The 51,025-nt window shown below is 28.7% G+C and overlaps 3 protein-coding genes and 1 non-coding gene across 5 annotated transcripts; 2 read left to right on the forward strand and 2 right to left on the reverse strand.

Annotated features, from left to right (window-relative positions):
• Positions 1-268: 268 nt before the first annotated feature.
• On the forward strand, positions 269-429 carry LOC129959582 (U1 spliceosomal RNA). The gene has a single exon (XR_008783470.1). It is a non-coding gene; the product is annotated as a U1 spliceosomal RNA (small nuclear RNA).
• A 24,044-nt stretch (positions 430-24,473) lies between these two features.
• On the forward strand, positions 24,474-43,124 carry LOC129959116 (calcium and integrin-binding protein 1-like). 2 transcript variants are annotated; one of them, XM_056071931.1, is made up of 8 exons: positions 24,476-24,689; positions 28,245-28,317; positions 28,403-28,437; positions 29,702-29,801; positions 35,947-36,094; positions 38,410-38,525; positions 41,308-41,396; positions 41,636-43,121. In XM_056071931.1, the coding sequence occupies exons 2-8, from the start codon at positions 28,267-28,269 to the stop codon at positions 41,655-41,657; spliced, it is 561 nt and encodes a 186-aa protein (XP_055927906.1). In that variant the 5' UTR covers positions 24,476-24,689; positions 28,245-28,266; the 3' UTR covers positions 41,658-43,121. The 2 variants fall into 2 exon arrangements, with proteins under 2 accessions (XP_055927907.1, XP_055927906.1); XM_056071932.1 differs by lacking the exon at positions 28,403-28,437 and having other exon boundaries at positions 24,474-24,689; positions 41,636-43,124.
• Positions 43,125-45,964: 2,840 nt separating this feature from the next.
• Positions 45,965-46,966, reverse strand: LOC129959324 (uncharacterized). The gene is made up of 2 exons (XM_056072142.1): positions 46,389-46,966; positions 45,965-46,265 (listed from the first exon to the last, which is right to left on the reverse strand). Exons 1-2 carry the CDS (start codon positions 46,964-46,966, stop codon positions 45,965-45,967), a joined length of 879 nt encoding a protein of 292 aa, XP_055928117.1.
• Positions 46,967-47,023: 57 nt separating this feature from the next.
• LOC129959326 (uncharacterized) lies at positions 47,024-49,948 on the reverse strand. The gene is made up of 2 exons (XM_056072143.1): positions 49,944-49,948; positions 47,024-48,932 (listed from the first exon to the last, which is right to left on the reverse strand). Exons 1-2 carry the CDS (start codon positions 49,946-49,948, stop codon positions 47,024-47,026), a joined length of 1,914 nt encoding a protein of 637 aa, XP_055928118.1.
• Positions 49,949-51,025: the final 1,077 nt, after the last annotated feature.

Consider the following 51,025-nt stretch of genomic DNA (forward strand, 5'->3'; position numbering starts at 1 on the left):
TATTTATAAAAAGAAGAATTACTTGACGAAACTATTTACGAAGATAAAACAAAGATTGCTCTAATGTGAAGAGTATGCACCTGAGAACATAAATAAAATGTTATCACATTTCATACAAGAACAAGAAATAAACACATTTCATACAAATGAAAATTCTGTCAAGAAATAAACAAATATCTAATATAACCTATCCATAGTAGAAATATTTTCTACCACTATTTTTATTCAGAAATTCATATATATATAATTTTCGACCAACGCTGATTTCATACTTACTTGGCGTCGGAAATGTCCTGATCAAGAAGGGGGATTTCCCGATCCGAGGCTGTCCATTGCACTTAGGGCGGCTGACGATCGCCACTTCTACAAAGTGTAGTTGGTTGGGGCGCATAATTTTTGTACTCGGGACTGCGTTCGCGCTGCTCCCGGCTTTCGTAATAATAGAAGACATTTAACACAATGTTTCTGCATCTACATTATTCTTTTCAGCGAAGAGCATTTACTTAATACTTCCACATGTGTTTTATTTTGTTCTTTGTATTTACGATTCTTTTTTTTAACGTCAATTCGCCGAATTTCTCTAACCGATCGCAGCGCCACTCATTCTTGAAATGTTCGCTGTATGCTGGTATGATTTGATTTACAAAACAATTTGGATATTTCGTTAGCATACGTTTTTCTTTCCAAATGTAAATTATCTAGATTGAGAATGTCTATAAATTAATAATTTTTTTAAAAAGAATTTTATATAGGACTTTTGCCTATTTTTAAAAAAATACATAATCAAACGATAAGAAAAAATGTTTCTGCTGATTCTATGCAAATTTTAGGTGCCCCCCTTCTATTATCCAAGAATTGCAGCCTAACTTCTGAACAGAAACACACAAAAATATTATTATAAGGAACAAAGGAAGCCTACGGATTACATAGATATAAACGGAACATGGATAATGTAAGCACATTCCTATTGTTTTGCATTTTCTTTTTGTCATTTTTACAGTAATTTATTCATATAATAATTTTTTAAACTTTCAGTTCTTTTGTCAACATTGGCATCAGCTTTATACCGAAACGTGAATTGAAAAGGAAGAGAAAATATTAAATGTTATAAAAAAGTAAGTTTGAAAATAATACAGGAAATAATTATTCAATACAACTTAAGGAATAGAACGCCACTAAACTAACCGATACTAAATATTTAAAACATAGTAAAAAACTATTGATATTAAAAAATAATAAAATATATAAGAACAAAATGACAATTACTGTAGAAGTAATTTTTAAAAAATACTTTTAATTCTATAAGTAATTAATTTACTAATTAGAATATAAGTGAACTTTTATTATTCATTTTTATTAATATTCTTTTCTCAATAATATCATTACTAAATGTAAGTTTATGCCAAAGTGGAAGCACATAACCACATTAAAATGAGGGGAAAAAATTAAGAAGTATTTGCACAAGAACTGCTTCACAAAAACAGATCGTAACTGTCGCAGGGAAGAAACGAATGGGTAACCGACATCGGTGAGCTATCGCTCGCTTTTTTTACTACTTAACGAGAACCTTTTGGTGACCATCCACATTAAGGTAAAAACTACGTTGATTTTTAATTTGCAAATAGTCGTAATATAAGATATGTAATGTAATGAAAAATTCATATCAGAGTATTTCAAAATTCGTTTTTTTTTTTTTTTGGTTGAGAATACTAAATGTCTTTCTAGTTAAATTAAATTTAATTTAATAGGCAAACAATTGAAAATATAAAGAAAAACCCTGCCTTCCATCTTCTCATATTGCTGCACTTTTCTATTGTTATTTTCTAAGCTCATATCTGTAGAGTATACAGATTTTATTCTTCTGTGCATTGAAAAGTTTTGTTGTAATTTAAGAAATGATTTAGAAAGTTTGGTATTAAACAGAACATCACTCATCCTTTTTTTTTTTTTTTTTTTTCTACTACATTCAATAAATTGGTAAATTTCTCTTGAATCATTCTTTGAAGCAGAGTGGTGCAAGCGTTTTTATCTGAAGTTCTTGTTTTATTGAAACATTTTTTTTTTTCTTTTCTTTACATTTTATATACTACATGTAACTTATATCTACTGATCAAATTTGAAATGAAATTATTGCATTTTTGTCTAAGATATATCAAAATATTAATCCCTGTCTGGTTCAATCTGTTCTTTTGTTATCTTTTAATCTTACTCCTGGTGTGTAGAGAGACTTTATTCGGCTGTGCTTTGAGAAGTTGTGTGGTAAAATTGGAAATTATTTTAGAATGTTTGGTATTGTACTAAATATGACTCATCATTTTTTTTTTTTACTACAACATTCAATAAAATGATAAGTTTCTTCTTTGAAGCGGACTGTTTTAAGCGGTTTTTTTTTTTTTTTTTTTTTTTTTACTGGCGCTCTAGTAATTTTGAAATATTTTTCTTCACATTTTATATTCTCCGTATAAATTTTCTCAATTCCTCTAATTTGATATAAAATTATTGCATTTTTGTCTAAGACACATGAAATTATTGGTCTTCAGAAATTTCTTATTTTTCATTTTCTGATCGAATAGTTTTTGAAAGTTAATAATAATACTATCTATTTAGTCTCTATCCGATGCAAATTAAAATATGCAGCTTTAATGGATTCCTTTTATTACAATTAAAATGTTACTTATGATAATTCAAATGAAATAAAAAATATGGTGTTATGCAGCAGAAGAGGTGCTTTCTGAAACGTGGATTGTATAATAATGGATAAAATAAAAAAACCGCTATTTTAATTTCATAGTTTCATTTCGGATGCACCACTTTCCCGTATTGCAAATTTCACCAACTCTTACAAGGATTCGAATAGTAACTAACTACACAGTACAAGTCCATTTTAGCAACTGCAGCGCCACTTCAACATAATTAATCAACTCCCCATATTTGAAATTAAAATTATTTCAATAAAGTTCCGAGGAAGAATAAATCTCAACAAATGCAAACTAAATTATTTAAAATATAATGTCAGTAAAATCAAAATTTTCATATTACATATAACAAATTTTTCCAAAGAAGTGCACAGCATTATAATTCACACAATTTATAAATCTCTCATTCAATTGGGAGTACAGCAATTTTTGTAATTGCTCTTTCAGATTCTTCCCTTTTAGTTTTAATCCTTACTGTTCTCACCTTGTTGTCAGAACCTAAATATGCTTCAACAATCGACAAAAAAGTCATTTGTAGGCTGGTAGAAAACGACTAATACCATCGTGCCTAGAGAAATGTTATTTTTCAAAACCATCCATTTAGTTCTTTGTTGGATAGTTGGTAAATAATAGTTAGTCCATTTTTTTCAAATAATTTAGATTACTTTTGTTGTTCTTTGCCAACGCTTTTCGTTTACATCTATTATCATTGGTTGTGTTATCGCGTTTATTCATCTCCCAATCAAAAAATTACCAGAACTCAACACCTAATAATCATCGAAATCGGGTGAAAATGAAGTTAAGGGTCTCGAGTTAAGTATCCTTTCAATTTGTATTATTATTATTTCAAACTCTCCATATGTGTAGCATATAACTCCTATCCTTCTTTTAAAATGAGGCTTTACTGACTTAACACCCCCTCCCAAAATTTACAAAGTGAAGTGTCTTGGAATTGGTGAAATTACAATTTATACTCTCAGAAATAAAATGTGGGGCCAAATTTTTGCCAGGGAAATTAACTAGTTTATAAAAATTTTTCAGTTGTGTATTAGCTGCCACAAAATTAGTTGCATTATCTGTAAATATTTTTGAGTATCAGCCATGAAACATTTTAAGCGGAGTCAAAGCATTCGAAGTTAAATCTGACAAAATCTCAAGATGAATCGGTTTGGTGACAAAACTTTTACACACATACATAAATTTAATTAAATACACCATGCACCGTTTCTTTGGTTTTTATAAGCAACTAGCTGGTACCCTGCGCGTTGCTGCCGCAAAAGAAATAATTTTTGAAATATCGTTTGAAATTTGAAATAGGCATCTTGTCTAATTAGGAATGCTACAAAAAAAGATATTTATTTCTTTGTCGACAATGAATACATTCATTCAAATTGAAAAGGAAAAGTATAAATAATATTTATTCTATTTTTCTTGACTTTATTATACAAGTGTTTTAGGGCAGACACTATTTTTTGATTTTCCATCTTCAGCAAAAACAAATAAATTTCGTGGCTGTCCAACTCGTGAGTATCCAACATACAACTGGTCAGGAGAAAAAATGGATTTTCTAGATTTAATCCGCACACTTGAAATGATTGACCTTGCACCTTATTGATGGTCCTCGAGAATGCAAGTCGAATGGGGAACTGCAGTCGTATGAAATAAAAGGGCTTGTGGACGGGAAGAATGGGAATGTTTGGAATGACTCTATCTTCTCCAATCGACTTTCAGTTAAGAATAGTTGCTTCGATTCTTGCCGCATATTAGTCTTTTGATTCTGATGCGCGTGATCAGATAACATATAAACATTGTCTTTCGATTCTTGACGCATGTTGATCTTGACATTCTGAAGCACTTGAATTTGCAATTCGTTGACGATCTGTTTCAATGCTCGTTATCTTTCCTCGTTTGTTTGAGAAGTTCGGATTTACTTATTTCTACATGCAGCGCTAGTAGGTCTACTAAGTGATGAACGTTTGGGAGGCATATTTTTTGATGAAGCAATCAACATGATATACGCTGTTATAACCAAAATATCTTTTATCGATTCACGAAATAAATAGAAAAATTATTATCAGCATTGGAAAATTTCCATTACATATAACTTATCTTGATCGGCATCGATAATAATAATTCTATTTAGCATATGTGAGATAAACTCTGAATAAGTGTGGCTCCCCACAGCCAAAATATTGTGCACACTGAATGACAATATATTGTGCAAATGACAATTCATTCACGAAAAGAAAAAAAATTGGCACTTGCACTAAATATTTTCGATTTCATTTCACTCATATTGATTGGCATCGATGATAATAATTTTATTTTGTTTGATATATGTGCGATTAACTCCAAATGACATGTGACGTTTATTGTTAGTCTTCAGTCAATTTAAAAATATAGCCTTCGCGCGAGTGCAAGCAATATCTTGACCAAGTTTCATCGCTATCGGTTGAACCGTACGGCAGCACATACGGTAGGGAAAATAATAATAATAATAATAATAATTTTTATATATTAGATTAAAATTGTGAAACAAATCTAATCCAGTTACACTAAATGGAGGCGACTTATTTACTCGTTCATTTGGCAAATTTTCCATTATCTGTGACAACAAGATGGCTTTACATTTGAAGCATATTCCACAAAGATATCTTGGTTTTTGTGCTAAATCTCTATCACCTAATGGCCAAAAGTTCAAACGTACAGCATTTAGTAGTCCTTGAGGCGCAACATGCAATAATTTTTTATATACCCTAGAAAAATAAATTTGATTTCAGCATGAGTTAATTCTAATTTCAATTTTGATTATGTTGATATTAATAAATATATTTTATTATGTTTCATTTTCTTTAAATATCAAAACCGCCTTTGACGGTATATAAATAAGGCTAATTTCTTTGCTCTCTATCTTTAAGGACGATTTACATTAGTGGTACTGTAATCGCTTGCACAACCCCAGAATATCTTTGTTTTTCTGCAACCTATATATTCCAAATTAATAAATTTTTTAATTCTAAAATTAATTATAATTTAAGTAATAAATTAAAATAATTTACTTCATGAAATAAATCTTAAATTTTGTATATGAATAATTTTGTTATCTCTTTCCAGTGGTACAATTAATGGACTTATAAATAAAGATATAAGAGTTATAATGCTTCCTTTCCCTCTCTCCATGGATTGTCTGATTAAGCAGTTTGAAATACGAAATTATCAAACATCAAATCATACATAAAAAGGATATAAGGAATATAAAATAAATTTCATTGTGTTAGAATGCATTATTCAATGTTAAAAACATTTCATGTTTCAGCTTACATCTATAATCATTGTTCCGGAACTCTACTTTTTGCATACAAAATTTGTATTTTACTGAGAGTTTAGTATTAAAAAGAATTGTAATACACTCATGTCCATAAATTAAGGATAATTCAGAGTCACGCATAAATCCAACTCTAAAATACATATATCACCCATAAAATGACTACATACATCTTCAAAAATCATATGCAAATCATATGCTGAGCTGGCTAATATATTGAATGCCTCTTTTTAAAATTAAATTACTCAGTTTTATCATTTAACTTTGCTCTCTCTCTCTCTCTCTCTCTTTTTTTTTTTTTGCTTTTTTTTCATTTATTAAAGAAAAAATGTATTTGCAAGAAATTTTAGCATTTTCATTTCCTATGCAGAATATATTAATTTATCTCTAAAAATAAATTTGAAGTCTGCGATTCTTAGCCTAAGTCTTTTCAAAATTGAATGCAATCGAAAATACTGATTACTGAAGTAAAAAGGGGGGGGGGAAAGGAGAGAGAGAGAGAGAGAGAGATAAGTTTATATTCTGCTAAATTAACTGAAAATAACATTTCTAAGGATTGTATATTTCTCTCAGCAGAAATTTCTTTATTTTTCGTTGAAAACTTCGAGAAATTATAAAAAGGATATTATTGAAAGGTACAGAAATATTTACTAAAAAAAATCAACTTAATGTTATTACCAGTATTTTATTTAAAGTCATGGATTTATAGAATTTCACTTTATAATGCGAGTTGTTTCTGGAGGCTTTCTTGGAATGTATTTACAGTAAAGACTGAATTCTTTTTAAAGTTTAAGCAAATGATCGTAGTGCCTTTACAGTAGGCAATTGAATCTAACGTCAACGAGAGAAACGTTGGAAACAACACTAATTTCCAACGTATATTCCATAGTAGAGCTGTAGCGCGTAAATTTTATAGTTAAATTAAATACATTCCAGGCTGTTTTTATTGCAATTAAAAGACTTCAATTACTACATTTTTCGTTCTCTATGTATTCCAATTCATTTTATGATATTTTGATGCGAACGATATTTTAATTCTTACCGAAAAATACCACTGAAGATGAAACGTTCATGGAGTACCAGCGGTCTCAGTCCATAATCTTCAACACTGAATTTTTTTTTTCAGATAGCTACTCTGCGCTTACATCCTTGAGAAAGATCTCCTTCCAGTCGCCAAAAATTATTCAACGTATAGCCTCCAAAGTTGAAACTTTAACCAAACTAAACCAAAAGAATATCCTTCCTGTGGGTACCTGGTCAATCGAATCGAATCTGGAACGAGCTTGCCGATCGTTTGCCAAAGAAGTTACAAAAAATACACCTTGAATTGAATGGATCGCTCTTGAAGGTATTATTTCAAGCCTCAAAAAAGTGGTGCATGAAATCACAATTAATAATTATAGGAACAGCAAATATTTCACTTCCATAGGAGACATTCCTAGCAATCAAGCACTCTCTTCCTGGTCCAAAAATCGGATTGAAGATGTTGTTTGGCCAGACTAATCAGCAAAACAATTATGACACCAGGGCTGTTGAATCGTTTCAACCTCAAAAATGATCCCCTTTGCCATGAGTATAATAGCATTAATGATATTGAACGCTTAATTCTGTCGAACAAAAAGTATACTTGCTATAGGGACAAGCTGTGAACTTTTCTACACTTAGATAAACAAGATATTTCCTTCAAAAATGTTTTGGGTAAAATAATTGCAAACAAAATCAATCTGCAAGTTTCTCTACAAGCAATGAAGCATTTCAATATCTACTAACTTCATTGATCACATTCTGTTTGGCCTCTGTGGGTCTCTTTTTCCTAATCATCATTCCGTGTAGCGGGAACTCTCCGCTTTATCGTATATCTTCTTGGCAGTCTCTAGAAAGTGTCCATTTCAAAAGACTAACCTTCTCCCCCACATTAACAATGTTTGTAAAAAATTCATCAGAGCTTTTTGAATGCAATACTCACTAATCTGTCACAATTCCAAATTATACATTAACAATTAAGTGCTCATTTATCTATCCTATCTGCTTCCATTTCTTATGCTTATCCTGTCTGGGGTCATTCTGCAAATCACAATTTTTAAAAAAATATGTTATTGAAAATAAAATTATAAGAATGATTGCTAATGCCCGATGGTTCATGCGAAACGATGAAATTAGGCACATCTTCAAAATCCTTGAAATTAAAGATTTCATTTTAAAACACTCTTAGAATTCCTTTGATAAACTTGAAAATATTAAAAACTCTACAATTAGAAAAATTCCATATTATGATGATTCACTAAAAGAAAACAAAAAACGTCCCAGAGTGGTTTGCCTTAAATAAACAATAACTCCTCTTCTGGATCTTCTGTAGGCATGCCCGATTCACACATTTTGTATTGTAACTATTTTTTTCAAACATTTCCATATCATTCAAGATGCAGTCGGTTTGTCTCCGACCTTCCAATTTTTTCCCCCAGGTTCGATCCTTGCTTTAGTTCTGCTTTCTCCGGACTCAAAAAACCCCTCTTCTCTCCATTTAAAATTTTCTTAATTCAATGTTTTACTCTTAGTTTCACATTTAAAAATAAATTTAATTCTACCTTTATTTATTATTATTTTTATTATTATAATTTTCTGTTATTATTATTATTCCTATTAGTATAATCATCATTAGTTTTATTTCAATTTGACTTCTACATTTCACATGGTTTTTTTTCATTACACGGTATCTCACTCACCTGTTTTCAGTTGCATCATCTCTGAATGCAACTGAAGGCCCCGACCTGTGGCCAATGAATTGCAATAAACCTCCAAAATGATGAAACCGTACGAGGCTCAAAAAAGGAAATTGCTATTTCCTTGATAAAAAGAATAGATAGAATAGAAATAAACATTGAATCATTCCCCGTTACTATCCTATTGACACATTTTTCAAAAAAAGTCTAGCGATCTTCTAACATAACAAGCCTGCGTTCAATGATAAACGCATCATTCACAGCTGACTCCGAAACTAACTGTTCCTGGAAAACTTGCCCACCAGCTAATAAGAACTTCTCTTACACCCATTTTATGAATACAGCAGCAGCCTTTCCGAAGTTAAGAGGGTGGCAACATCTCCAGTGTGGGGTGCAGCCATCAAAACTCGCTTCAATTAACTGGAAAACCTACAAAATATAGTTGCAAGACAAATAACAAACTCCCCACGGTTTATCAGACATTTTTACCACTAAAAATTTTAAAAAATTATTTTATATTTATGATTATTATTAAATTTCATATAATTTTTATAAAAAATATTATATTACTTAATTGTGCTGTCTAGGACACTGCTACAATGCCTCAATATATCTGATAACGCCGGTCCTTGTGGACGTGCGAGAAATGAAATATGAGGCCTCGTTCCTTTACAGTATGCGGCCGTATTTATCACACTAGATGGTAGTATATCGTTTCGAAAATAATAGCATTCGGTTCCCAACACACATAGAAAAGCGTTGTGATAGAACTGAACATTTAAAAGACAACCTTTATCCCAGGTGTCCCTCTCGGCCAAACGTTCCTATCTGTGAAAAGTATGAACGAACCACACTCTAGAAATCGACTCTCTGTATGTCAACCTTTTTGAGTCCAATCATAGGCTTTCTTTCTCCGTCAATGTGGTTTGTTTCTTACTGTGTTGTGATTGGTTAGAAAATTACGTGTTTATTTACATTATAGATGGAAGTCAAAGAGCGGGATTTGTTGTTTATCCAGATAAGTGTGAAATGAGACGAAAATGTTTTTTCCCTCATACTTTCAATCTTGCATCAAGCATTTAAAAAATTATTTCCATGCTGTCTATGGCATTTTTAAAAATTTTAGCGAAGATAAACAGCAGTAAGGCCAGAATAAGTATTGAAAGCTATTGTATTCCTGGCTTTCAAGAAGGTTTTAAGAAAACAATTACAATTATTATTTAATATTTAATACTGTGTAGTAATTTAAAATTTTTCCATTAAATTTGTGCCTGTCTTAAAGAGTTATTTAATTTATGAATTTTTTTACAAACAGTTCACTCTTTTTAATTCTGTTAACCTCCTTTTGACAAACACATTGTTTTATGCTTTTTTGTTATTTTATCTGAATTAATATTCATATAATTCTTAGTATTTAATTTAGATATAATTAGCTAATAATTTTAATTAGTGCTAAGAAACAGAATTATTGAATTTTTTAAGAGTTCATAGAATTATATTTTAAAGATTTTTAATTTTAAAATTCTTAAAACAAAAAGAAATTCAACATACAAAGAGAGAAAATAATTGCTGTAATTTCTAAATATTAATAATTCTCATGAAATATGTATTGAACATTAGAATATAGAAATAGTAATTCTTGTTTCATACCAATCTTTAAAAGAATCAACTAAAATTTGTAGAAACATCCTGCACTGTTTGTTACTTTTAAAGTTTACATTTTATTACTTTTGAAGTTTGCTTCATGATACTGTTAGTGTGTAGATATAATTATTATTAAAATATATTTTTTAAATGGGAGATCTTTTTTCATGAAATTCAGTTGAGAATGCATTCAGATATTGAGCGTTTAGCTTATTTCTCGGTGCTTTGAAATTTTTTTATAATCTTAGATTAGAAACAAGAATTGAATATTATATTACTTTTTAGTATTTTTATATGGTTATATTTTATTATTATTAATTTTATTGAAATATGTTGGTTATATTAAATATAGCGCCTTTATAAACTGTTGCTAAATAATCACTTGAACAAATATCAAAAAAGAAATTGCATACTATACATAAAAGAAAATTGCTGCATTTAGAGATATTTGAAAATAACATCACAGTATTTATGATTTGTTTAGAATAGTACTTGTGATATTAAATCAGAATTAAAATAAATTTTCCACTTTCTTTTTGTTTCTTATATTAATTCCTTTAAGTAGATTAAGAAAATTAATGTATAAGATTAATTTTTTAACACTTCAAATGAAGAGTTTGTACTATAATAATTCTTAGTATTTTAGATAGGTTGCCTATTCATTCTTTTATTGACTAATTCTCTGTTTAATTTTAAAATATTATAGAATTCATTTCAAGTCATTTCTTATTTGTGATTAAATTGGCTAATGATCTATGTTGCCTTAAAACAAATATTTCATATTGAATAGAACGTCTATACTTATATTCATTTTATAAATATGTGTATGTGCAAAAAGATTTGTATTATAAGTCATACTTATGAATTAAAGTGGCCTTTTCAAATATCCAGATAAAGTTCTGGCAAATTTTAAACAAATGTTTTCAAGTGAATTACTGATAAAAATTCTTCACCATTTTACATTGGTATTGTTTTAAACAAAATCATTGGTCCTTCAAATAGAAACCAAGTTCTTCCTTTAGTCAATAGCTTATATATTAAAATAATTTTTAATAAAATTATAAATATATAATAACTTTTCCTTATATAAAAGATGAGATTGTAATTTCGATAACATTGTCATTTCTCAAAAGATTTGGTGATATTAAGTCGTATATTAAGTAGTATTATAAAACTATTGTCTATTAATAATATAGTTTTATTAATTAAATTTCAAGTTGTTCAGTGTTATTTTTAAGTGTTTCTGTAACTAACCGAAATGAATAAAAAAATGTTGTATTACAAAGGAATTTAAATAAACATTTCATTCATCAGTTATTTTCAAACATGACTCCATTGCTTGAAATTTGATTTTAAAAAAAATTACACTTCTTAAATTATTGTATGTCTTAAAAAGTTGCTCCCCCCCCCACGAAGTAGATTTAAGTTTTCATTTTGCAAGGAATTTTTCACACTTATATTGTTTCAATTATAAATCTCAAGATCATCTAAACAATATGCATGTTAAAAATTAACTTTTTTCATCATATATTTTAACAATAATTTTTAAAAAGAATTTGTGTCCTCTTTAGTGAATAAAAACATTTGTAGACATTTGAAAAGGAAAAAGAGAAAGGAATGGCATTTGAAACCATCATAATGTGCATTAATTTTATTTTATGTATTATTTTATTTGATTTAATTTTAACCAGTGAATTTTAAAATGCATAAAGCATTATTTTGTAATAGTGAGTTTTGAAATGTAAGGAAATTTTATGTAGACATTTTTTTAGAAAAATATAAAAATTAATATAAATTAGCTATTTGCAGAGAAGTTTAAATAATGAAAAAAAAAAAAAAAGCATGCATAATGATTTTGTGGATTAAGGCACTTTTTCTTTCTTTAGAAATACCATACAAAATCATACAACAGAATTTATAAAAACAAAAATAGCTCAATAAAAAACAAGCTTCGATAAAATAATAAGATTAGATAAATTTTATTTCTACTAGCTGGAATTAAGGGTTGCTATAAAGTAAATATTTTGTGAAACTGTCTTAATGAGTTCCTTAACTAAATAATTTTACAATACTAAACATTTACGACATGAAATTTACACATATCATTCTGAGGTCCATTTCTTGTTAACTGTGTATTTCTGCTAATTATTTTTATTTATTAATTATTTCTTAAAACAATTGGTAAAGAATCATAACTATTTTCAATATATTCAGTTTGCATCCTAGGCAATTGGCTGTCTATGTTTTCATTTATATATGCTTACTTTATATGTTCTCTATGTACACAATTCTTCTCTGACATTTATTTAAACAAAATCTGGAAGATGAAAAGCATACCTTTGTGACAGAATTTGAATTTGGTTTTGAAACAGTTGTAGAATGATTCAAAGTTCAAAATGGCAAGAATGAGTATTAAAACAAAGAAAAGACTAGAAAAGCTTATTATTCTAGATTCATTTAATAAAAATACAAATATATATATGTCAAAGAAATAGACCACAATTTTTTATATAAATTTTGCTCATTTATTTATGCATTTTTTTTTTATTATTACTTACTCTAGATTAATGAATTTAGAAAGAAGTATGAGAGAAAAAAAAACTCCTCTGATGCAAGTGTAAAAAAACCAGAACAACTTACTAATATTGTTTCCAAAGGGACCTCAAACTTCTTAAAGTCGATCCTACCTATTACCACAATCTTAATTTGCAGTTTGATCAAAGAAAATAAGCTGATGCTTCCATTTTTTTGGATATTATTTTTTAACAATAGCCCTTATATACATCTATATAACTCTCAACAATGATTGCTGGAATATCTTAGGACCTTCCTTTCATGGCAATGTCATGAAAAAGTAATAAAATATTTGAAAAAAACAGTTTATCAACACTTTTTTGAAATACTAGTCAAAAGCAATCAACATTTTCTTTTCTTTTGCTTGTTCAAATTAATGAATCTTGTGAATGAATCAAATGAATGAAATCCACACCTTTTGAATCATATAAACAATCAGTGAAAATATAATTATTTTTATTATTTTCAGTTTTTTAAATCATACAAATAGTAACTATTATCATCTAAATATTAGAATGACTCATTTTCACAATAAAGTAATAATAAAGTTGAATTATAAAGAAATGAAATATACTAACCATCAGTGTAGACTAATTTTATAACATTTCGATTTTTTTTCTTTAAATATGATTAATATTAATAAGTTTTATCTAATATGTGTAGAGATAGAGAAAGAATACTTTCGTGACCAATTGGTTCGCTAAAATTAATGATTGCTAGAAATTTCGATAAGATATTTTATATAATATGTCCATGTATACCTTAGCCAAATAATATACCAGTATTATTATGTAGTGTACCATACATGCCAAATCTTTCTATTTTGATCATTAACAATGGAGAAAAAAAAAACTGCGATAAAATATTAATAACAATAATGAACAACAAAGTATTAGTGAAAAGATAATTTTAAGGAATTGTAATATGTTATAAAAATTCTTTTTGTCCTGTAGTATTTTCGCAAATTATTTCAGAAAAACGCAAAAATTTTGTTTAAATTAAAATTTCTAAGGATGAGAAAACGCTCCTAGGATTTCACTTCTTTAAAATACTTGTCCAAGTTAAGTAGCTCTTGGTGAAATGGTCTGGCCTATGGAGTAACAACGCATAACATTCCTATTTGTGATTATATATAAATAGATAGAAAGAGAGATTAATAGATACAGGTTTATTTGATAGATAAAATGAGTTGCTTTCTCTTCCATACCAGACCCAGGAGGTGGAAAGCTCTGGTTCGCTTTTTTTTCTGATGAATTGTCAAAATCAAATTTAAAAATTCATCACAGAGGTGTCCCCAATTAGAAATCTAATCAGGCCTGGTCCCCATCATTTGCACAGATATGCAAATATTATCACATAAATTCAAATTATGTTAGCACTTAAAGTTTTCTGTAATAGTTTCAAAGATGAGTTCTCTGAAGTTAGTAGCATCAAAGTTTTCACCTACTTGTAAATTATGGTATTTTTGATATGCAAAAAAACAAATGAAGACTCCGCAGTTGTAGCTATCTTTTTGAATCATGACGTGGAGTAATCAATTTCCAGTGCTCCTTTGTGTTCAGTAGTTTTTTAATTAATGCACTCCATTCACGAATTAATATGCAGACATCTTCATTTACATTTGGACCAAATGGATCATATAATTCAAGTATTTTTTCTTTTATATTAGCTATTTAAAGAATCCAATGATTATTTAAATTCGCCGGAATAAAAAGTTCATTTTCTGTATATCATGAATCACTGGAAAGTTCAAGATATCTTTTTTATGGAAGAGTAAATTTGAATGAATTGAGTCTATTGCTTTACACGATTCTGAGTCTTTAGTTATTTTGAAAAAAAAAAAAAGCATCAATGATTCCATCATATAACCATCCTATCTTAAAAGATGGAGAGAGAGATTGCAAATATTTTTCTTCTTCTGTTGTTACACTTAAGTCAAGCGATTTCAGCATATAAATGGAAATGTTTACATCATTTATTTTAGTAATTGTTTCACATGGGCTCTTCGTAATTTTGTTTAGTTAAAAAAAAAACATTATTAGTTTTTTTGCTTGAAGTATCACCCGTTTTTTTTATTGAAACATCACCCGTTAAAGTGTTAGAATAAGTATCACTATCTTCTTTCAAAATTGGTTGATTCTTACTACTAACTGGAAAATTTTCTACAGAATTAGACATTTCAGTTTTATTTTCCCTACTGCCTTCATTCGATATTCGTTTTTTCTTATCGCTAATGATCAAATCATTGGTATTTTTCCTTTTTTTAGAAGTTTCAGTTAGATTTTTTTTTTTTTTTTGCTTTTTGTAAATTCTTTTTTTATTTCTCTTTTGAGAAGTTCTGTAAAATTTCATCTGGGTCGTCATTTTCTTATTCGATGGCACTGAATAATGAGGCACTGGAGAGCATTTCTTGAAGCTGCTTTTCATTTTTGCGGCTCCACGGTATCCTTCTACTAAAAATTTCAATGTAGATATAACATTTTTAAGCATTAGTTCTTGAACATCTGAATTTTCTATTAATTTGGTTAATTCAGAATAAAGATTTTGACATTGAATAATTTGTCTTTCTGTAGATTTTATATTTATTTCTTTTGCAGAAATAGTCATATTTACCTTCATTGATATTTCTTTCTTCTATTGAAAAAAAATTTGATTTCAAAATGGATTTATTTGTAAAAAAGGTAGAATGAATTTTGTGGATATATTTGTAAAAATTATCATCTGGGCAAGAACATTTATAAAGATGGCCACATAATGAGTCGCATGTCATATTCGTACATTTCTCCAAACAATGCTCTGGTATTGGGCTATTTTTATGCATTTTTACCACTTTATATTCTTTGTTTTTATCTTCATTTGTTGACATATTCCAAGTATTTTCTGAATCTTGATAGACGTCTTCTTTATTAATTCTGATTCCTTTTCTGTGATTTACTTCAATCCTTGTGGATGACTGAGTTTTGAATGGAAAATCCATATATAATTTGTAAAGCATGTGTCAGATGTCTATCTTTCTCCATTTGCATTAATGTGTTAACTAAATTATCTATTAGCTTATTCAATTTTCTTTTGAAATAAACTGTTCCAAGCAATAAATGAATTAAATGACAAATAGAACGCTCATGATCTTGAATTATAGGTGATAACTTTTTCCAACTGTTATAGATACCTATAAATCGTGTAGAATTTTCACTTTCTCTAGAAAATAATGTACAGCAAAAAATAAAAAAATACCGAGTCTGGTGTTTTTGAATAAATTAAAAATAAAACAAAATCGATCAATTTTCCTAAAAATTCTAAATGTATCCGTATATACAAATTTAGCAAGATCATCATTATTTTGTTAAACAGACTACAAAATAATAATTTCGGTGTTTTCATTTCGCTCATTCGTCACAGATTAAATATTAGAAGTTTTTATTTTAGAGGAAGGCGCTTTGAGAATTTCAAGAGGGACGATTTTGGGCGCCTGCTTTCTTTCGAGGGGAGATCAATGTGAAAAGCGGCTACAGCATCATAGGAGGTCTGTTTTATCATTGACGGTAGTGGCTTTTTCTCAGCCAACTCCCCTATACCTTAAGGCGGAAGGGGTCGAGTGGCACTCATTTAATAGACTTCCGTAATTATTGTGTTTCCAAAGGGTTTTGGTGTCTATATTCCTGTATTGTTAGCTCAAAATAGGAAATATTTTATGGCTATTTACTGAAAGAAATGTTTTCCTCTGCTTTCTTAACGATGAATGATATGTAAGAATACCAACACCTTTATTTTCCCAATAAATGCCAGGCACTCTTTTCAGGCTATGTAAGGATATAATAGCAAACTATTGGGTTATCACTGCGGCAAATTACAAAGCAGTTTTCTCATGAAATGTATTGTGAATATTGTTATTACGGAAGGAAGTCGTCTTCTTATTCTGTAAAAGGGCTATCGGAAGTTTTGATGCTCAGTAGAAACTATCGGTTTCATATAAGGAAGACCCGAAAAACTTCAAACTGCCGCGATTTATGTATATATAGAGAGAGACTATAGTCTCTCTATAATAAATACCTCTTAGTAATAGTAATAAATACCAAGTTAGAAGGAAAAAAAATTGAATCAAAATTAAACCAAATAAATACAGTTTTTAATTTGTTTTTGTTTGATTCCGAAATAATTTAAATTTAATTTCATAATGCTTATATTTTTGATTATATATATATATATATATATATATATATATATATATATATATATATATATATATATTGATTACATATAAGAAAAAAATTCTAAATTCATTATTCAAGTGCTATTCTGAAAATTTTTATTTAGTCGTGAATTGTTACTTAATATTTTACGTATTTTGAATCTATTTTTGAAGTTATCGAAGTGAAGTAATTTTTGCATTATGAACAAAAGAAAGCATGAAATCACTAAAGAAGATATTAAAGCAATTTCGCTTGCTTCTAATGAAAATGATGATAATTTGTCAAGAGAAATTGATGAATGACCAAAACAAAGATATTTTAGCTTATCTTCCAAGTATCTCAATAAAGAATATGAACTGAAACTATCGAGAATTATTTTGGAAAAAATTAGATTATACTGGATTGGAATAAATTTTTGGAAATATAATATGAAGCTTTAGACCAAAAACTTATCTTAATAATATTATAGAAAAGCTCAGATTACTTTTTCAGAAATTCAATATGCAAAAATCAAAAAGCATAACGATTTATACTAAAAAAGTAATGCTTATGACGAACTAAAGTAAATTTTTAAGTTGAAAACTCGCAAAATGTATTTTCAAAATATAATTTAATTCCGAATTTTATTTAGCACACTCTTGTAATTCAGCATTAAATGAAGATTTAAAAATTTGTTATCTCGTCTATCGAATTGTTTTGATAGAAATGACTTTTTGTAAACATAATATATGACATAATCTCTTGGTTTGACAAAATTTTAAAAGTTATAAAATAAGAAAATTAAGTAGATTAGTAAATCTACTTAATCTTCTAGTAGATTAGTAATCTACTTAACGATTAAGTAGATTAAGAGATTAGTAAAAATAAGTTGCAAGTGAAAGATGTTTTTGGAATATATATTTGTCTCAAATTCCTTTCTAATGATTTAGTTCAAAATAAGAATGATAACTTTTTAGAAATATAATGTATAAACTTCTTTAAAAATTTAATTAAAATTCTAAGGGAAAAAAAAAAACTCTTAGTATTGCTTCAGAAAATTCCAAATCGTGTTTTATAATGAAAAATTCAACCCTAAAAAAATCAATAACAATAATGGTTTATTCTGAAGATACAATACTGAAGATAATTACAGTAAAATTTTAAGCCGAATGTCGTAAGAAATATTATTTTCGAAATGAATAAAATGTTTCAAAAAGTGTTATTTGTTATTAATTGCATAGTAGGTTCCGTTATTTCGGTATGAAATGAAGATTTAAAACATTATCATCTCTATTATTGAATCGCATTTGACAAATAACAAAATTCTTTTATGGTAATATATGATTTGTTATTTAAATTTGGCAAAATAATTTTTATTAATAATTTAAAAGTGAATTCTTAGTAAAATTAGATGAAAAATAATGTTTTTAAAATGGGTATTAATGTCAGCTTTCATTTCAACACATTAAAACCAAACAAAAATGTTTGAAAGCATAATATGAAACTTTTCTTTAAAAATTTATTCACTAAGTTATAATGTAAAATTTGTTGTACTGAAAGAAAAAAAAAAAAAAAAAATTGCCCCAAAAAATCAATGATCGATATGCTTTATGCTAAAAAATTTAAATACGCTTGAGTAAAACTCTTAGGCTGAAAGAAAATGCAAGCTCGTTGTTGAAAAACCGCAAGGCAATTCATTGTTCAAAGTAGATTTATTATTTCGAATGACGGGTTTCTTCTATATAAAATCAGTCTAATTATGTACAATTGAATATTCGAAATTCGAAAATTACTGTACAAAAGTAGGCCAATGAATAAATATAACTTTCGAATATACTCTCTAATAAAGACATCACCTCCCTCCCCAAATAAAATCATGGGCATTGGACAATACCGTCAACGCCAGAAATGCACAGATTTTTATTTTAAGACAATGGCATATGACTTTTGTGCTTCACAGTACAGTGAAGAAAACCAAATATGTATTGCGAATGCCCTTTTTTTCAACCAATTGAAATCAAAATTTAACGCAGAATGCATTTTTAATATCACGATTATATGTTAAATTTCATTTATCTAACTCGTTGTGTTTTTATGTTATCGCGTACGGACCAACTAACATTCAACTTTTTGACGGATTTAATTCAAAATTCGATAAGTATCTAATTTAAATGTTAAATTTTTATACCGATTTTATTCGTATAGCTATTTACTGTCTATCCTATTCATTTGTATTCGAATAGCCAAATAGACAGACTTCACATCAATGGATTTCATTCATCAACTTATGAACAGACATAGTTTCCAAATTGTGCTTTATGGACTCGGGAAATTAATTAAAACTAAGATATTGAGATTAGTTAAAATCTCGAGTTGGATTCTTGACGATTACAATGCTTTTTATTTGCATACTTCATTTTTCTAGTAAGTAAAAATGGTCTTGACTACATAAATCAGTTAATTCTTTTATGAATTATAATAAATTTTATTAAAAACAGATAATTATTATGGGAAATTTTTATATCCTTTCTGAACTTCGAGCTGATATAAACAATGTCAGCTTTCAATAACTCGAATGGCACATTCTTTAATCTAGCATATCTTCTGATAAAGAAATATTAATTTGAAATAACAAACAAAATTAAATTCAATTTTAAAGGGAGGTACAAAAGTGCATATTAAGTCGCAATGAATTTATACTTTTGATATAATACTAAAAAAAATCTGAAAATAAAATTTAACAAACATAGAAACAGATATCGAAAGACATAAAAATATCAAAATGTCACTTTTCTTATTTTAAACTGCGAAAATTTGTCCATATTTCTTTGATAATATCCGTTTGAATAAATAACGGAGACAACTGAATCATACTATTCCACAAACAGTTTTCAACTATTTTAGAAGAAAAAAACCGGTCTCTTTCAACTTGCATTACAGATTCGGTATGGATCTCCGTTAGATTTCAATCCGGAAGAAAACTAAATAAAAAACAAACAAAGAATCTTTACTTAAATATTCAATCACCATTTATAACCTATTGAATTTAGAATGTTTCTATTAATTTAGAAAAAAAAAATATATTAATATTATTCTCATCAATTTAAGTGATCTGACATTTTTAAAATGGAGGTACTCGCCTTCAGCAATGACATTTTCGATGGAAAGGTGGGTGGGGGGTGAATCCCCTCATTAATGGCATCTTTGATTCAAGCAGAAAAGAAGAATCACACTATAGCATCAGAATTCGACGTTTGAGGTAAATATTATTCAAAATTAAGCTTTTTCATTAAATAAACAAAAGACTGATAGATATTCTTTTAGCTTAAAAGAAACTAACCGCCTTCGGTGACCAGTTGTTCACCTTTCATATTAAAAGTAATAATTTAGCCCTTCAACTACAGAAACAGATAATCAGCTGAGAAAGACGAAATTTTAGTAATAATTTTACACTGTGGTACCTAATCCGTAGAAAATTAATAAAGAAAGTAACAGAAAACCCATATTGAAAGGGAGAGGAATTAAATTGGAGTAGATGACCATGAAATTGAGTTAGGATTTCAGGATTACTTTTATACTATATAAAATAGGATAATCATTTAAGTTCTTCTACATGGAAAGCAAAGGGGGAAACGTGTATCAGTAAGCAGTATTTATATTTTTATCTTTCGAAAGCTATACCTTCTCATTGTGAATTCTATTTAATAATAAAAATGAAAAAAACAGTAGTACAGATTTTTCGAGTCCCAATTTCCAGAATGCATTAAAAATAGTTTATATTAAAATACATATTTAATAATTTTAAAAAATAGAATTAAATGAACTTCTTATGGTAGGCATTTCAATTGTGTGTTTCTCATAATTTTTGCTAAGTTAAATATTAAAGCGAAATATTGATTAGTAATTTTACAAAATCATATTAATTTTATTATTAATACTTAACTAGAATAATTAATATTCATTAACTAATAAATATGAATAATTATTTCATATTCTAATTCGTTTTCTTAGTACTCAATGTTAAGATGCATTTATAATCATCTCAGAATTATGGCATTTATTCTATTTTTTTGAAAATATCAATTTATATAAGAAATAAAAATACATTTAAAATCCATATAATACAAATTAAATAACCTCAATTTAAAAATAGAAAAATTAAAAAATTTGCAGGTGTAGCTCAAAATATTTACATAGATGACATTTTTTGAATTAGTTTTAAAGAATGAAATAATAGCATTTCAATTTTCTATTGTAAATATATCAAAACTGAATATACACATAAAAGTATTAATAATCATGCTACTATTTAAAATTTTTTAAAAGAGTTATTTGGGAAGGCGGATCACAGATCTCAATACAATATGAAAATCAATATTACACTAAAATGCATGTGAATAATTTATTGGCATATCCATTCGAGAAGATCTATCACAGCTGCGATGCATGCAAATAACTGCTCTTACAGATGAACAGATCATCTAGTTTGCCATGGCTGCCAGCTGGATTTTCTTCCTTAGCAAATCTTCCACTTTTTTTATCAATGCTTTCAAGTTGAATATTATCAAACATCAATACTGCAATATTGTATCAATTTTTGAACATGAGATATTTAGAAAACAGAGATATAATCACTGAAAAAACACAGACAAAATTATATTATAGAAACCAAATGAAAAATAAATAAGTGGCTCAAAATCTAGTATTGTAACTTAAAATCTAAAGACAGAAGATGACTTTTTTATAAAATCATTGTCAATCAGGTAACTATTATATATTATATTTTGTTGAATGAGAAAGAAATTTACATAATAACAAATAAATTTGTTATGAATGATTGGAGGTAAACAAAACTAAATATTGATCTTTAGATTGAATAATATTATGTATAAATAAAGTTACAGGGCAATGAAAAGTACATGAATGCTGTTAAAGTAAATGCAAACATAACATCACAACTTAAAAAAAAAAAGAAATTTTTTTATTAAAATTATTATAAATGCTTTACACTCAATGAAGCAAGAGGAAATAATGCATCGTAAAAATTGTCATAAATAAAACAGCTTAAAATAAAATGGAAAACTAAATTATAAATATTGCTTTTTATTTCTCACAATGCTATGCAAAAATGAAATTAGAATTCATTGAAAAGTAAGACATAATTATTGTTAAAATTAATCTAAAAACAGAAGAGATTCATATAAAATTTGAGTCAGAGCTATTTTAAAGACTCAAAGATTAGTAAATTGAGTTATTTATTCGATTGATTCTAAAATCTCTTTTTTGAACTTGTGTAAAATAAGTAGGGATGAACTAGATGTTTCCTATAATGCATACTGTAAGTTTCTAGCAAGTTTCATTGAACCCGTACAATATAATAATCATTATAGAAAATTTTGCAAGATTAGATTGGCTATTAAAAATCATACTAGCCATGTAAAACTATACACAAAAAAATAACTGTAAAATTACATATAAATCTGAATCTTATTTACCAAATATATGTGATAAATACGTTTAAATAGTCACTGACATACATTTATTGTCAATCTTTCTTCCTGAGAACCATTTCAAATTTTAATATTAAAATTTTCAAGATCTGTATTCATATTTTTATTATAAGACAAATAACTATATATGTTATAAACAACCTTTAAATAACTTTTATATTTATTATTCATAAAAAAATAAAAGATGCCTTTTTTTAAAATAAATCCAAAATAATGTTATAACTATAGTGTAAAACTGCATAATATATAAAAAATATTAATTTATTTACAAATTATTGAATAAATTACATATATAAATTAAGTATTTGGATATTAACTGCATGCTGTTGATGAATATAGTAAAGATTTAATTATGAAAGAATTTATGAGCAATGATCCTTGGCAATTAATTGTTAGCATGTGGTTAATATACAATTGAAAACTAAAGTTTTCTTCAAACATATCATTTTTTGTATTTTATTTATTATTGAAATTCATAATTATTTAATAAATGAAAGAAAATGATATATACAATCATATCATTGCAAAATATTTAGAGAATATATTTTCAGAATGAGATATAAAAAAATTTCCTGACAACTGATGACACTTGCTCCAATAATTCTCCAGCATTGTCTAAATATAGGGGAGAAAATATATGTTCAGATGCACAATAAAAAAATTAACTTGCATATAAAAAGATTTTTCTATATCATTTTGCTTATACTTCATAAGAAAGAATCATACAAAATGTTGATTAGTTTTTCATTGCTTCTTGCATCATTATTTCACTCAAACAAAATTTCTACCTTTCTTTTAATTCGGTCTACCTATTTTGTGTCCAGTATTTCTAAAATTGTTTTGTTAATTTAGCAAAGTACAAACATGGTTAATTGCTCCTAATGAAATTAACCATAAAAATAAATTCAATAGAATAAAGAATTTAAAGCAAAAGAAAGAAATGTCAAGGCTGTCAAATTTGGATATCTGCAAAGTCTAACAGAGCAAAAGAAAGTGAATGATATTTATACACAGTTAAAGAGTATTAGTCATTAAAAGAAAACACATGGTGATTGATGAAAATAGTAAGCATGGAAGGTGGAATATTATAAGACAATATTTTTTGAAGGCTCCGAAAGTTAAATCAACCTTGATTAGAAAGATTCATGCGAGTCCATAATTAGTTAACAAAAAGATAAATATATGTAATAAATTTTCGCTTCTGAATAAAAAAGCATATAACAATTTCTTGATACATATTTACTATCATGAATTTGCTATCATGAGTAAATAAGAAAATAAAACGTATGTAATAAGTTTTCGCCCTAAATAAACATAACATGGAAGAATTTTTTTTTCCATACTCATCTATTAACTTGAATGTATAAACATTGTTCAGAAAGCATATTATATGCCATTATTAAAACTCAGTAGAAAGGAATTTAAAAAGAAACCAGAATATTCTTTACTCAGAACAAAGCTTAGCATGTCGATCTCGAAGTGTATCGTGTAATGTAAACATAAGCACCAAATCGAGGCATCGGCAAGCTCATGTCAACCTTTAGGAGTCCAATCACAGCGCAGTTCACATCAGCCTGATGCTTTTATAAGATGCGCTGTGATTGTACTCGTTTAGGTTGACATGGTCTGGTCGATTTCTAGAGTGTCAAATTCGAAAAGTATAGCTTGCCCATGGGGATAAATGTTGCGATTGAGACGCTAGTGTCTGTAATGTAAACAAACACATAATCTCTAACCAATCAAAATTCGCAAGCAACAAACTACAGTGACGAAGAAAGCAAGCATATGATTGAATTGAAAAGCGCTGACGTAAGAAAACGGATCCGATTCCGTGTTCGGTAAAATGTGACTTATTTTAGTTTGTTTTGAATTTTGTTTTCCGCGTTTCGGTAAAAATATAATTATAGACAAGAATCTTTTAAAGAAGTGTGTTTTTAAAATGTTGATTCTTGTTACAAATAATGTGAATCTCTAGACTTTTCAAAGAGGTTTTCTTTCCTTCCTTCAATCTGCTACATTCTTTGACGCGGTTAACACAACACTCTAAAAAGGTATGTTATTTGATACAAAATTTGTATGGTTTGTGCATTTCAAATTTATTGTCAAGTTTTTAGTATCAATTTGTGGTCGTATATTCGGCTGGTAATTAAGAATTCTGACAGTAGTTATTACCACATACTATTTAAGTTTTAAAAGTGTTTCATACTTTTGTCATGATAGAAGTTTGTTTTGGATCGAAAATTGAAATGCGATCTTAATGCAGTTAATCCACGGCGATGTTTTTATTAATTTTACTGCTAACATTTTTAATTTTATTTGATACTTGTGCCACTTAAGCCAGGTTAAAGTAGAAACATATATTTAAATTTTTTATTTGATTTCATTTTGTTGACTATTTATCGTTTGCTAGAAACTGATACATTACATATTTAACTAAAATCAAATGGACTTAGTGAAATTTTAAAATTTTGATAATTATAAGCAGAATAAGCAAATCAAATAATACTAAAAGCAATTGAAATCTTAACAGTCTGATCAGATAGGCTCATCATATTTATATTTTTGACAATATTGTCTTTTTAGAAAAATTTTTTATGCATACAAATTTTTATCATGAGTTTTAAATGCTACTTAAATTATGATGAGAAATGAATCTGTTTTGTATTTACATATCATTATTACTGTTACTTGTTTGTCAAGACTTTCTTTTAAATATATTTTTGGTAGATTAGTACTTTCCACCAAACAAAAAGATATCCTCTTTGATGCTCTAACAAATTATTGATATTTGTAAATTAACTATTCACTCGTATTTTAATAAACAAAGCAATATTTTGAAAAATTTCATTAAGCTTTATTATCTTAGTTTTAAGAATGTGGAGAAAAGTAATTCAAGCTGAATATAATAAGAATTATTAATTTATTAATAAACTTATCTTGGTAGGAAACTCTATGGTTGTTTGTCAAAATTTTACAATTTTACAAAATTGTTACGTTGAAACAGAAAACTGTATATCTACTGGCATTAGTAATGATTAAACATGAAATTAGAAATTGTATTATGGTCAGGGATTTTTCCTTTGGGGAAGCATTAGCTTCATGTCAATAAATTCTTTTTCCCATATTCATTATAAGAAACTGTATTGATGTATTGCTAGGCAATAACAATCTAGAATTTTTCTTGTTACACCTAAAATTTCCATACGATGAAAATTTGAGTTACTGTTCTTCATTATTGATTTCTTTTTAATTAAGAATGATTATAAAATACATTATATTACTTAATTTGGTACATTATTAAAATTAAAAAAATTGTTGCATGAATGAAGTGTGATAAAGTTAATTATCTTCAAATAATTGAAATTAAATTTTTATTCTAATTTTCCATATCTGAGAGGGTTTCTTACAAATATTTTTTTATAATTATTCTTAATAAAATTTAAAATATAATGGCTAATTTTTCAATTTTTAGCCTTTGTTTTGTTAAAGCTGAGAAATAATGCAAATATCATCTCTTCTTTGGTTTTGTATAATCCTGACAATCACTCACTTATATATGATTCTTTCCTAATTTTCCATGCTATGCTTCGTTACACTAGGATAGTATACATCTTTGTGCGAATATCTAAACTGATCAATAATTGTTAATGTCACTATAATCAACAATTATTTATAGTGAAATGCTTTCCTTTTGAAAAAAAAAATTATATCATGGATTAAACAAAAATAGCCTGTATTTAAATCTCTCAAAGCTATATAATTTTAAAGAATTTCCTTTTCCTTTGTCAAAAGTATATGATTTTTATTTATATTTTTTGATAAAATTTTTATCTAAATTAATGTTTCCAAAAGTATTTGTTCCTCTTAATAGAAATTTTAATTTTAAAAACATAATAAAATTTTGAGTATCATAGTTGCATAGGAAATATGGTTTTTTAATTGATATTACAGGCAACAATATCATTTATTTTGAAAAGACTAAATCATTTTTTTTTGTTGAAAAATTATCAAGAATAGCAACAATAAAAAGATCTTAGTATTTTTTTTAAATAATTTGTTCTATATATATAAACTATGTAATCCTTGTCTATTTAGTATATTTAAAAAAAATTCCCCTTATTTTTTCTGTCTTTTCTGAATTAAAATTACTGCATGATTTGAGAGTTGATTCTTGTAATTTATTTCACATGCACATAAGAACAAATAACTATAATTCTTTGCTTTGGACCTGCTTAAGTTAAAATAAAGTGTTAGCTTAGCAAAATTTTAATAATGTGTATATTAAGCATCAGTTGGATCAAAGAACTCTTAGAAACCTCTGTATTAATTTTACTTTTTGATATTATGAATTTGATTGTTGTGTTAATTAATTTTTAACATTTGTTTTATCTATGCCTTTATTAACTCTTTGCATAGTAATGGCTCACTATATGGAAACCTGATTTTGCTCATATCTCAAACTGTTAACTATAAATGGAAAGTAATATATTTAGAATTAACTTTTAAATTTCCTTTTTAATAATAAATAGAAGTGCAGATTAACTAGATCCATAGTTTTCAGTTATATCATGTTATTTACAAGTCTATTTTTTTAGGAAGTTTCTTAATTGTTTTTCTGATACAAAAAAATTGTTGGAAAAAAATAATTTTGTTGGGCGAGTCTTAAACTAGTTATTCGATATTTAAAAAAAAAAATTTTTTTAAAGAGAAAGCATATGTTTAATTATCAAATAAGATTAGGTGGTCTATCAGCTTGAGCACTGCACTAATCATGTTATGTAGCTGGACATTATAATTAAAGAGGGCATGCGTGTCCTTGTTTCCTGTTTTTCCTCTTTTTTTAGGGGGGGGGGAGGGGAACTGTTAACTTTTAATTGAACAAATATTGTTGTCAATTGAGTGAATATTATGGAGAAGATTTATAATTTTTAGAAATGACAGATCCTTACTTTTGGTCTCTGGAGTTTTGTAAGTTCTTTTATTAATAGCTCTGGTCATCTATACTTGAAACTATATAAATTTATTGCTCGAAAATTTCGGTACAGTTTGTTTTACGTAATTGTCTTAATATTTGTATTAATTCTATATAGTTCTAACAATTTTTATTATAAATATTTGTAGTTAATTTTATACTATAAATTGTATTGGAAATGGCATAGAGAGGTCTGCTAAGTCTTTCCAAACACTGAAAATACTTCAGGAATTGCCTTTGGATAGCAAATCTGAGCTTGTGAATAGTAGTGATACTGAGGAATACACTCTTGATAAAGCATATAGATATTAAGTAACATATTTTCTTTCAAGATTTTACTTATTTCCATGCTTCAATGCAATGCTTGCTCAGTTGCACTTTTATGAACTGTAGTGGTGTGTAGTGTTCCAACTGATGGAACACCTGCAAATTCAAAGTGGTAAGCATAATAATTAAGAAATTTTACTTGCATATTCCTTTCGGTCTAATTAGACTGTCTACAAATTTTTTTTGTTGGGAAAGGGGTAAATTTTAAAGAATTGTGTGCCATAAAGGTTTAAAACAGGAATCTTGCATTATTTATATTTTTTTGATGATATATTAAATGTGTAATGATTATACATCTTGTTTTCAGATATTTGGATGCTGTTTTTTCTATGGGGCAAAAGCAAAGCATTTTACCTGAAGAGAAAATAAGAGAGTATGAGGTAAATACTTTTTGAAATACAGTTATTTGTTTTTGCAACTGAAACTAAAGTGAAGAATTAATGATTATTATTTTGCATTCAACAGATTTTGACATACCTTACAGAAAGGGAAATAATCAAGTAAGTTTATAAATTAATGTCTTCAAGAAATTTATACATTATTTCTATTGAATATAAAGTATTTTATGATTAGTTTCAGAGTGCTCATTTAAGTGAACCTGGTATTATTTATTATTCTTTTAAGCAACTTTTTGCACTTTAATATGTTTTAAATGTTTTTGGTATTTCTTTATTTCAAAATGTAGTTTATTTTTAAAAGGTAAATATCATTGTAGTTTGATTATTTAATGTTTTCATATTAACTTGTTTATTAACTTTTGATCTGCCAAATTTTTCTGTTTTACTTTTTGAGTAACTGATTTTATTCCAAAATCTGAAATTGTATGTTGTCTTATAAACTGTACTGATAGCAGTTGCCTGCTGCTATAAAAACTGTATAACTTCTTTGTGACTTATGGTTGGTCAGAGTTCATCCCATACTGACATACTTATTTGCAAATGATATTGAACATTTTAATATATCATTCCTTTTAGTAAATGTAATGAAGCTGTTTCTGTAATAACTGATATTACCATATTTTATTGTTCTCTCTCAATATATTGTATAGAAAACAATTGAACTTTTTAAATCTCTTACTTGTAGTAGCTGATTTAGATAAATTACATTGTGATTTATTTTGGTCAAATGGATTTAAAAAAAAAGACTTGCTAATTCATCATTTTATTAATTATTAAATAAGCCGAAAAATTTAAAAGTGAATGAGAAACAGAGTTGAAAGATTATTTTTATCTTTGTAGATTGAAAACCTATAAAATTAAAAAAAAAAAAAATCAGTTTTGGGTGAAACTTGTGTATTAGATGTCAAGTTGTTTATAATTTCATTTTCTGCATTTAATTTTATGATACATTAGTATAATTATTGGCTAAATAATTTTTTTTGCCTTTTTTTATTGTACAGAAAAGTTAATTTTATATGACCCATTTTTGCAGAAACATGGATTTTAGTGCATTTGGAATCAAATTTATCACTGGAGGTCAATTAATTGTCTTTTAATAATAATTCTATAATATTTTTGCTGGCATCAAATACTTTTTGTATAAATTTATTCATTTTATTGCTAATCATACTTATTTCACTTCTCAGTGTTTATACTGTGCTATGTTTATGAAGTTCAACTTTTATTATCCCAAGCATTGATTATAATAAGTTTATTCTGAAGTCTATTATATAATTTTTACTTATCTTATTTAGATTATATTAGTTTTGTTTCTCCTATCCTTGGTATATATTTATTACTTATAAACTCGTAACTTATCTTCTAGAGCTTATGAAAAGTTTTGCAGCATGAACCCTGATGTGAATCCAGAGTCTTTAAACCCAGCAATATCTCTTGAGAGACTTGATGATTTACCTGAATTAAAAGTGAGTACTGAAAGTTTTCTTTCATGTTTCCATTGCATTGAAATGTTAGGAAAAGCTAAACATTTCGTATATTTATATGTTTAAATCTTTGTTTTAAGAATCCTAAACATGTTGCGGAAGTTCTGCGATGTTTTGTTTGGAATTTAAAGAAAGAATTGGATTTATGCAGAAATACATTAGTTCACAAATTCAGCAATACACAACTTCAGCAACAAAGTAGCTTTTCATCATACAAGTATTAAATTGGGGAATACGGCTGCTTGCAACTGTTACATCCAAATGTCAATTGGAGATGTTTGCAGTTATCGGGATCATGATGTTGCAAGTGACATGAGAGCATGCAAAATGAGAGAGTCAGCATATGGAGCAGATGTTAACTTAAAAAGAAGTTGAAAAATTGTATGTCCAGCCATTCGCTGCAAATGAAAGTGATATTGTTTGTTCAAAAATATTATAAGATACCATCATCATACCCTTACACAAGGTAGACTAATCAGAAACTGGAGAATGGATGTGGTTTGATGATTTGATTTGTGTTGTCAAAGAGTTTGGTGACAAAAATGCTGTTTCACACCCTTAGAAAGATTTCCAAGTACATTTGTAAGATGGTGAGAGACAGCTAAGGAAAATTGTTGGCAACATATGTCTAATATTTTTCTGTGATGATGAAAGAAATTGAAACCATATAGCAGTCAACATTGCTCAATACCAGCTTATGGCAACCAAAAGACAGGATTTCAGTTTACTGTGGCCAGATGACTTTATAAAAGTGATTTATTTCCCTGGCATCCAGAGCAATGTATATCATTAACAGCAGGTCCTTAGCAGTTTAATGGTATAGCAAACACAAAGTTTGGACATCTCTTCAAAGAAATTATATCCTTTTTTGCAATGAGAGTCATTTTATTCTCATAAATGATTCTTGACGTCAGTTAATATGTAGAAAGGTAGGAACATATTTTCTTCATACTAATAATTGGGAATGAGACTATTGAGGCAGTTCTAATGCCCTTGTATTTCCTTTCCTTTGTTTCGCCAAGGGAAAATTATCTGGCAGTGGAGCTTTATCATCAGACCACGGTAATGATACTTTATAACAACCATCTTTAAATTTGACAGTTTCTAAAAGATTTTGCTTGGTTTCCAAGTCTTGCTGAGCTCTGAATTTTCTTTCGACGGGATCCTTGATACCAATCAAATCCATCTTCCACAAATCTGAAATATCAGCATCTTTAACAAATAAGGATATCACAGACAAGGCTAAGTGTTCTTCCTTTTGATTTTCTAAGGCAATTTTCCCCATTACCGTCCATCCTAGTTTTGTTTCTAAAGCGACATGACCACTACTTAGTTCTCTACGGTGACCAGTCAACAGTTTGCCCATGATGTCAGCACCAATGAGTATTTGAATTCGCTTGAAAAAATCGTTTACTTCAGAGCTTAGTTCCATAATACACCAACTCGTTGATCCAAGCACCTTTTCCAACAGGTTGAATATCTTCACAAATTTTGGCCTGGTCCAAAGCATCAAAATTACATCTGAAGTTTCCATTTAGACTTCTTAATTTTATTTTATAGCAATTATGCTTGCATTCACCTGAATTAACTCCACCAAACAGTGAGTAGATTAACTTTTCTTCTCGAATAGGTGAATATTTCATTTTTTCGGCTACTTCTTTTAATATGTATGAATTTTGTGAGCCTGAATTGAAAAATATACGTACAGTCGTCTCATTATTATCTGAAACATGTTTGGCGTGAAGTGTTAGTAATGGAACTTTTGGATTTCTGGATAAATTCGACAAATTATTTTCGCTTTCTGGAGAGTTTTCTTTCACTAAACATGACTTATTTATATTAGCAAGTTGATCACACATTATAAATTGATGTCTTTTATTACAAATTATGCATTTTACAAATATTTGGCATTTTCTAATTGAATGACCGGGGTTCAAGCAGGCATAACAACAATTTTTATCTTTCAAAATAGTTTTCTTTTCCATTAAACTCATTTTTCGAACAGAAAAGCAATCTGCACTTGCATGATTCTTGCTGCAAAAAGCACATGACTTTTTGATTTCTCGGGTCTGTGCATTGGCGAATAGACTGGAAGCTGTTGATATTTTATTTCTGTTTTCCTTGGATTCAAACCTTTTGTTACTAAAGTGATTCTTATCCTTTCTTTTATTCAGGCCAAAACTCTGCATTGCTAAAGAAATTCGTTCTGCAGCTTCTACTACTGCTTTCAAAAATGCTAATAAGTCTGACTTGCCGTTCACAACTATTGTTGTTGACATCAGAACTTCTTTGCCTCTGCCATGCTCTTAATATTTCTTCTGGCAAGCAAGACTCTACCAATGGGTGTAATAAAGCGGCACTTTTATCCGTTGTAACGCCTAGAGTCTCTAATGCACGAATTTGTGCCTCCAAATTATCATAAAGTGCACATAAATTCGTTGCGGACTGTTGCTGGGCGTTTTCTATAACGAATTTCAAAAGTTCATGGACGTAGAATTCAATGAGTAAATCACTTCGGCCAAAGCGAGATTTTAACGACTCAATAACTTTGCTGTAGTTGGTGCCGGTTGGCGGGAAACTCTCAACGACTTCCCGAGCGCGCGATCCACTAACAGTGGATTGGATCAAATATTGAAATTTATTTTCGGGAGCAATATCTACGTCATTATGAACATGTTCAAATTGGCTCCAAAATGGCAACCAGTCCTTTAAATATTCGTAAAATTGGCGAAGTTCAAGTTTAGATAAGTGGAATTTCGTTTTCACACTATCTGATTCAATGGTTTCGTAATTTGGTACTTCTAAATGCACTCCAGCAGATATTTTTGCTAATTCTAACTCATGTTGTCTTTGGTTCTCAATTTCCTCGTCATGACGTTTTCTTTCGCCTTCTTGGGGCTTTCGACTTCTTGGGGCTTTCGACTTTCGTTTTCTTATTTTTCACTGATAATCGTAAACAAAACCTCTGGAACAAACTCCGGATCATTTTTATAAACTTGACTATTCAAAATCACTTCTTTCAAAGTAGTAATTGTAACTTTAGCAGATAAAGGTTCATTACTTTCTTCCAACAAAGTTATGAGATTCTCCTTTTTAAAACCTTTAACGGTTTTGAACATGATAACCGTCAGTTTCGTGTCCTGTCGCGGACGCCAAATAATGTTACTAGCAGGTCAAAAATTATGCACGGACGCCTTTTTGCACTCACTCAAATGAACTCGCAGTTCTACAAATGAATGAGACACACTAAAATCGTAAAAATTAATACGAGAAACATCTTCTAGCTACCATGAGCTCTACCGGTATTTATTTTTTCTTGTTTTTAGAAAAAGACATTCCCATTCCTTGAAAACAAAAGTTTTACAGCTGAGTTGAATTGTAAATTCTGCTCACTTTACAGTAATTATACTTCAATTTTTTTTATGGAATGAGGAACTTCCTAAAAATTCTTGAAGACCCAGATGTTTAGAGGATGCTGAATGAGCAATTGAAAAGAGGAACAATTTGGTATTATATATTGAAAAGGGTACATTTATAGCATCAAAGTCTAAATCATATAAATTTGCTGCTAAATGCAACAAAGATACTATCTGTCAGACAGAGGTTTTTCTCATCATTGACCAAAATTATCTAACCGTTTTTTGCACTCTTCTGTATAAACTGTCCACTTATACTATTTTTAGCACAGGATATGAAAATGATGTTCAATAGTTTGAAAAATTTCAGTATTTTGAAACTGAAATGTGATTGAAAACCTAAAAACTGTAAGGGTATACATTTTTCATGTAAAAATTCACATGCCGATATCAGAAAAGTTAATTCTGGATTATTTGGGGGCAAAATAATAAAAAGGCTTACTGATCAGCGAAAAAAAGAGAATAATCAGAAAACAGCCAAAAGTTTTGAAACATGAATCTAGGACATAGTATATACCTTCATTCTTAAAATTGTTTTTGGATTAGTTCTTTCTCATCAGAATTGTGTTTAAATTTGAGAAGAATAGCCAAACAAGCCCTCAATAGCAAGCTGAAAGGTATTTTTTACTGTTCTTATGAACTGCTATTATATAAGAAATAGAATGTGATTCTATTTCATCCAAAATCTATTAATCCAAAAATAAAATTGGCAAGTTTTTATCAAAACATTGAAGAGGTCAAAAGTCTTATCAGAAATTGAGTATTGAGAAAGTAATTGAGATCCCAATGATATAATTCCATGGCCAAACGATAGTTGAGAGGAAATTTTTCTTCAATAAAATTATTGAGGTTAAAAACATTTAAAGGTAGAAATATATGTTGCAAAACATTTGGTTTCAGCTGAATTGAAGGGAGAAAAAATAGCAGTGGAGTTCTCAAATCACAGAAGGATTTATATGTGGAGAAAAATTCCCATTCTAAATATATCTAAAAAAAAAAAATAATAATGGGAAAACTGTTATTGTTACTGTATGGTGGCTAACAGTAAGGGCTTTTGTAGTGTGATCTTGAAAACCCCTTTGAACTACAAGCTTTAGTTTATTAAAGATGAGCATGACTAATGTCATTAGTGCTCTTCCTTTAAACATATAAAAGCAAGAAGCAAGAGAGTAAACATACATTCGAAGATTAATAAGGAAAATATTTTATTTAAATGTATTATTTTTATATCTCATGCATGTAATTTTGTGGTCCTTGAATTTTCTAAACAAGGTCTTTGTAAGACTTTGTATAACTTTTGAATTTTTTTTTTTTTTTTTCCCTTCAACAGGAATAAACCCTAATTATGTGTTTCTATTTTTAGAAAATTGGTTTGGTTGCAGTTTCAACAGTATTATTCTGAATTGTGTCCAATATATTCAGTTAGTATTGATTGACTTAATGTCTGAAATAAGGGATGTTTTGGCTTTTGTCAGTAGATGCTTTATAGATCTTTGCTGACAAATTTAAAAAGCCTGTTCTTAAGTCACAGGCGATGATTTTGATCTTATATGCACAAGTATTTTTAAAAGGATGCAACTTTGTATAGGCGACGAAGATGTTCACTTTGAACAAGTTTTAATCACCTGAATTAATACATAATCCGACCATTATTTTCAAATTTGTTGAAACTTAATAAATGGGATATTATTTTCTGATTCTGTTGTTTAATAATTTGTTGTGTTTTCTATATTACCCCTGAAAATTCCAACGAAAGTAGCGCACAAGTACTGGTCAAAGATTTGGAAAAATGGTCTAAGTCAATAAATTTGCTTTTAATATCTCATCAAAGTTTATAGATAGAAGCATGAAATGTTGCATCTGCATACACATAAAAAATATAATTATTCAATAAAAATTATTATTATATTTTAATTGTATATTTAAAAAAGGATTTTTTTGTAAGAAAAATTTTGCTGCATATACATTTGTTGATCCAATGAAAGATACTAAAATAAGTATATGAAATGTGGTTTAAGAGATTGCTTGGGAATAAAATTTTTCTGATTGATAACAGCACCATCATGTTGATGTGACTATCCAAGCAAACAAGCCAATGTGCTATATGGTTTGTTTGCTAAAATACCTGTTAATAGTTTTCATTGTTGAATTAATTTTGTCTTAATGGCAAATTACTAGATTCTTGTGATTAGTGAAGACCTTTACATTTTTCTGAAGTTAAATTGTTTGTCTGATGTCTTTTTTTAGAACCCACACACATAACATTTGAAGTTTCTGATTTGCAGAATTAAGTATCAATCGTCTACCGTATGATAAAATGGGAGAATTGGCAATTTTCGAAATCAGACCAAACAGTAGTCTGAAACATATTTTCAGCAGATAACCATATTTGTTTTGAATCTGATATTTGTGTGATCTTTTGACAATTTGCCAAGATCTACTCGAAATTATTACATTTTTATTGCATATCATTCTATTTTAATCTCTTTAACAAATATATTGACTTTTTTTTAAATATTTCTATTTTGCATAGTAATGATCAATGTATTTTCCAATAATATAGCATGGTTCTCCTTCTGTGAACTGCTCTATAATGAATCTTTATTTGATGTTCTCTGTCTATAAAAAATTCTTTCTCATTTAAACTAAATGAATATTGAACTGTATTGAATTTGCTTTTCTTAAATTTTCTTTTGAATAATTTTTGCTAGGTAAATCCTTTTAAAGATCGAATGATCTGGGTATTCACAGATCCAGTGTCTAGATGCATGACATTTGAAGATTATTTAGATATGATGTCTGTTTTCAGTGAAAGAGCTCCTTTATCATTGAAAGCGGAATACGCATTTAAGATATATGGTAATCATTTTTTAAAATTCTTTTATTTGCCTTTATAATGAAGGATTTGCTTGAAGTATTTTTTTTCTTGTAGCATAAATATTACATTTTAAAAATTTTAATGAATATTCTTGTTCTGGTGTGTGTGTATATATATATATATATATATACACACACACTCACACACACCAGAACAAGAATATTCATAATGATATTTCTTAATTTAATTTAAATCTTAATGTCCTTATTCCTATTTTAATTTAGCCCATGTTAATTTCATTTTGAAATTTTTCCTTAGTTCCTGATCCAATTTCTAGTTTTGTATTTATTTATTTCTAACACACGTCTAACATAATTGCTGATTCCATCATTCCCATGCCAGAAACAAAGGGTTAAAAATCCTCAATACCTGCACACCTTTTTAAAAAGATATGTAAAAAATGAGAGAGTTTTATCTACTTTTGAAATCTTTAGGAAACTTGGAATGGAAATTTGTTTAATTTGTGTTGGTTAAATGTGCTATGAAGTAATATAAAAATTTGAAGCAACTGCATTTTAGAGGTTTAAGATGTCTTAACAATTTATTAATAATGTTTTTTAAGAGACAGTATTTAATAGTAACCATAAACTATATTAAGAAACTGTATTAAATATGATAAAAATGCCAAAAAGAAATAAATAAAAAAAAGATTGTTCGACTTCTTTGGAAAGGAAATTGAAAACTGTAAAGCATTCTTAGAAAACAATTGCTGTATGCAAAAATGATGTAAGATGTCTTGAGTCAAGGAATATTTAAAAATTTGATTGTTAATTATTGATTTAAGTCATTCATTTATGGTATTTTATTATTGTAATGTATTATGAATTTGATTTTCCAGGATCTGTCTCGAAATCTCTACAAAGTGCAAAAAAAAAAAAAAAAAAAAAAATCACATCATGAACAGATCCTTATAAGTTTTTCTTTCATACTATCTTAAGGAATTCGATAAATTTAGAAATTGAATGTTTAATGTATCATAATACTGCAAATAACCACAAATAAATTAATGATTTAAAAGAGAGATTTTGGAAATTATTCGTGATTAAATTAGTGTTTTAAAGTTCGTTTGTTTACAATATCAACATTATTTTTTTTCACACTTTCTTTCAGATTCATTTGATAATTTTTTTCTTCCATTTTTCTTATTTTTTTTAGATCTCATTATCAATTACCAATTTACTATTGTGTCACTAATCAAATTATGTTAGAATGCTTGGGAAATCTGTAGAAAGTGATTAGGCTGTTGATAAAAATCTTGATTCTTATGCAAATTTCCCAATCCTTAGTTTTAAGCTATAGCTTCATTAACATCATTTTTCCAGTCTTCAGATCCACACTAATTGCTTACACTTCAATTCTGTTATATTTCCACATTGATGCATTCCATAAGTAAGTGAACTGCCTATTTATATTTACTGATTAGATTGGATTCTAAAAGAGAATTAAATCCATTTAATTTGCTCATGTAGTTTACCATTATGCAGGAATCTCATAATAGTGGATTTTATGTACACTGTATTTATGAGATTAATATTTTAAGAAAATTATATTGCTTATAAGAACATAGTCCATAGCCTGTGCGAATAAGAATGGAAAAAGTTTGTGTGGAATGATGTATGGCTTTCCAACATTTTTTGCACAAATGGATGTGCTTGAATAAGGCATTTGCTTAATGTTTTATTGAATTAGATTGTGTTCCAAGTGCTAGCGTTTTTTTTTTTTTTCAGACTGTATTATCTCTTTAGTTTAATCATTGTAATCTCTGTGATAATTTAATACAAGAAATGTGCTAAATCCTTTGAGTATTTTTTTTTCATCTGTTAAACTAGAGGAATTTTACTATTGTGAGATATATGCACAGTTTTCTTCAATGTAGCAGTTTGTTACTTATAATTCATTTTAATTACTTGCGATATTTTAAGATTTAATTGCCAATACAAACATGCAAATATAAGTTTGGTCCATTCAAAGTCTGTATCTCAAAGCAGCCGAACTTTTCCAGGGTGATCTCTATTGTGGAATGCAAGAGCCATCGAAAACTTTTAGTGCTTTTCAGTAACAATTTTTAATAGTACAGTAATGACCGATAGTAAATAAATGTATAACGAAAATTGTCTAAATTTTCCCCCATAACAGTTAAAACAGTTATTCATGCCTAAAAAAAGGATAGAACAACGCATGTTTGATTATTTTTGTCAGTATAGTTGTTATCAAAATATAAAATATATGACCCATTTAAAAAGGCAATGAGATATGTGTTATAATTACATTTGTTTTTTCGCTCTCTGATTTTCAGATTTTGATGATGATGATCTGTTATCAAGGAGTGATCTCAAAGAAATATTAAATCGTTTAAAAGTCATAGAAAATCATTTACTGGAACCTCAAGACTGGGAAGAAATTCTAGATTATGTAGGTTTTTTCTTTTATTTTTGGTTTATTTTTAAAGAATTTTTTTTTGGGTGTTATTTTAATATAAATAGTTGTAAACATTATTTTTTTTTCTGTTTTCAACTAGAAAATTAGAATTACACTAATAAGAAGCCAACTGATAATCATTTAATTTCTTTTTATGTTTTATTTCTTCAAGCAACTATCTGAAAATCATGGTAATGCTAGAAATGTATACATTAAATTTATATACTATTTTTTTCTCTCAATTATTTGAAACGAAATAATTTGTGTAAATTTTTGACATCTTTTCAGTTTGATTGCTTGCTTTTTAATTATTAAATAATTATGTCAGGAAAATATTTGCCTATTACATGGATCAACTGCCACTGCTTCAATGCTTTCTTAAAGAGTAAACGATCTAATAGTTTGAAGCAGTTTTGTGCTGATTCATCCAGAAAATGATTTTTTCTGAAACAAAGGTGTCCAGATACTAAAAGTTAATAAATGAATAGAACATAAAATTATTAATCATAAAGGATGATTGATCATACATTTATGCGGTCATCTTATCTTTGCAAATTGGCCATTGTAAATATGCTTTTGTGGCCATATATATTTACATTCTATAACCTCTTACTGTTTTGGAAATGTTGAAAAATCTTTCTTAGATTTCAAAATTCTTTTACTGCCATATGTAATGAATTTAATATTTTTTTTTTTATCAGACACATATTTTTCATTATGTTTTATATGTTTATACTTTTCTCAAAATTTATATGAAGTTGTATGATCATTTTTAATAGAATGTGATCATTCCTTTGATTGGCAGTAATACAAGATGAACTTTAAATAAAAAAGGAAGATTAAATAATGTTAGCTCATCTATAATTATACAATTTTTATTCATTAGTAATGAAACTTTTAGGACTATCTTATATGATACTTCATTAATTATTAGTGTGAAATAAAAAAAAAAGTTTTTTTAAGCTGATATTGAAGCATAAATAGGTTTTTCTTGAAATGTTTGTTCAAAAACAGTCATAAAGCTGGAACATTTTGAGTTTTTTCTGTTTCAAATGACTTACATACTGGCTTCAGATTTCATAACTGGCCTTTTAATACAAAAGAATCCTGGTTTAGATTTTTTTTCTCCTTTCCATATCCGAAAACAAAGCGAACAAAGTTTTTTTATTTACAATTTAAAAACTTTTGATTCATGCATTATAACTGAATGGCGGTTTCAGCTTAATTCTTTACTTCTACATTCTGTGAAGTTTGGTTTAAGGACGAATTTATTTGGCCCATTCTAATATATAACCAATTTGGCATTTTTGGTATCACTTACGATTTAACTTATTTTTATCGTCAGTTTATATAATATTTTATTTGAAATAGAATAGATATAACAACACTTAATTGATTTTTCTCAGTTAATGAAAAATGTTTGTAATCGGTTGAAGTTCAGTGTTATTTCATTCTTGTAAATATTTATTTCTGTAGTTTTATGTGATATATTTAATTTTCATTTGTCATTGAATACTTATGCCATATTGTTTGACTATTGTTCGGAAATTAAAATGTAAATGCGGATATTATCTCTCTTTTATGTCACCATTTTTGACATTTCCCCATTGTTTTCAGCACTTTTTTATTAGTCTCCCCAGATTTTGTTTTAACAAATATAAGGGGCTTGCATTTTCCCTCGATTTACACTACTATTCTTAAGCACCTTTGAACAATGTTGAAAATGAGGTAAAATGTAATGGTTTTTTTATGCAAATAGAATTAACTTTTCTTTCTTCTCTTTTACGAGAAAAGAGCAATAGTTTATTTTGTTTTGTACATAAAAAAACATTTTTGAAACAGAAGGAATTACAAAATTTTAGTTGTGTTTTATCTTAGTTATCATTAAGAGAAAACGTTTCAACTAGGCGAAATCTAGGCACTGTTTCAGTTAATTTTTCCATAAATTTCGTGAAATGCATTTAAATATTAAATGGAATATTGATAAAAGGCTTTTGTTTAAATTGAATTCTGCTTTGAATGAATCAACATGAATTAAGGAATAATCTAATTTTTCATCATAACTTAAAAAAAACAAACATTTGATGTTTTTTTTTCCCCAGACAAGTGTGGTATGTAGATTGATTGCAGTGGTAGGAGGTTCTAACTATGGTCTAACATTACCTTTCCATAATATTTAACTATAATACTCCATTTGCTCAGAAAAGTAGTTGTATGGTGACAAAATGTAGACAACATGGGAATAAAAATATAGGTTTAAGGCTATAACATGCTTAATAGAACATCAATTAAGTTTATATAATTAGAAATTATATTGAGTATTCTATTGAGTTATAACCGCGTGCACAGGCATGATGCATTACAAAAAATGAGTGCTTGTGCGGGTGGAAAATTGCTTTTAAGTATTACAGTGCCTTTTTGCCATTAGTCAATAAATGACACTAGCTAGAGAGCTGGACAAACATGCATGCAAGTACAGCTAACTAAATATAGTTGGTGATCATCCATGCAAGCTTTTGATTGTTAAATTTTAATAAATTTAAGCGACGATGAGTTGTTAAAAAAATTTGAGAGAATAGAAATTAACTTATTCATAATGATTGGATCTTTCCAGCTGAAAAAAATTAGCCTGCATTTTTTTTCTGTGTTCAGCAAAAAGCTTTGTGCTTGACTGAAATGGTGGATTTTTTTTTTTAATTGATTGTACTTAAATTTCTAGATTTCTTTTCTGGACATAAAATAATGTTTCTTTCTCCTATCCTTGTGTAATGTATAGGTAATGGAAGATGGAGACATTGACGAAGATGGATTCATTGCTTTTACTGAGTTCTGTCACATAATGCAAAGAGTCGCTGACTTTGCAAGGTAAATATACTGTCCAAAATCTCTCTTTAAGTTATTTATTTAATTTTCAACTCAACCAGATTTTAATTATTGTTATAATATAATGGGAAGTATTTTTTGTAATTTCTCTTTTTCTGTTCTGATAATTTCTCTATTGTATCAGATATTCACATCTTAATATTAGTTTTTGTCTAATTCAAGGCCTTTACATTTAAGTATCTTTTTGTAAAATTCATATTTTTTTTTTTTTTTTTTTTCAGTACCTTTGTTATCCGATTATGAGATATGTTGAAGAGCAGATGAGAAAGAGCCTGTGTGCCTTATTTTTTGCTTATTCATTATTAAATGATATAGCTAGTAGTTGTGAAGATACTCGATTGGAAGGGGAGAAATAGTATAAATGCAATTTTATAAAGGAACTCAATTACATAACTTAACTGATGAGTGGTATTTGAAAGTTAAGTGTATTATGTCTTACTTTTTATAGTGTCCTTTATCATTTTTTAAAACTCTTGTGTTAAACTCTGTTAATTTTTTTAAGCTTCAGTAAAATTTGTCATATTTTATTTCTATAAAATATGTTTTATAAGTATTGAAGGCATTCTAATTTTTATGCCCTAGAGCTTCACTGAGATGAAAAATCAATTTTTAGAAATTTATTTCATCTTGCGAATTTCTGCATATATTTTTCTGATACAAATTTCTTTATAAAATATTATTCTATTATTTCTTTACAGTGTATGCCTTCCTCTTGTTTGCTCTTATATTGATTGCTACAAAGTATTTTTATATTCATAAATAGTATAATATATGTATGTTAGTAGAATTCATTGCTAAGAGCTAAACTTTTCATGTGATGACAGGACTAATTCAGGTATATATATAATGAAATGCCCAAGAAAATTTGTATATAATAAATACACTTAATTACATTTAATACTTGATTGTAGCATCTATTTATTAATTAGATGGTATTTTGATATGATGATTATCTTTAGATTATACTTATTTATTGAAAAATGTTTTCAGCTGAATAATGGTTGTGCTAAAATACTTTTGACAATCATTTTACTGTTTAATTGTTGCATATGTATTAACTTTGTAAACAGTTTTTTTTTAATATTACATTCGCTTACAGAATATTTTTGATATTTATTGCTCGAAGGAAATTACCTTTTTAGTGTTATCCAGAAATCTTTTGACAATCGTATTGCTGTCACATGACGCTATTTCCCTCTCTTCTTTCTAGTAATATCATTACACAGTATTGTGAGTGGTTGTAAAGCATGTGGACTAATCTACCATGCTCCATAATGTTGTGAATATTTGTTGCTTTTACAAATCAGGGGTTTTAACTGTTTTGTTTATAGTTTTTAACTAGTATTTATTTGTGAGATCTTTTAAGGATTAAATGTTTACATTATATTTATATGTTTATTTATTATTATTTGCTTTTAAACTCTATATTTATTGAAATATATCTTCCTATTTTCTTGTATCGATAAAATTTGAGAGAATTTTACTTGTAGCACATTAAATCTTATCTTCATTTATTTTTATAAATTTAAACATGTAGTTTGTCTGTTAAGGGATGTACAAGATATTCGATTTCTTAAATTTAGTATGTAAAAATGTGTACTTCAAACATCTATAAACTTTTTGCTTTTAATATTTGCCATAGATAAATTTATGTTTCTTTATTTTAATTTCATTTTTCACCAATTCAAAGTTTTTTTCTTAAAAATCTTTCATTAATAAAATGCCTTTAAATTTCATGTACTAAAATAAAATCTTTTTATAATGTTATTGCTTGAATTTTAAATAAATGAAGTATTTAATTGTTCAATAAAGCAATGTTATTTCAGTCTTTAAGCTTCCCTTAATTTTGAGTTGACTATTCTTGTGACTTCTCATGGAATGAATTTTGGTGTCTATTGAAATAGAATTTGGAGAATCTCTTTAATAGTTTATCACGTTAATTCTTCCATTTGGAAATAACTATCTCTATATGAATGCATATCATAAATACTATTAATGTGATTGCGATTTTTAAGGCATGCTCCGGACCTATAATTTTTCGGAATAAAATAGTAGACAAATCATAATGCATTTCAGATATGAATAAAATTGTTAAAATGTCTAATTGTTCTTTTAGAGCCTTATAAGTATATAAACGCATCAGGAAAACATAATTCATTAGCTTTACATACAGCTGATGTGCATGTTGCTTTTCTTTTCTGATGAGCATATCACTCATCTAATCTAGAAATGAGTTTTTCCTTTTCCTTTCTATACTTTTAAGCTTCAAAATATGATGTGCATACAGTCATATGAAATGGTAATTCTGAGTGGTCGTGAGTCTGTTAATATTAATAAAAAAAGAATAAAACAAAAGATGGAACGTAAATAAAAGAAACATGAATATCAGAAAGAAAAAAAAAAAAAAAACAGTTTATAGGAAAGAGGGAAGAACTATTTTCTAAGGTCTATTTTTGTACTTGTGCGTATTTCACAAAAGTATATTTTAACATTACACGGTTTTCTATCTTTTTAACATCAGTATATATAAATATAATCGTTGTCTTGTGAAAATTATTGATTCTGTATTTTACAAAAATGATACAGTTTGTATTTTCTGAACAAAACCTATAATGCTTTAATTAGCAGAGTATTTTTAAGATGGGAAAAATTAATCAACCAACATCAGTTATATGATGCAGTTTAACACATTCAGAATTTTTTTGTTCAGCTTTGTAGTGTTAATCATATTTTTTTGATTTCCTACAGTGCCATTGATTAATAATGTTATAATTAAGTTATTTAACAGTATCAGCAAGGTTTATGGCTTTCAAAATTAAATTTAGAATTGAAAGAATTCAGATTTATATTACAGCTTTTAAGCTAACTAAACTGCATTTTTCTGTCAATAGTGGTTGAAAAAAGACGATGGAATTATAGTCAAAGAAAGGAGGAAGATCTTTATTCCAATTTTTTAAAAATATATGTGTAAAGTATCTTTTCTTTAAAAACAACCACATTAATTATTCCGGATAATTTGATCATGGAAAAAAAAGTGTTCATTGTCGAACCAAGTGAATATTTTTTTTTTTTTTTTTTTTTTTTGTCGTCATCAGAAGATCTTTTGAATTTCTAAAAGTTCAATCTAGAAAATTAAAATGGAGCTGTTGTACATTCAGAAAACAAGAGACATGTGCGTAAATTTTTAAAAGTAAAATTCAACGAAAAATATTTTGCATAAAAAACAAATATGAAATTCAAAAATGCTGTTTATATATTAGCTATAAAATTTAAGTTTTTGATGAATAAGGGGGGAATATTCATGAATGAATCAAAATATAAACATGTATTCTAATAATATGGTTAAGGTTTTCTGTGTGCCTATAAAATGAGTTGTGGCATGCGAAAGGAATACGTTTATTTTAAAAGAGTTAATTATTAAAGGGTTAATTACTAAAAAGGAAGAATCGCAAAATAATAATGCACTTAATAACCCTTATTAAATTTTTAAAATGGTTAGGTAATCATCAATTGAAGAGCTTACATGAACATCTTCGACATCTATACAAAGTTACATTCTTTGTAAAGAACGAAACAACGAACAACATATGCATATAGCTGCCTTATGATTACATACATAACATAAATCATGGCATTTCGAAACGTCCCTCGTTACTGAAGTACATTACTTTTTAGGAGAATTTAATGCCATGTATACATTTGCGAACATTATATTTTATTTGTATTATATTTGTATTATATTTACTTGTTCGGAATTGTATCACTTCTCTTAGATACTTTAAACGTTCATTTCGCAAGTTTCGTTTTCCTTCTTTTTAATGGCGAAGTTGCAACTATCAGCCACTCAAAGTGAACTACAATATACACGTTTAGCGCATTTCTTTCATATCATGATGGTTGAATGATGTATTAATAGACAAATATTTGCATATGACAGTTTTTCTGCATGGAATAAATATGCATTTCTAAAATATTTCCTTCTAACCTTATGACTTGAAAGACCTTTCTAAATTTAGAAATGAATATATCTCAAAGTTTTGTATATAGAAGTATGAATTTGGTGTTTGCATAAATCAGTGTAAGAGAAACGTTTTAATAATGGGCACTTTTACATTTGAGGGGCTTTATAAAAATTTCTTTAAAACTTAGCTACTTTCACTGAAGGCAAAGTGTTTTTAAACATTAACCTAACTTTTTAAATGAAACTGTAATTGGGAGCATCTAGATGTAATATGTAGGAAAATAAACGCTTGCTCCTCTTTTTTGGGAACACCATCTATATAGGCATACACGAAAATTTGTTTATGTTGGTCCAATTGAGTTCTGATATCTGCATGAAGCACATTGTTGATTTAATTAAGGATTATGGTAATAAATAAAGGAATGATTCACCTCATCCACGTCTCGATATTTATTACAGCGAATATATTTTTTGTATACAGATTCAAACTACACATTTTCGAGCGCGTTTACTTGGCATCCGTTTCCTCCAAGCATCCCCTAAGAATGCAGTCCCTGAACAAAAACAAGAGTTCACAGTTCTGGATTTTTCATTGCGCCATCTGTTGGCGTTCAGATGAATCACCATCCTCCGGGGCGCGGCATGTCGGCACCGGTAGTGCAATGAGTCTGTTAATGGCTCTTTTGGCAGGTCCTGATGGAGTACGAAGCAGGGCAACTCTAGGGATACCATCTGTTCCGAGGAGGATCTCGAGGATACGCGCTAGTGGCCAGGATAATGGAGGCATGTTGTCAGCTTGAATAAGGACGAGATCTCCGACACTCAAAGGAGGACGATGTTGATGCCACTTCCGTCGGGCTTGCAAATGGTGAAGGACGTCTCTAGTCCATCTATTTCAAAATTGATGTTTTAACTGTAAGAGACTTTTCCATCTGCAAGAAAGACTAAGATTTTGATTAGTGAGACTAGTTCCTTCAGGAAGCTCAAGAAGAGGTTCCCCGATTAGGAAATGCCCAAGGGTGAGAGCCCTGAGATCAGCTGGATCATTGGAAAGTGGTACTAGAGGTCTTGAATTAATACAGGCCTCTATCTGACATAAGAGAGTGGACAGTTCTTCAAAATTAAGCAAATGTCCTTGACAAGTTTTAAAGAGATGTCTTTTGGCGAGTTTGATGGATGACTCCCAAACACCACCGAAATTGGGAGCATATGGTGGAATGAATTTCCAACTGATGTTTCTCACGGTCAGGAAATTTTGTACAGACTGGTCTTGGACTAACTTGAATAATTGCTTTAGATAATTATCTGAACCTATGAAATTCGATCCATTATCTGACAGGATATCAGTGGGATGGCCTCGTCGTGCAATAAATCGACGAAGTGCGGCTAAGAATGCTTCCGTAGACATACTGGACACGAGTTCGAGATGAACTGCTCTAGTCGCTGTGCATATGAATAAACAAAGGTAAGACTTGAATTGGGTAGCTTTTCTGAGAGGCTGACATTTTGTGACTAACGATCCTGCGAAATCTACCCCAACTCTTTCAAAAGGACGAGATTTTGTTATTCGACTACTTGGCAAATCTCCCATCTTAGGGTTCGAAGGTTTAGAATTTAATCGACAGCAAACGATACAACGTTTGATTTCTCAACGAACCGTGGAACGACCATCAGGAATCCAGAATTTTTGTCGAATGAGAGATAAAACCAATTCTGGTCCAGCATGGAGACTGAGTTGGTGAAAATATCGAATTATAAGGGGAGTTATATGATGCCTTTTGGGGATGACTATTGGAAATTTTTGATCATAGGGAAGAGTCGGATGTTTAGAAAGCCGACCTCCCACTCTGAGAATCCCATCTTTATCCAAAAATATATTTAAAGGGAGTAATTTACTAGGTTTGGGTATGAGTTTGTTCATCTTGAAACATTTAATTTCCTGGTAAAATTCAGTTTGCTGAATGAGTTTAACTAGATTTTTAAGTGAAGCGTCTAATTCTTCTGCTTGAAGGAGCCCTACTGATTTAGAGGTTAAACAGGAAGCTTTACAATTTTGAATAAAACGTTTAACCCATGCAAATACTCTTATAATTTTGGTGTAAGATGAAAATTTGAGTAGCACGTCATTGAAAGGATTTCTGTCCGCATTTAGGGACGTAGGTTCCTGCACGGAGTCTGGCTCAACTAAGTTGGTAGTTAGCACTTTTAAGGACTTTACAAGAGAATGAAAATCTTGTTTGATCCAATCAGGACCATTCCACCAATAAGATGCATTTTTGAGCTGCTCTGGAAAAAGTCCTCGAGTAGCACAATCGGCTGTATTGAGTTTACCAGGAATATGATACCAATCAGACACTGAAGTTAAATTTAAGATATTATTAACTCGATTTTGAATGAACATATTCCCTTTACTTGGGGGTTTATTTATCCAACTTAATACGATTGTTGAATCTGTCCATAAATATCGCTCTTTTATGGGAAAAGATAGTGCTTTTTCGATGGCAGTTATTAGCTCGGTAAGTAGAAGTGCTCCGCAAAGTTCCAACTTTGGGATAGTAAGCTGTTTTATAGGAGCAACACGAGTTTTAGCACTTACGAGAGATACTTGATTCTGTCTAGATTTCAAATAGATAACGGCAGCGAATGCTTTTGTAGATGCATCGCAGAAACCGTGTAATTGGATGTCAGAATTATTGTCGACTCCCAAGAAGCGAGGAACTGAAATCAAGTTTAGATTATAGCTTTGCTGTTTAAATTTTGTCCAGGTTTCTAGAATGGTAAGAGGAACAGGATCATCCCAAGCGGCTTTCGATTTCCATAGCTCTTGCAACATAATTTTTAATATGATTACAGAAGGCGAAAACAGTCCCAGCTGATCGAATGTTTTAGCAATAACTGATAGAAGTTGCCTTTTTGTATTTACGATTTCTCCATCAGCAATTCTAACTTGAATCGATTCGGTTAAAAGATTCCAAAAAATACCTAATACCCGCTGTTTTACTTCTTCATCGCACAACGAATGTATAGATTCTGTAGCTAACAAGGATTTATCCAAATATTTCAAAATAATTTTATGGCTACTAGACCATTTTCGAAGACTAAATCCCCCTGATTTCATTAGGTTTTGAATTTTGATAATAGTGGCTTTAGCTTCTTCTTCAGTGTCAGCTCTTGCCAACAAATCGTCTACATTCGGAGGTATCTTTTCAATTGACTGGTCACACAAAGTTGAATGCACAATCGAGTCAGGCCTTTGTGAAGTATAGATTTTTCCAGTTAAAATGTATCCCAATTTAGTTGAAATTGCAGCTGGAGTTCCTGAAGGTCCAAAAATGGGAAGTCCATCCAGGAGGAGTGCATAAATATCTGCACCGAGCAAAATGTCACTTTGTTGCGAAATATAAAAATTTGGATCTGCGAGTATAAGATTATCCAAATGCGGCCAGTGTTGAATTTGAATATCGAAATTTGGGAGAGGTGAAGTCACTTTATTTACCACAAGAGCATTAAGATTGAATGTTTTAGATGAGAAGTGAGGAGTGAATTCTACCTGACAACTATGCAATGAAGTTTCTGCATTAATCCCATTAATACCGGTTAATTTATGGTTTGTATTTTTTAATGGTAAATTTAATTGATGCGCTAATTTTTTTGAAATTAATGAGAGCTGTGATGCATTGTCAATTAAAGCTCTGCATTAACAAACAAACTATCTCGTCGTCCAGTTTTGAAACGCAGTGATTGATTATAATCAGCTCGGTTAATTCATTTACTTCTAAACCCCAAACACTTAAATTTCTAATATATTCATTACAGTTATCTAGAATCTCGAATAGCAGTTTAGATGAATTTGCGTTTTGTATTTTTAGATTAAATAACTTATTAATTTGGCAATTAGCTAACTGACTTTTGTTTTCAAATCTTTCGCATAACAATTCCCAGCAATTTTTAAGATTTTCTTCCCGAATTGCGAATCCACGAATTAATTTTGCGGCATTACCTTTGGTAGATGCGAATAAATATTGCAATTTGTCTATTTTGGATAATTCTGAATTATTAATTACCGTTGCTTGAAATAATTCTTTGAATGATATCCAATTTTCCATATCTCCATAAAAATGCGGCAATTCAAGTTTAGGCAATTTTTTAGACTCCTGAATTTTGACATTTGAGCTAACAGCTTGACTTTCCGTTTTATTTTTAGGTTTAGTGTTTTCCAAAAGCACGGCACACTCAAATAACACATCCTGAAATTCTAAATATTTTTCAAGTTTCTCTTCACTATCATTAACATCTAAATTCGAAAACGAATTTTCTAGTTTTTGCTCATAAGTATTCACTTTTGTTTTTAGCACATTCAATAATGCATCTGAACTATCCGCGTTTTCAACTGCATTTTTAATTCTCTCCTCAATTCTCTCAATTTCTTTACAGACATTACTGAAATTTTGAATTGCTTTTAAGTTTTTCGATTTGGAAGTCATTGTCCATAGGGCTCTGCGGCTAACGACGGACCAAAAATGTTGATTTAATTAAGGATTATGGTAATAAATAAAGGAATGACTCACCTCATCCACGTCTCGATATTTATTACAGCGAATATATTTTTTGTATACAGATTCAAACTATTCAAACTACACATTTTCGAGCGCGTTTACTTGGCATCCGTTTCCTCCAAGCATCCCCTAAGAATGCCAGTCCCTGAACAAAAACAAGAGTTCACAGTTCTGGATTTTTCATTGCGCCATCTGTTGGCGTTCAGATGAATCACCACACATTGAAGTTTATGACACACAATACTGGTTGATAGTGCACTGTAGGTAATTATGCAAATGCATTTTCTTTCTATTTTTAAATATTAATTTTGGATTAAATAAAAGACAAGGATAGAGGAAGTTTGCAAATCAGTGAATTTTCGGCGGATGTTATAAACAATTTCAAGTACTTAAAACAAAATCTATTTTATCTTGTTGCAGTTATAGATTGAATTTATTTTTATGCCGGACAATGTTAGCAAGTAGATAATTTAGATTTGTTAACAATCAACTTTTTCCAATAACGATTTTTTAACAGTATATCTAATAACGATTTTTTAACAGTATAATGGAATAAAAACTAAGGAAATGAGAAAAAGTTTTTGAGAACTTTGAAGAATATGGATTTTTCCTTCTCTGATTGTTTGATAAGTAGAACTTCAGAATTATAAGTGTCAAGCCAAATAAGAAAGAAAAATAAGTAAAAATTTAAGTATCCAAATCAAGTATTTATTTTTTGAAGCAGCTACAAGGGGTGTTCAAATGAAAAGGTAGGAAACATCGTAACAACGTAACCGTTAACATATTTGCCCATGCCGCTATGGGAGAACGTAGCGAGACATCTAGGGATGCGATTGTAGTCTCCGGCGTAGATCGGATCATGCCCGGGAGCTTGCATGCGTAGGAGAGAGTAGAGGCTCTTATAAAGAGCGCCGTTCAATCAACGTGGCAGTGCATGTGAAGCCAGGATGGTGTTCACATTGCAAAATTCGACGATTGAGAAGCAGCGCGGCGTTATCCGATTTCTGACAACGGAAAGTGTTACACAGGCCGCTATTCATCTCCGGATAGTCACCGTGTACGGGGAAGACTGTGTGTCAGACAAGACAGTGAGA

This window comes from Argiope bruennichi, chromosome X1 (assembly GCF_947563725.1).
Source record: "Argiope bruennichi chromosome X1, qqArgBrue1.1, whole genome shotgun sequence".
NCBI classification, from domain to species: Eukaryota; Metazoa; Arthropoda; class Arachnida; order Araneae; family Araneidae; genus Argiope; species Argiope bruennichi.

Bases quoted from the DNA above. Each gene is read 5' to 3' on its own strand.
- LOC129959116 (XM_056071931.1), top strand. From the start codon at position 28,267: ATGGGGCAAAAGCAAAGCATTTTACCTGAAGAGAAAATAAGAGAGTAT. The intron at 28,318-28,402 runs GTAAATACTTTT...TGCATTCAACAG, and splicing joins AGAAAATAAGAGAGTATGAG to ATTTTGACATACCTTACAGA. The intron at 41,397-41,635 runs GTAAATATACTG...TTTTTTTTTCAG, and splicing joins AGAGTCGCTGACTTTGCAAG to TACCTTTGTTATCCGATTAT.
- LOC129959324 (XM_056072142.1), bottom strand. From the start codon at position 46,966: ATGGGAGATTTGCCAAGTAGTCGAATAACAAAATCTCGTCCTTTTGAA. The intron at 46,266-46,388 runs GCATTTCCTAAT...ATTTTGAAATAG, and splicing joins CTCAGGGCTCTCACCCTTGG to ATGGACTAGAGACGTCCTTC.